This window comes from Bufo gargarizans, chromosome 2 (genome assembly GCF_014858855.1).
Source record: "Bufo gargarizans isolate SCDJY-AF-19 chromosome 2, ASM1485885v1, whole genome shotgun sequence".
In the NCBI taxonomy this organism is placed as follows: Eukaryota; Metazoa; Chordata; class Amphibia; order Anura; family Bufonidae; genus Bufo; species Bufo gargarizans.
In genome coordinates, this window is record NC_058081.1 from 232,748,904 (window position 1) to 232,820,992 (window position 72,089).

Sequence of the window (72,089 nt, forward strand, 5' to 3'; positions counted from 1 at the left end):
CTATGGAAAGGACAGAACATGCACAGTTACACTTATATAACTTAGATGAAAAAAAGGAATGCTGCTCTGACACCCATAAGACAATACAAAAGATAGGTGTCTCGTTATGTACATGTAAGGTTTATATATCTTTCCAGATTCATAGAGATTGTAATGAGTTTTATTTGGAAGAATGATTTACATGGCATGTGCAGTATATTCAACAGTGAATGCAATGCTGCTGCGTGGCAATCTTAACTCCTCATGGCCACTCCATCAAAACTCAGCCATTAGCACCCCCATCTCTATCATCAACTTTCTTGCTAGAGTCCTCTCCTGCATAACGGAAACCGGACGGATCCGTTATGCAGGCCATAGACTTCTATTATGACGGAATGCCTCTAAAGGCATTACTTTATGGATTCCGTCATGAAATTGCGAAATGGTCCGTGATAACGGAATCTATAACGCAATTCAGCATATACCCGAACTTCAAAATTTTGAAGTTTGCTCATCTCTAGTTACGACCACCCTGCAATTCATCAGCAGTGGCCGTGCTTGCACACTATAGGAAAAGACGCCAGCCTTTCTGGCCGGGACTGTGGGAGCTCACATAGGCTGGTGCTTTTTCCTATAGTGTAGGGCTGAAACCATTCCTGGATTGAATCGAGTAATTCGACACACAAAATCCTTAGTGCAAATTTTTTGTGTCATGTGACCACGGAGCGGGAGTGAATCGCTTGCTATTACTCACCTCTCCGTGGTCACCCGCCAGCCCGTATTGCGCTGCACTGTATCCTGGTACATCGTCAGGTCATAGTGCACATAAGTGCGCACTGTGACCTGATGCTGTGTGACGTCGGGACGACAGTACAGCGCGCGGAGAAGATGGAGGAGCTGTAGAGCAGCGCAGCTACAGGAAAGGTAAGTACTGGCACTGGGGTCATGGCTAGGAGGGGGAGATGGCACCTTGCCAGCCCCATAGAAAATGAATGGAGGGCGGCTGTGCATGCGCAGTGCGCCCTCCTTCACTTGCGGGGCTCTGTTCTCGATATAGGTGCGGGTACCATATCCTAGCGATATGCCCCCATTGTCCATGATGAGACAACCCCTTTAAGAGCACATATAGCGTTCCTGACAAAGCTGAAGCGAAACGCACGTCGAGGTTTTCAGCCTGTCCTGTGCCTGCTGTTTCTGCCCTCCATCATGTCTTATGGTATGTTGTAACTCCGGTATTGAGGTTTGGTGCGTGGGGTCTCACTTATTTGAGAATTCCACATAGATATAATTCTGTTCATGTTTCTATTTGTGCATTATCAGGATCCAGTGCTTGAGACTCATCTAGTGGCTATGCAGTAGAGTGATGATCACAGTTATCATATTGTAGTGATTAGTACTGTATACCACTTTCCTGTGAATCACCCTACTGCATAATATATACCTGACATGTGCTCCATCTTTTGGCGGGTTACAGAGATATTGGCCGGGGGACTGCGGCATCCAGGTTTTTTGCTGACTTTTTTTTTTTTTTTTTTTGTTATCGCTAATATCTTAAAGGGGTTATCCCACTAAGCGTTTTCATACTTACCTGCTGCCACCGCGCGTTCACTTCCTGGATTCTGGCTGGGGGCGGGCTTCATCTTGATTGAAGTCTTCTCCCGGCCGTGCCGCGCGCTGGACTGAATGCGCACGCCGCCGCGCATGCGCAATGGTGACTTATTCCTACAGAGCCGGCGTGCGCGTTCGCAGCTCTGTACTATTCTGGTTGGGAAGAAGTCACTGTCGCGCATGCGCGGCAGCGTGCGCGTTCAGAACAGCGAGCGGACCGGCCGGGAGAAAAGGAGTCGTCTTCTGGGCAAGCGCGACCTTCCGGCTTTTGGAGAAGAACAATGGTCGTAACCAGGGGAGACCGAGTCACAACAATCAGGTAAGTGGGTATGAATTTTATCCTAATCGGTGGGGATTTGTTAATAAAGTATATTTACAAAAATGATCACTGTCAAATCATTAACAGATTTAACAGTGATCATTATGATGGGATAACCCCTTTAATAAATACATTGGGCATTCATTTGTTGTTTGTATAACAACACTTTAGGTTTATATGGTTGTTTTCTCTTTTGCCCTATATTATGGCGTTATAGTGAGGCTTTTTCTTGTTTGGTTCTACACATATAGCGTTGGCAGCTCTTTGTAAGGCTCATATAGCACAGGACACTGACGAGTTCCTGTCAATGAATTCCCCTTTTCCTGCCCTAATAAACCATTTTCTAAATTGCAATGGAAATTTGAGTGTGCTGAGAACCTCACGTGGCACCTCCTCACCGCTCACTATATAAAACTGAGTGATGTCCCTCTGTGGATTAGGTTAAGTTATAGGCACAGGTGAAGACTACATGTGGTGTTGCCATGGTTTTCAGTGCATTTGCATATTATTATTTTTTTACAGATAAGTATTTTAAAGTAAAGCTGTTGTTTCACTTCAGCAGATAGCATTTATCATGTAGAGAAAGTTAATACGAGGTACTTGCTAATGTATTGTCACTATCCATATTGCCTCCTTTGCTGGCTTCATTCATTTTTCCATCACATTATACACTGTTCGTATACCAGAGTTATGACCACCCTGTAATCCAGCAGTGGTGATCATGCTTGAACTGTACAGGACAAAGCACCAGCCAGGACTACGGGAGTGCACATAGGCTGGTGCCTTTTCCCATAGTGTGCAAGCACAACCACTACTGATGGATTGTAGGGTGGTCATAACCCCTGGCGGCGAGCAGTGTATGATGTGATGGAAAAAAGAAAGGAGGCAATATGGACAATCGCAATAGATTAGTTATGCCTTGTATTAACATCACATGATATGTCATTTTCTGAAGTGGGACAACACCGTGTTTCCTTCAAAGCCCACTGCAAAAATAAGTATTACAGCTTTTTTAATTATGGCTTTAACTGCTTTTTGTTAATATACCTTTAGAAACAAATTGAGTTCTATCTCTGGGACTAATCATGATAACCAGTAAAACAAGTGACGGCTCATTCTATAATTACAGCCAGTCCATCAGGACACACGTCTGAAATACATGAACTCACATGTAGACTATGGCAGAGGTGAGGGAACAATATTGCCATACTATTACTAACCAAAGACCAGACAGTGGCCATATAGTGGTAGATATTTGTGTTATACAGGCACTTTTCAGACTGTATGTGATTCCAGTACAGTTACATCCAGTGACTTATAGTTAATGCATCTGATGGATAGTGCCATGACCTTCTTGCAGCTTAGGCTACTTCCACACTTGTGTTCGGGGTTCCGTTTGTGAGTTCCGTTTGAAGGCTCTCACAAGCGGCCCCGAATGGATCCGTTCTGCCCCAATGCATTCTGAGTTGATGCGGATCCACTCAGAATGCATCAGTCTGGCAGCGTTTGTCCTCCGCTCCGCTCAGCAGGCGGACACCCGAACGCTGCTTGCAGCGTTTTCGTGTCCACCTGGCCGTGCGGAGCCAAACGGATCCGTCCAGACTTACAATGGAAGTCGATGGGGACGGGTCCGTTTGACGTTGACACAATATGGTGCAATTTCAAACGGATCCATCCCCCATTGACTTTCAATGCAAAGTCTGGACGGATCCGTCTGACTACAAATTGGACTTAGACTTTTTTCTGAAATATAATGCAGACGGATCCGTTCTGAACGGACACCATCGTTTGCATTATAGGAGCGGATTCGTCTGTGCAGATACCAGACAGATCTGCTCCGAACGCAAGTGTGAAAGTAACCTTTACCAAGCACACCGCCGTACATTGAATATACTGGGGCTGTATTCATTTTTCCATCACCGTACATTCACTCAAATGGGGCTGAGAACAATACCAAGCACAGCCACTATACAATGTATGGCGCTGGTGCCTTCTCAATTTTCTCAAACAGCTGATTAGCTGGGACCCGGGTGTCGGACCCCGATTAGGTACTGATGACATATCCTGAGGATAGGTAATCAGTATTAACATCTTGGAAAACTAACAGGTTGCCACTATTTGCAGAGCTGCCTATGGGTGTGAGAGGGCGGAGCCTCACTGCACTGCGCTACAAAATATGGTAATGATGTGATCCTGCATATGATATGCCATTTTGGCTTAGTAGCTTGACAGAAAAACAGGAAAAAATCTATAGGATATGCAGGTGCCAGAGTGTGTTATGTAGTGAGGCTTTGTCTCCTCACCCCCCTGGGCAGCTCTGAAAGTGGAGGCAACCAGACCTGCTCATATTCTAGGACATTTGGTGACCATATAAAATAATTCCCAGAGAACCCCTTTAAGTGCCTCCTAAAATAGTAGTAATGCCCCTAAGTGCCCTCTTAATAAGTAAATATGCCCTCTAAGTGACCGTCACTCAAGTGTAGCCTTTATTCCCTAGGGGAAAAAAACAAAACAAAACTTTTGCTTAGCTTATCATGATCCGCCCTGAGCGCTCTGACATGCTTTGTTCAATCAGCTTCCCGACAGTCAGCGTGATGCAGTGACGTCCTTGCACCACCTATGCTTGGACGCTTACATCCCTGCTTCGCTCAGGTCTACTGTAGGGTTAAAGGGGTTGTCCCACAAAATATATTCTACAGTTTTCAAACCAGCACGTGGATCTGAATTCTTTTGTAATTTAATGTAATGAAAATATTTGTGTCGCCACCGAGACATTCACTACAATGTATTTGAATAGCGCCACCTGCAGTTTTTTTCCTTATTTCTTTGTCGCGCTCACTGAGATGGACGCACGTGCTCAGTTTCATCCTGAGCTGTGATAGGCAGAGCATGGACACGCCCCCTAAATGCAGCAGAAAAGACACTCCCCTTGAGCTTTCAGCTTGATATAAATCTAGCAGAGCAATGAATGGGGAGATTTCTTCCACTTCTAATTTTATCTTTAAAAACTTTTAAAAAAACCTGCACATGTTTTTCCCTTAGGCCTTTTGCACAGAAACGTGTGGCTGTATTGCAGCCCGCATATGGCAAGTCCGCAATACATGGGCACCGGCCTGTGTGCATTCCACATCATGGATGCGGACCCATTCACTTGAATGGGTCCGCAATCACGGAGATGCGGAATGGAAGTGCGGACCAAAACCCCACGGAAGCACTACGGAGTGCTTCCGTGTTGTTTCTGCCCGTGCCTCCGCACCGCAAAAAAATGTAACTTGTTCTATTTGGTGCGGACGGATCACTGACCCATTCTAGTTGAATGGGTCTCGATCCGTCCCGGCCGCTGCACGAACGTTGCCCGTGCATTGGGGACAGCAAATTGCCGTCCCTAATGCACGGAACGGATGCACAACGTTTGTGTGCAAGAGGCCTAAGTCATCTTAGTTACTGAAATAAGGAAATAAACAGTTCCCTAATGTGAAATTCCCTCTGACCTGCTTTCTTTATTATCAATTTGGGGAAGCATAAACTGCTGAAAGTGTATTAGTAATCATATTAGAAATCAAATGTCTGACGTGAAAGAAACCACTGAGTACGAAATAAAGCTCTGCAGGCTGATGACGCGATCATGTTATTGCGCCAGTACAGAGCTGTAATCCAGGTCTGAATGATTCTATGAAGCCTCTGTACCTTAGTGTAATGCCATATGTTTGTGCCGAGTTTTCTGGTATACACTAGGGGGCATTTATAAAGTCCTGTGCTCCAGAATTCAAACCTGGACAATATCGACTAGTTGACTGACTAATTCCTTGATAATTTAAAGGGAACCTGTCACCTCTACTATGCTACCCTCACTGAGCGTTTCTAAATGTTCATTGTGTTACCCTAAACATATAAATTACACTTTTAATTTCATTTGCAGACGAATTCAATAAGTATTATGCATTTTTGTACCCCCCTTTTTTATGCTAATTAACATAAGAGTCATATCTTACTTGTGTGACCAGAGAAGAGTCATATTTTCAAGCTCTGACTCATTTCAGGTTAATTTGCATATGTATCAAATCATTTTTTTTACACAATAAAAGCACCCAGAGCTATGGGGACTGGGTATTGCAGATATGCTAGCGGCCATCTAGCAACCCATGTCCTCAGCTCTATACACAAAATCCCGGTAACAGGTTCCCTTTAGTGAGCGACCGCCAAACTCCTCAGATGCCACTTATTTCCAAATACACTATAATATGACAAGAAAAATATCGCCTCTTTCATATACCTCCTCCCACCCACCAACATGTCCTGTAGACATTAGATTCTTTCTGGATCCTCATCACCTCTATGACTAGGGTCTATTTACATGAGGCAATGCTGCTGCTGTATAGGTGCACGATTCTTTGTGAGGTTGTTGAAACTGTCAAAGAAAAAATACATGTTGTAGGGTTATCAATGTATTTGCTAGTTTTCTGAGGTAAAAGGCGGGCCAAAAGACATATTTTTGAGGGCCCTGTGCCACTTTTCTTTTTAGTTCTTAGTATTAGTAACTGCATTTTTCTAAAACATCATTATTTTAAAATGTTCTAAATTGCCTAAAATATACTTTATTGATCAATACTGTTTTCTGTCTTACAATCGTTATCCTAGTACAGTGCTGACATGTCAGTGTACAGATTTTACTAGGGGCCGCATGGAACGCTGCTCAGGCCGGAGCACTGATTGTTGCTGTACAGATTTTACTAGGGGCCGCATGGAACGCTGCTCAGGCCGGAGCACTGATTGTTGCTGTACAGATTTTACTAGGGGCCGCATGGAACGCTGCTCAGGCCGGAAGACAGATTGCTGCTGTACAGATTTTACTAGGGGCCGCATGGAACGCTGCTCAGGCCGGAGCACTGATTGTTGCTGTACAGATTTTACTAGGGGCCGCATGGAACGCTGCTCAGGCCGGAAGACAGATTGCTGCTGTACAGATTTTACTAGGGGCTGCAGGGAAAGCTGCTCAGACCGGAGCACAGATTGCTGCTGTACAGATTTTACTAGGGGCTGCAGGGAAAGCTGCTCAGGCCGGAGCACTGATTGCTGCTGTACAGATTTTACTAGGGGCCGCAGGGAACGCTGCTCAGACCGGAGCACTGATTGCTGCTGTACAGATTTTACTAGGGGCCGCAGAGAACGCTGCTCAGGCCGGAGCACTGATTGCTGCTGTACAGATTTTACTAGGGGCCGCAGGGAAAGCTGCTCAGACCGGAGCACTGATTGCTGCTGTACAGATTTTACTAGGGGCCGCAGAGAACGCTGCTCAGGCTGGAGCACTGATTGCTGCTGTACAGATTTTACTAGGGGCCGCAGGGAACGCTGCTCTGACCGGAGCACTGATTGCTGCTGTACAGATTTTACTAGGGGCTGCAGGGAAAGCTGCTCAGACCGGAGCACAGATTGCTGCTGTACAGATTTTACTAGGGGCTGCAGGGAAAGCTGCTCAGGCCGGAGCACTGATTGCTGCTGTACAGATTTTACTAGGGGCCGCAGGGAACGCTGCTCAGGCCGGAGCACTGATTGCTGCTGTACAGATTTTACTAGGGGCCGCAGGGAACGCTGCTCAGGCCGGAGCACTGATTGCTGCTGTACAGATTTTACTAGGGGCCGCAGGGAAAGCTGCTCAGACCGGAGCACTGATTGCTGCTGTACAGATTTTACTAGGGGCCGCAGGGAAAGCTGCTCAGACCGGAGCACTGATTGCTGCTGTACAGATTTTACTAGGGGCTGCAGGGAACGCTGCTCAGGCCGGAGCACTGATTGCTGCTGTACAGATTTTACTAGGGGCCGCAGGGAAAGCTGCTCAGACCGGAGCACTGATTGCTGCTGTACAGATTTTACTAGGGGCCGCAGAGAACGCTGCTCAGGCCGGAGCACTGATTGCTGCTGTACAGATTTTACTAGGGGCTGCAGGGAAAGCTGCTCAGACCGGAGCACAGATTGCTGCTGTACAGATTTTACTAGGGGCTGCAGGGAAAGCTGCTCAGGCCGGAGCACTGATTGCTGCTGTACAGATTTTACTAGGGGCTGCAGGGAAAGCTGCTCAGACCGGAGCACAGATTGCTGCTGTCCAGATTTTACTAGGGGCTGCAGGGAAAGCTGCTCAGACCGGAGCACAGATTGCTGCTGTACAGATTTTACTAGGGGCAGCAGGGAACGCTGCTCAGGCCGGAGCACTGATTGCTGCTGTACAGATTTTACTAGGGGCCGCAGGGAACGCTGCTCAGGCCGGAGCACTGATTGCTGCTGTACAGATTTTACTAGGGGCCGCAGGGAACGCTGCTCAGGCCGGAGCACTGATTGCTGCTGTACAGATTTTACTAGGGGCCGCAGGGAATGCTGCTCAGGCTGGAGCACAGATCGCTGCTCCCCTAAATTCATGTGTGAGTTGATTTGTATGGTGGTGCTGTATAGGAAGAATGTGCCTAGCTGATTGTACATTGAAGCCTGTTGAGTCAGTGTGAATTTGCTGTTAATTCTGTCAGTGCAGTACATCTTTCTCTTTCCATCTTACATACACTGTAAGTGTCCACGCGGCTCAGCACTGGAGGAGGAAGACATGTACTTGAGCCAATTTCCTCTATGACAAATATGTACTTCCTTTTTATATAGCCTGCAATTCTGGAACATTTGCAGGTTGTGCTGTACCTAGCGGTTTCAGCTCTTGATTCATTAGAGAAAGCCAGGTGGAGTTCTGTCTCCCCAGTACAATCAAGTATTGCATGTCTGAACATTACTGGTGTTTCACATGTCTGCATTTTATGGGCTGTGGAGTCTGAGTCGGTAGAAATGTACCGATTTTGTTATTAATATTGTGTAATTATTAATAGTGTTGCAAGTTCGCCGTTCGGGTTACCTAAGAATTCCATAATGGATTCCGTTACCACGGAATTGTGTGACTGCATCCATAGAAGTTTATGGCCAGCATAGATGGCAGGAATGCTTGTACACTGCTAACCCAGCCTAAGAATGTCTTTGCCACTTAGGCCTCTTTTACACGCGATGTGTGAGGGCTGTATAGGATGCGGGTATGTCACGGGAAAATGCACGATTTTTCCGCGCGAGTGCAAAGTGTTTTAATGAGTTTTGCACGCGCGTGAGAAAAATCGGCATGTTTGGTACCCAGACCCGAACCCGGGCTTCTTCACAGCAACTTTTGGTGATGTCACTGCTCTCATCACATAAAGAACATGAAAAAATGGCACACCCCAAAAAAAGTTACGGGTTAATTTTTGTTTTAGTTTTTCACTGGCAAAAAAAGTCTGTGTACTGTGACTGCACCCTCAGAGCAACTGACATATAAATGACCTGACTTTCACTGTTAAAAAGGGGTTGTGGGCTGTAGACTAAGGTAATGCCACCATTTTATGGATACAGCTACTTGTCAGCATTTCAGCGAGGTTACTCCATCTGTGTGCTTCACCAGTACTTTTTTATTTTTATTTTATAGAATTGGTAGATCCACACCCTCCCAAACAAAACACCCCTCTGCCTGTGTGGTGCCAGGTTGCTCAGTGTTCAGGCGGTGATAAGGAGCCTGAGGGAACACCCCCCCCCCCCCAGTTACTGCTGTAAGAAAAACTATTCACCCTTTTATGAAGTCAGACCCGTTCATACAGCTTTTGGCCTGGTCATTGTAAACTTCAAAATTCTAGTGTTTGAGTTTGATCCAGTATTTTGACAAATTCTACTTGTGATTCATCCATATCTGCAGAGCCTTTAATATAAGAAGCTTCTCTGGAGACCTCCCAGGACCTTTCAGACACATATGTAATATATAGTTTCAGTGCTTCTCCTCTGTGTTTTGTGCAGCAAAGCTGTTTGAGGGTACATGGGCGAGGATTCATAGAGTGAACATGAAGATTGAGGTGGAAAATAAAAGCTCAGTTGGGTTGATGTCTGGGGAATTAGGGGGGCCAGGATAGTACTTAGAAGTCTTGGTCATGGAAGATCCCATTGGCCTCAAGGAAGGCAATCTGCATGTATGGGTGTACTGTACATATTTATAGACCAGCACTCTTGTCTATCGTAATGGTGGTGCTTGTTGTGCTGGCTTCCCAACCAGAATCATACAATGACGAAATGAACAACAGCACTCTGTAGAGAACTTCTGTTCCGATTATTTATTTTACATGGCAACTTCACCAAATTGTGACGTTTCGGTCGTAAGAGCTTTATCAAACACTGTGTGACAGTAAAGAAATATTCCAGAAGTACAGATACACATGACAATATCAAACAGTTATATGTACATGTCACCTATTATCGTCCGATTCTAGAGGAACCTTACATACATAATATAGAAAATCATTCAAATATAGGAGAAAAAAAATAGGTACAAAATATTTATATATAGCGCTCCTGCTGTATATATGCTTCGTTATCTTTTTTACAAATTATCACCAAAAAATTCCAGCAATCGGGCAAGACTCCGTATCTGTTAGATAAACAGATCATAAGACATCATAAAATTTTTGACCAACCAACATCCCATCATTCCTGTATTTTACATACTTCCCAAGATTCACAAAACTCTCATCAAACCCCCAGACCATCCCATTGTTGCCTCAACGGATTCAATTCTGGCTCCTCTTTCCATTCTTTTAGAAAAAGCTCTTACTCCATTAATCAAAACTACTCAGTCATTTCTGTTAGACACAACTGCCTTTTTGAACGTTATCCGACATATAAGTCCCCTTTCCAATCAATGCCATCTTGTCACATGGGATGTAAATAGTCTTTATACGTCCATTCACCATACAAAAGGCATTAGGGCCACTAAACTCCTTTTGGAGGAGGCTAACACACCCCTCAGCTTGTGGATTTCTATTTAGATTTACTTGCCATAGTTTTGCAACAAAACTTTTTTATGTTTTTGAGGACGCCTTTTACGTACAAAAACAAGGGGCCGCAATGGGGTCACACGCAGCGAAATTGAACATGTATATCCGCATTTTCTATTCTTACAACATGCCAAAATATGGAAAAGATACATAGATGATATTTTTTGTCTATGGGAAGGTTCGGAGGACACACTTCTGATCTTCCATTCCCATCTTAATTCTATTTATCCAGAATTGCAGTTTACAATACATTATAACCAGTATACTATTAGTTTCCTTGATACTTTGATCCTCAAACAAGAGGCTGGTTCTCTATTTACAGATTTATATTGCAAACCAATGGATCGAAACATGCTACTTTATTATAACAGTTGTATTTCTTTACTGTGTTTGATAAAGGTCTTACGACCGAAACGTCACAATTTGGTGAAGTTGCCATGTAAAATAAATATTCGGAACAGAAGTTCTCTACAGAGTGCTGTTGTTCATTTCGTCATTGGGTGTACTGTACGTGATCTGCAAGGATGGATTCATACCCAAATCCGTTGAGTGCCTTCCACATGTATGAGTGGGCCCAGAGAATGCCACAAAAAAACATTCCCCAGACCATAACTTTGCCACCACCAACTTGTGTTCATCCAGCAGTGGTTGCGTGGTGTTTGGTCTCTGATGTTTTCTGCCTGACATGCCAATGTCAATCCATTTGATGTAGCAGAAAATGTGACTCACTGGAGAAGGCAACCTGTTGCCATTCAGCAGAGGTCCAACTGCAGAGAACATTGAAGCCTTTTCTGCCGATGCAACTTTATTGCCAGAAGGGCAGTGACTATCCATCAGAGCACTATACGCAGTAGGGTTCGCTGAACTGTTGTTTAGACATGCGTCTGAAAGCCCCCTGGTTCATTTTGGCGGTGAGCTTCTCCACTGTCAGTCCACCCTCCTGCACCTTTGTAGCTAATGCTCAGCTCTCACATGAATAGCACGTGGTGCTCGGGAGTTTCCACATCGCCTACTTACAATGGTGCCATTTTATCCACTCGCCAGGGGCGGATTGGCCATAGACTTTACAGGGAAATTTCCTGGTGGGCCGATGCCCAGGGGGCCACCTGGGCCCTCCTCGCGACCGGCCAGTGGATGTTTTTGGGGATGTATTTCGTGCTGCTGGCAGTATTTTGTGATGGACTGTGGTAATTGGCTCTGTTGGGATGGTATGATGTGACACAATATGGTATTGCTGGCCCTGCCCTCCATCAGTTTGGATCCAACAACAAAACAAGGCCACTTTTAGTATTTTTTTCCAGGGCCACTTTAACCGCCTCCGGACCGCCTAACGCAGGATCGCGGTCCGGAGGCGGCAGCTCTGCTCATAGTCACGCATATACGCGCCATCTCGCGAGATGCGAGATGATGCCGTTAGCCGGCCTGTGCATGTGCATCGCGGGCCGGCAAAAGTTAGAGGGGGGTCACCAGCCTGCCAGCCAATGATCGTGGCTGGCAGGCTGGCAATTTTTTAAAATCACCATTCAGAAGCCAGTTAACACATCATATTTGTAAATATGATGTGTTAAATGGCTTCCCTGCTCCTCTGCTGGTCCTTTTCGTCTGTTAATCTCAGCAGAGGAGCACAGATCACAGTGAGTACACACCAAACACTACACTTAGCCCCAGATCACCCCCTATCACCCCAATTAACTCTTTGATCACCCCTTCTTGCCCCTGTCAATCACTAGTGAAAGTGAAAAAAGTGATCAGTGTAAACTGTCACTTTTTTTTTTTTTTTTTTCTGGTATTGACTGTTAGGATTTAGGGATAGTTTAGGCCCCTTGGTTAGGTAGTTTAGTGATTGTTTTAGCGCCCAGCCCACCGCACCGCAGTCACTTATTCGCTGATTAGCGTATCGCTAATCAGCTTTTGTACTTTTATAGTATCTGTAAGTGATCAAAACTGATCAGTCAGATCTATAATAGTATTAGTGTCACCTTAGTTCGCCCTCCACCCAAAACGCAGTGTTTGCCCGATCAGGCCTGATCGGTTGCCCACACGTGCATTCACCCATGCCCGCTTTTTTCATCCACATTGATCGATGCGAATGAAGAAATCTGTGCCGTTCATTTTTTCTTTCAGCCCAGAGGCTGAACGGAAAAAATATCTCATTACCTGTATGCTCAATATAAGGAGAATAGCAGAAACTCCTAATGCTGGCCATACATGTAATGATTGCGGAGACCCTCAAATGCCAGGGCAGTACAAACACCCCACAAATGACCCCATTTTGGAAAGAAGACACCCCAAGGTATTCGCTGAGGGGCATATTGAGTCCATGAAAGATTGAAATTTTTGTCCCAAGTTAGCGGAAAGTGAGACTTTGTGAGAAAAAACAAAAAAAATATCAATTTCCGCTAACTTATGCCAAAAAAAAAAAAATTCTATGAACTCGCCAGGCCCCTCATTGAATACCTTGGGGTGTCTTCTTTCCAAAATGGGGTGACGTGGGGTATTAATACTGCCATGGCTTTTCAGGGGCCCTAAAGCGTGAGAAGAAGTCTGGGATCCAAATGTCTAAAAATGCCCTCCTAAAAGGAATTTGGACACCTTTGCGCCTCTAGGCTGCAAAAAAGTGTCACACATGTGGTATCGCCGTACTCAGGAGAAGTTGGGGAATGTGTTTTGGAGTGTCTTTTTACATATACCCATGCTGGGTGAGATAAATATCTTTGTCAAATGCCAACTTTGTATAAAAAAAATGGGAAAAGTTGTCTTTTGCCGAAATATTTCTCTCACCCAGCATGGGTATATGTAAAAAGACACCCCAAAACACATTGCCCTACTTCTTCTGAGTACGGCGATGCCAGATGTGTGACACTTTTTTTGCAGCCTAGGTGGGCAAAGTGGCCCACATTCCAAAGAGCACCTTTTGGATTTCACAGGCCATTTTTTACAGATTTTGATTTCAAACTACTTCCCACACATTTGGGCCCCTAAAATGCCAGGGCAGTATAACTACCCCACAAGTGATCCATTTTGGAAAGAAGACACCCCAAGGTATTTCATGATGGGCATAGTGAGTTCATGGAAGTTTTTATTTTTTGTCACAAGTTAGTGGAATATGAGACTTTGTAAGGAAAAAAAATAAAAAAATCATCATTTTCCGCTAACTTGTGACAAAAAATAAAAAGTTCTATGAACTCACTATGCCCATTAGCGAATACCTTAGGGTGTCTACTTTCCAAAATGGGGTCATTTGTGGGGGTTTTCTACTGTCTGGGCATTGTAGAACCTCAGGAAACATGACAGGTGCTCAGAAAGTCAGAGCTGCTTCAAAAAGTGGAAATTCACATTTTTGTACCATAGTTCGTAAACGCTATAACTTTTACCCAAAAAAATCGTTAAATTTCAGCAGCAATGAAATACCACCAAATGAAAGCTCTATTAGTGAGAAGAAAAGGAGGTAAAATTCATTTGGGTGGTAAGTTGCATGACCGAGCAATAAACGGTGAAAGTAGTGTAGTGCAGAAGTGTAAAAAGTGGCCTGGTCATTAAGGGGGTTTCAGCTAGGGGGGGTTGAAGTGGTTAAGTTCCCAGTCCGCCCCTGCCACTCACGATACACTGTCACCACAGCAGCCCGAGAATAGTTCACAAACAGCTCAGTTTCAGAAATATTGCCACCCTTGGCCCAAAAGTCAATAATCATGCCTTTTTTGTAGCTCTGATAAATCGCCCCTTTTACCCATGACAAGAATTAGGGATATGTGTGCAGACAGCCTATCGCACACCTTGTATACCCACCAAGCCAGCCTACGACACGTGACTTGCATTATGAGCTATGTGCTGCCGACATTGAATGTAGGAAGTGGTCATAATAATGTGACTTGACTGTGTATTTCTGTACACGGATATTTAATCTCTACACCTGGCATGACTTTCATGTTGAAGAGTTGGTCTCTGGAATGGAGCGATAATCTGCCTGCTTCCACAATGTTTCACTGTATTGATGTTAGGCTACTTTCACACTAGCGTTCGGCTAGCGTTCGATCGGATCCGTTCTGAACGGATCCGATCATAATAATGCAGACGGAGGCTCCGTTCAGTACGGATCCGTCTGCATTATTTTAGCAAAAAAAAGCTAAGTGTGAAAATAGCCTAGTACGGATCCGTCCAGACTTTCAATGTAAAGTCAATGGGGGACGGATCCGCTTGAAGATTGAGCCACATTGTGGCATCTTCAAACGGATCCGTCCCCATTGACTTACATTGAAAGTCTGGACGGATCCGCACGGATCCGCACGCCTCCGAACGGCCAGGCGGACACCCGAACGCTGCAAGCAGCGTTCAGCTGTCCGCCTGTCCGTGCGGAGGCGAGCGGAGCGGAGGCTGAACGCCACCAGACTGATGCAGTCTGAGCGGATCCGCCTCCATTCAGACTGCATCAGGGCTGGACGGCTGCGTTCGGGTCCGCTCGTGAGCTCCTTCAAACGGAGCTCACGAACGGAAACCCGAACGCTAGTGTGAAAGTAGCCTTATGCTGCTTAGAAGGTTATCACATGTTTTACAGTATGTGTTTCTGCTGGCAAATATTTTTTGTAGCATTTCAAAACGCCATTTCTGTGGAACAACTTCCAAATATTAGGTCTGGAGTTATCTGTCCATATGTTCTCTTCTATCATCACAAACAAGAAGTTCCTGTTCAATATTGGTAATGCTTTGAAAAACTGAAGATTTGCTAGTGAGTTTAGGATAAGGGGTGGTCTTGAGGTATGTCATGTAGTAGAGACTGAATTTATTTAAAGGGATTATCCAGGTATGGAAAATTCTTCGGAATGATTACTTGTTCATCGAGTGATCGGCAGCACCTTTACACGGGCTTATTATTGGGAATGAGTGTTCGTATGAACTTTTATCTTGTGTAAATGCACCTTAAGGCCGCTTTCAAACGGGCGTCATGTTTTTGGCCTGGATAAGATGCGGGTGCATTGCGGGATTTTTTTTATCAATTTTTTTTCCACGCGAGTGCAAAACATGAAATGCGTTTTGCACGTGCATGAGAAAAATCGACATGTCTGGTACCCGAACTTCTTCACAAAAGTTTGGGTTTGGTGTTATGTAGACTTTATTCTTTTCCCTTATAACATGGTTATAAGGGAAAATAATAGCATTCTTAATACAGAATGCATAGTACAATAGGGCTGGAGGGGTTAAAAAAAAGAATATATATATATATATATATATATATATATATATATATATATATATATATATATATATATATATATATATATTTTTTTTTTTTGAACTCACCTGGCTTCTCTTCTGTCTTCTTCTTTGAGGAATAGGACCTTTTATGACATCACTGCGCTCATCACATGGTCCATCACATGGTCTTTTACCATGGTGGTAGATCATGTGACGGACCATGTGATGAGCATAGTGATGTCACAACAGGTCCTTTTCCTGTGCCCAGCAAAGAGAAGCCGGGCTGCGCGAACAAGTGGATTAAGGTGAGTTAAATTATTATTATTTTTAACCCCCTCCAGCCCTATTGTACTATGCATTCGCACAAGTGATGCATGAAAATCACTGCTCATCTGCACAGCCCCATAGAAATGAATGGGTCCGGATTCAGTGCGGGTACAATGCGTTCACCTCACACATTGCACCCGCACGGAAATCTCGCCCGTGTGAAAGGGGCCTAACTCATTTTGAGGATTGAAGAGGTTTCTGAACATACATAGAGAACTGGCTGACAGAGTACAAGCTTCTAAAAGTTAACGGGTTTTTCCGGGACTTTTATACTGATGACTTATCCTCTGGATAGATCATCAGTATTTGATCAGCTTTTTGAGAAGGTGGCGGAGCTCGCAGTAGCTATCCCTTGGCCGAGTGACTACACGTTTAGCGGTCACATGGCTTAGGCGCAACACAGCTCCATAGAAGTGAAAGGGGCTCTGTCCAATACCAAGCACATTTGCTATACAATGTACAGTGCTGTGCTTGGTATGCACGGAGAAGACTGTGGCGCTCACAGGAGAACCGGTGCCTTTTCAAACAGCTGATTGGCGGGGGTCTCAGGTGTCGAACTCCCACTGATCAGATACTGATGACCTATCCTGAGGATAGGTAATCGGTATTAAAATCTCGGAAAACTCTTAACACTTTTGCTTATGCTAGTTTCTCATTTGCAGCACGTCAATCCAGCAGTCGGGCAGAGAGCAACCTGCTGGAGTATTCTGGAACCGGCATTGCCGGCTACCAGAATGACTGCTGGACCCTTTAACTGTAATGGGATGCAGCAGAGATCCGGCTGTAGCCAAGCAAATATGCTGAGAATTGGCTGGACAGAAACCACTGCGTGCAGTAGCTTTTGTGTGGCCAATTCCTGGCATTCTGTGCCAGAACAGACTGCTTGAAGGCTGTACTGCATACATAAAACTAGCCTTAATAAGATATGTTACAAAGTTTCATGTATTCACGTGAACTACTGATTAAAGGGAGTCTTTCACCAAATATGACCATTATAGACCACTCAGATCAGGTTCTCCATTACTTTCCCCAGATTACTATAGTACCTTTTCATATTGCAGTCCATCGCTGATTTTCTCCAAAAAACACTTTTATACCATATGGTAATTAGGTTCTGAAGGTGCCCAGGGGTGGCGTTTATGCGGCCGGTGCCCAGGCCCCTCTGCGCTTTGCTTACCAAACCTCTCCTCTTCCACCCCTCTGGCCCACCCTTGTTTAATCTGATTACCTCCTTCTCTCTGCCTGAAATCCTGTGTCCTGGCAAGAGGGGGGCCATGCCTGTGCGGTGTATTGGAGCACAGGCAAAACTTCATTTCACAGGACGAGTGCTTTGCCTTCAATCGTGAGGTGTCTAAGGCTCCACAGTCCGATTCTTTGGTTGACTTTGGCCAAGCGTTCTTCCCAAGACTTGAGGGCTGCGCCTTCTTTCCCGAACCAGACTCCCAGAATTTTGATGAAGCCCAATTTGATGGTTAATGGGAAGGGGGCAGAAGAGGCCAGTTGCCAGTTCCCGAAGAGCATGGCTTCTGACTTTCCGCAGTTGACTTTGGCCCCCTCAGTTTGTCTTTAGGGTGTGGGAGGAAACCAGGGACCCCACAAAGAAACCCACACAAACACGGGGAGAACATACAAACTCCATGCAGAAGTTGTCCTTCGCGGATTCAAACCCAGGACCCCAGCGCTGCAGTGCACCAGTGCTAACCACTAGAAAGTCAATGTACCCAGTGCGGTATAAGTGTGAATACTGTTTTCAGATGCTTAAACATACACCTCCCAGGAAGGCCAGTTTAGGGTTAAAAGCACCGTGACCCCATTTTTACCATTGCACCTCCAATACAACATATGAGAATATAGCTTCAACCAAACTAGTTCTGTGTCATGTTAAAGGGCATAAACAGAAATGGCGGTGACGTCCAGCTCCTGGGGCTATGTAAATGCTGTATTATGGTGGGTAAGATCATGATGATGCCTCTGGTCCTTGATCACGTGGACATAACACTCATTTTGCTTGACAGGCTGTATTCTAGTAAGATGAGATAAGCTGCAGAGCTGTGCATGAGAATAAACTCTTATCAGAGTTGACTCTCCTGGGGGATGGGGCGTAGTCTATATGTGCAGGAAAATATTTCTGGTATTCTCTGCCTGCCATACTGTCACACGTCATGCAAATTTTTCTATGAGGTAGCAGCATTCTTGGCAGGAGTGTTTTTTACATTGACAGATTTATTTTATTTTTCTCCACTACCCCATTTTATTTCTCTTTTCCGTAATTTAGTTATTTATTTTTCTTCTGCCTAAGATACGAACTGAGAAACGCACATTTGAATGCAGGAACTCCACACTGTCATCCTCTGAACTGTGTATTTGCAGGTTGTCATTGTTCCCTTTTTTAGACTAGGGCTACACGCCAATATATGTTGCACGACTTCTTGACGCTGAAAAGTCACGCAACATTTTTTATGTAGTCAATGGTGTCACACTGCGACATGATAGTCACAAAAAGTCCATCTAAGTTTTTGTGCGACTGTCGCATTGCAGTCCCATATTGCAGTGCGACACCATTGACTAAAATTACCCAAAAATTTTGCGCAACGTTGGTTCCACATAATTGTTGCGCGACACAGGTCGCTGTGTAGTTGTATACTTAATGTCGCATGACACTGGTTGTCGTGTACACCCTAATAATTGAAATGAATGAATAAGGTAAATGAACATGCGGATAGTACAGCAGACTAACTAATGATCTTGTAGAAATCCTGCGGGACAATTTCAGACTCAGTCATGGGATTCCAACATGGAAGGAATAGAGCACTATGCTTCCCATCAAAATGGGTACCAAGGCAGAACCTGAATGACCCCCATTAGAAGCTAGTGAGGTCCATCGGAAATTACTGATGTACCTGAATACAGGCTAAGGCTGAATGCCCACGGCCGTGAGCGGTCCGTGGAACCGTGGCCTGGATTCCTGCTGAGAGCAGGAGCGCACGGCGTCATTGGTTGCTATGACGCCGTGCGCCACCTTCTGCCGCCACAGTACAGTAATACACTGGTATAGATCATACCAGTGTATTACTGTATTGCGGCTGCAGCAGGGAGCGCACGGCGTCATAGCAACCAATGACGCCGTGCGCTCCTGCTCTCAGCAGGAATCCAGGCCGCGGTTCCACGGATCGCTCACGGCCGTGAAAAACGTCCGTGGGCATTCGGCCTAAGGGTGCATTGACGTGAACAGTGTGGCGAAAGATAGGACATGTTCTGTAATTTGCGGCATGCACATGGAAGCCCATATGCGTGTTTCTGTGTGCACCCGGGTCTGTTCTACTGCACTGCAAAAGATAGGACATGTTTTATCTTTTGTCGCATCTTATGGCTTAAGACCCATTGAAGTCAGTGGGTCCACATCAATATGCAGAGCGCACACAGTGCCCATGTCTTGCAGCCCGCAACATGGGCACGACAACCCTGCGGTTGTGCGACTGCACCATAGACAGTCTTTTTTTTTTCCCTACATCAGACAGGACACAACAGTGGGGCTCCTGCTCCAGTCAGTTGTCTTGTAACCAGACCTATAACATTGGGAAGAGGGTGGTATAGATGAGCTCCTGGGGCTCCTGAGAGTTTCTTATTTTCTCTGTTTATTGTTCTGTAAATCCTCATGCACACATCAGTGATTGAGCCAAAACCAGGAGTGGAGCCTCCACAGACATAAGGTATGAGGGAAAGATCTGCGCCTGTTCTGTGTTTAGAGCCGCACCTGGTTTTGGCTCAGATTCACTGATGGAAATCACTGACCGAACACTGATGTGTGAATGAGGCATCATAGTGGATCTGTCATCAGATTATGTGCCCTTTTTGAGGGCACCATTGGAGGCCAGTCTGCTCTACTATTAGCCATAACTGTGCAAAAAAAATAAAAAATACTCCCTTGGCTAATAAAAAGCGATTTTAAAAATAAGTTTGTTTACCCCACCTCTCCTCGTAGTGATTGACATGCAGATGTGCTGACACACAGTAGCCCGTCAGTATGCTGAGAGGGAGTGGAGAAGTGGGGGAGCGTCTCCTCTCATGAACACATCAGAATACATGTCCACTGTATTCTTTGTATTAGCCAACTGACACAGTATTGTAGTAATAATATGTTATGTTTCTGCTGTTTTGACTCATAGTAGACCTGTCCCCATACTGTAGGTCTGCATAGTTTGACAGATCCATTTTTTATTTCTAGATGGGGACATGCTGAAGTTGCATAAACTTAGACCACATTTTATTTTTTAAGAGATGTATTGCAGTCTTTACTAGGGATCGACCGATATTGATTTTTTTAGGGCAGATACCGATACCGATTAATTTGTGAACTTTCAGGCCGATAGCCGATAATTTATACCGATATTCTGGGAATTTTCATTTTTGAAAAAAAATATAAAAAAATAAAAATTCCCACAAATCTGCGGAAAATTAATGTTTATTGTTAATGTGTATTTATTTATTTTTTTTGTAAATCTTTCTTTTTCATTTATATTAGATATTTTGGTGTGGGTTTTTTTTTTTTTTTTTTTTTTTTTTTTTTTAAACTAACTTTTATCCCCCTTAGGGACTAGAACCCTTGTCCTATTCACCCTGATAGATCTCTATCAGGGTGAATAGGAGCTCACACTGTCCCTGCTGCTCTGTGCTTTGTGCACACAGCAGCATGGAGCTTATCATGGCAGCCAGGGCTTCAATAGCGTCATGGTAACCAATCGGAGCCCCAGCATTACACTCGGAGGAGCAGGGGAGAGGGGATCCTGTGGGGGGGGGGCGCACTGCGACTGGGGTGGGGGGGCCCTATGCGCCACCACTGCTTAATACTGGGGGGGAGGGGGGGCGCACTGCGCCACCAATGCTTAATACTGGGGGGGGGGGGGGCGCACTGCGCTTAATCTCTAATTTATTCATATACAGGAGGCGGGAGCTGGCTGCCGCGGATCGCAGCTACTGCTCATAGAGGTCGGGAGCCGGCTATGTGATTCTGCAGCTCCCGCCTCCTGTATATGAATAAATGAGAGTTTAAGCTTCATTGGTGGCGCAGTGGCCATAGCTCCTCCCCTCCTCTTGTCCCCTGTCCTTTCATTGGCGGCAGCAGCACAGGGGGAGGAGACACTGCTCCTTCTCCCCTGTGCTGCTAAGGGGAACACGGAGAGCGCTGTCAGCAGCGCGATCTGTGTTCCCCATACGCTATCGGAATATCGGCAAAATAAATGCCGATACCGATTAGCATTCAAAATCCTGAATATCGGCCGATAATATCGGTAAATCCGATAATCGGTCGATCCCTAGTCTTTACTGTACCCTTGTATAGTCCAAAGAAGTAATAAACTTGCTTGTATTTAACCTCAGGTTATCAAATGCAGGGAAGAAGGTGCTTAGCTGTCATGCTTTGGTGTGGGAGGAAAACGCCACACCGAGCATAGGAGGGAAGGGGGGAACAGAGAATCAGGGAAGGAAAATAGACACCTCCTAGTGAAAACCCTAACCAAAATCCTGAATGACTACCAGTATGAACAGACCCCAAAGGTAGGCGAGTTCATACGCAGGGATACCTAGAGTCCTATCTAGCCCTATAGGACCTTGGTACTAAGGACGGACAAGAGTCTCCCTCAGGCCTAATACAAACAATAGGGATATGCAACACACAAAACCCAAACAAAATACAAAAGGGAAAGGAAAGACTTGACTTCAAAGGAGCATCGGAAGCACCAGGAACTCAGCCGAGATCCACACACCAGCTATCCAAAGGTCTAAACAGAAGCTATAAACCGCACAGCATTGTGGGAGAAGCAACTATAAATAGAGAAGGTTAAATTACCCTAATAGCCACACCTGGGGAAAGAAGGTGTGGCAAGCAACACTGACGTCATTTGATCCAAACAGAAAACATGTCAGATGAAACCACGTGTTGCCACCGGAACGTCCGTGACAGTAGCATGGCTGGTTGGTCCCCATAGCTCGCAGGAGAAAAACGTTTTTCCTTGCATATCTCCAGTGCCAGGATATGATTTTATCACAGCAGGTATTTAAAGCCCTGACATCCCAAAGGAAAATGCTGTCCCGCTTATGCATATTTTGTAGGCCGAACAAAATCTTTTTCTTTTCTTCGGACACTTTGTGTGTATGATTTCATACTGAGGTCGTTCCTTTGTGGCTCCTTAAGAATCTGGCAGGCAACAAAATTGTGGTACGCCTGATCAGATGCCAGAGCTTTTCTACCCTCTAAGCATTGCTTCGAATAGTTCTATACTTGTGGTATGCAACTGAGCATTGTATAGCTCCATAACTCAGCGTTTACTTTCTTGCTATAAAAAAGGGGAAGGAGCTGAAGGCTCTAATGAGCACCTTCTACGCACTGGACCGAGGCGGCGGGTTTGGACCACCTCTGTTATTTCCATGTGTAATCACTGGATGATTTTTGACCATTTTGATATGAGGCCCAATGTATATTGAAAAACTACCGTATATATAGATCCATATAGTGGAATAAACTATAGTCAGTGCCCTCCTGTCCTTGTCCATTTACAGATCGGTTAAGAACTAGGTTGTCCTTTTCTTCCATTGATTCCATCACCATCGTGTTGGGCATCTTTGTGCTTTGTCTCTAGTTCAGATTATCCATCATGTTTAATAATTGCCCTTTTTGAGTTTGCAATTTTTAAATACTTTTTAAATACTTTGGGTTGCTTATCCATGTCATATGGAGATCTGTATGTATTGGAGACCTGCAGATCTATTTGTTAGAGACCTGAAAGTGCAGTTTAGTATTTGAACTACTTACTCACTCACCTAGAACCAAGCTGTTAAATATTTCAGAAGTGAAGGAAAATACAAGCATGGTTGGAGCTCCAGTCGTCCATGCTACTATTAAATCTTCTGTTTTTGCTCAGTGTAAATTATCATTTAGTTTGCTGAAATTCTTCTTTGAAATGAGGTCTGTCTTATAAAGTAAATGGTTGTTATTATAATGTGAGGATATTCCTTACATTATAATTGTAGCGGTTGGGATATCTAGAACACTCACCAGTCCAGAGAATACAGGTTTGGATGCCATAGATAACTAGGGATGAGCAAATTTCAATTTTTAAGTTCTAGTGTGGGTTCGTGTTGTGGTATTTACTGAATTGCGTTATGGATTCCATTACCACGGACCATAATGCAATTCCATGACAGAATACAATGCCTTTAGAGGAATTCTGTTATTCATTCCGTCATAATAGAAGTCTATGGGCTGCATAACCTATCCATCCGGTTTACGTTATGCATTCCATTAATGCATGGAATTGCGTTATGGTCTGTGGTAACGGAATCCCTAATGCAATTCGGTAAATACCACAACACGAACCTGCACACAAACTTCAAATATGAGATTCGCCTATTCCTAATAACATGGTGGCATATCCTATCACTTTCTGAGATGAGAATAACCCTTTAAATAGTTTATCCTATGATGTAAATGAAAATCAGACATCATATATAGTACGTCAATCTCTAAGAAGGCTAGAACCAGCCCTGTACCTCGCATGAATCCAGAGATCTCCCCTTTAATTTCTCTAATTGCTCAGCTCAAGGGCCTTTTTGTTGCAGCTCTCTCCCCATCACAGCTCAGGAGGCAGTTGAAGGATGAAACTGAGCATGTGTGGCCTTCTCAGTGAGACAGAAAAACAGCAGGTGGCGCTATACAGATACATTTTATTGGATAGCTCAGTTGCTATACAAAATTTTTAATTAAATGCAGTTACAAAAGTATTCAGATCCAGGTGCTGTTTGAAAACTGTAGAATATGTTTCATAGGACAACTGCTTTAACTCTCCCGTCTCTAAAGCTTGAGAATGGTCTTCCCACCTACTGCAAAGTAGTTGTAATTTTCCCTACTCCTTACCTTCTATAATTTCCTGCTCCCCCAGGTCAGGCTGCAAAGAAGAATTCTGTGAAAACAATGCTCATGGGTGGGTACCTTCTCTACCTGTGTATATAGGACTGAGTTCACACTTCAGTTGTTTGGTCAGTTATTTTGATCAGTGATTGTGAACCAAAACCAGATGCGGGTCACAAACACAGAACAGGTGCAGATCTTTCCATTACAGCTTATCTCTAGTAGGCTTCACTATGGGTTTTGGCTCACAAAAACTGATCAAATAACTGAAGTGTGAACTCCGCCTAAGGCCTCATGCACACTACCGTTCCGTTTTTTGTGTTCCGCAAATTGCAGATCCGCAAAACACAGAAGCCACCTGTGTGCCTTCTGCAATTTGCTGAAAGGAACAGGCGGCCCATTATAGAAATGCCTATTCTTGTCCGCAAAATGGCCAAGAATAGGACAGGTTATATATATTTTTTTTTAGCGGGGCCACGAAACAGAGCAACGGATGCGGACAGCACGTGGAGTGCGGCTCTGATGTGGACCAGAACAACAGTCGTTTGCATGAGGCCTAAGGTGAACAGAATGTATGGAAGGTTGGTGTATGGAGCTAGAATTTAATTGACGGGGTCTTTCCCTCCCCTTTTCTGCTGCTTGAGACTAAGCAATTCCCTTTAGGCAAGATAATTCCTTCTATATGTCGGAAGCACAGGCTGCTTACTATTCTCTTCCCTGACTTTGGGATCTTGTGCAAGCTGAGACTCAGATCTTAAAGGGGTCAAAACTATTATGTGCCACATTTGAACAGCTAGTCTACATTCTGTTGCTTAGAAAGGAGTCCTGCATATAACTTGCTCAAGTTGGTGCAAGTTGAAACTGACTGTGGAATTCAGTTGCTCCGTTTTTTGATCCTTTAAGGTCTTGTTCAAATAGTGAAGATTTTTGGTGCAGAAAACGCTAAACATCTGTGGTGTCATAATTACAGAATGGCTTTGACAACTAAAAATATGTATAATGTGGTTATTGAAGAGATGGATAGTCCTAAATACAGTACAATGGTAACTTGGTGGGCCTGGCATTGTGACACCCACTGATCTGTAGCAGAAGGGTCCATTCACACATCCGTGTAATTGGTCGGTATCCGTTCCTCTCACCGTGTGCTGTCCGCATCCGCACTTCTGTTCCGCGGGCCCGCAAAAAAATAGAGCATGTCCTATTCTTGTCTGAAGCCATGGACAAGATTTAGGCATTTCTGTCATAGTGACTGCCATGTGTGGTCCACAAAATCAGGAATGCACATGACCGGTGTCTGTGTTTTGCGGATCTGCAATTTGAGGACCGCAAAACAGTTGCGGACTTGTGAATGAACCCTAAAAGGGTGTCTACAGGCTTTCTTTTTCCCCTCAGCTTCTTATTCTAGAAACTACTTTAGAAATGTTCTGCAGTCCTGCCTAGTTCTCCCCTCACTGCGGGAACATAGTTATATAAGCTTTACTTTAGACTACTTTCACATCTGCATTGAGATGTCCGGGTCTGAGATCCGACACAAGCTCTCAAAGCCACAGCACAACGCTTCAGTTTTGTCTTCACGGAGTTCACCAGAATGTATTCCGTTCTGGTTTGTTGCGTTCCCATGCCGGACACAAAATCGCCGCAAGCAGGGTTTTTGAGTGCGTCATGGGAAACCGGATCCGGCACCAAAAACCATGTAAGTCAGTGGTGCCAGATGCATTTTCTTCCTTCATTTTTGCTGTAATACAACTAGATCCGTTCTGAACAGTTGCAGCCGGTTGTATTATTAGGACAGAAGTGTTTTGAGAAAGTAGCCTTATTTCCCAGTAGTAATGTCCAGTCTGGATGGAGTTTACAGAAATAATCCTATTCAGATGTATGGAGAGGATTCTTTAGTCTCAGAAACGTATGCAGTAAATCTGCAATGTGTGAACATCCCTCTATGTAAAACGTGCCTACTTCTGTTGTTTTGGAGATGCATAGAAAAGAATCTGCACTTCTGCATCTTTTTCTTTTAAGCATTCCTTTATTTTTTGAATAATATGGAAGGTTTAATATCTTTACAAGCTAGGGCTAGAGCAAAGTGAGACTGAATGCAGTGTCAGAAAGTGACCGGTATACTTAAGGGGGAATTTATCAAGTGGGGGAGTCGACTTTGCTTGAGTCTGTGTTGCCATAACTTGTGTCAAATTTTTCAAATGTTGCACATTGTTTGATACATTTGGGACATCTTGAAACCTAACACTTTTTTAAAAAATTTATTTAGAGACGTTACTCCACTCTTTGTCACTCCCTAAGGGTACTTTCACACTAGTGTTAAAGGGAACCTGTCACCTGGATTTTGTGTATAGAGCGAAGGACATGGGTTGCTAGATGGCCGCTAGCACATCCGCAATACCCAGTCCCCATAGCTCTGTGTGCTTTTATTGTGGGGAAAAAAAAGATTTGATACATATGGAAATTAAAGGGACACTGACAGGCCCAATAACCATAATTAGCTGTACATATGCATGTACAGGTCTTCTAATGTGCATTAAAAACATATAAGTATCCCCACTGTCCACATTATGAATACAGTTAACTCACGTTTTATAACCTGAACTAATCGCTGTTCTTTCTGCCCAAGGGGCGGGGTTTCAGCTTCTCTTGCGCCCAGCCAGCATCAGCCCAACCGCCGTTTTTGAAGCGCCGCTCCGGTTCCTCAATATTCACTTAGCTGGGCGGCTTCTGCAGTCCCCGACCTTCCGAGATCCGGCGCATGCCCAATAGAAATCTATTGGGCATGCGCCGGATCTCGGAAGGTCTGGGACTGCAGAAGCCGCCCAGCTAAGTGAATATTGATGAGCTGGGTGGTGCTTCAAAAACGGCGGTTGGGCTGATGCTGGCTGGGCGCAAGAGAAGCTGAAACCCCGCCCCTTGGGCAGAAAGAACAGCGATTAGTTCAGGTTATAAAACGTGAGTTAACTGTATTCATAATGTGGACAGTGGGGATACTTATGTTTTTAATGCACATTAGAAGACCTGTACATGCATATGTACAGCCAATTATGGTTATTGGGCCTGTCAGTGTCCCTTTAAGCCAGAGGATAGATCATCAGTTAAATGAAAGTGCAGTGTATGTAGCACATACTGGTTTGTTGTGTGATTGTCTGGATTCCTTGACTATTTTTTCACAGCAAAATCATAAGTTATGGTCTTTCATGTATTCAGCTTTTCAATGCAGCGTTTGGGGGATTTAGTTTTACGCAGATTGGTGTAGAGAAATGCTCTGTACACAGTGGAGGGAATTTACTAAGAATGGTGTTAGTGTTAAGTGGTCATAATATGCATCCTCAGGAGGTCAGTTCTCCTGAGAATAAAATCTACACCAGCAAGAAGCTGCTCCTGAATTCCGGTGTAATGGTTGCCAGTTTTCTGGCACACCTATTGTGAAATGGTCAACCAATATTAACCGGACAGAATAAATATCGAATAAATCGAAAAAACTGACCCCCCAAGGAGTCATAATAAATCACCAAAAAATGAAACTGACTTTCGTATATATGAAAATCCAAAAGACTTTATTATAACTAACTATATATGAACAATACATACATGCATGATAAAAGAAGGCAGCACAAGGCAGGACACACAGATGAGTAGAAGGACCCAAGGAGAGGCCGGGCGATCAGTGCACGAAAATAACAGGGAAAAAAGAATGCTAGCTAAAAAAGCATACCTCAAAACCTCATGACAGCAACGCCCCAAACAAAGTGCAAAGGAGGCAATTGTAGAGATGGAGGTTAAAGTACAAGATCTCTCGGCCGACTCCTGACCCAACGCCGTTTCGCCAGTAAACCTGGCTTCTTTGTTTGGGGCGTTGCTGTCATGAGGTTTTGAGGTATGCTTTTTTAGCTAGCATTCTTTTTCCCCCTGTTATTTTCGTGCACTGATCTTCCGGCCTCTCCTTGGGTCCTGCTCCTCATCTGTGTGTCCTGCCTTGTGCTGCCTTCTTTTATCATGCATGTATGTATTGTTCATATATATTTTATAATAAAGTCTTTTCGATTTTCATATATACGAAAGTCAGTTTCATTTTCTGGGTGACCTATTGTAAAATGTATCGGGCTGCGCCCCATCCGTGCGGTGCTGCAGTAACCGGCTCTGTCCACTACATGGACGAAGCTGTGTAGTTTTGCCACTGATGAACAGTTGATCTGTAGTTGGGGTGTGGGCATTTGGCCCCTAGCTGATCAGATAGGCCATCAGTATTAAAATCCTGGAATATACCTTTTTAAAGATGTACCACGCTCATCAAGCATCTTACAACATGTGATAAATGTAGTGCAAATTAAAATGACAGCGACTCCTTGAAAACAGATTTAAAAAATTCCTCTCAAGATCACCGTCTTTTAAGAATTTGGAGTGACCAGATAATCCCTTTTGTACAGATGAAGCCTCCTGTTGGAACACTATTGTAGGATGCAAGAACTACCACAGATTGTTGATGGACACTTTTCCGAATTGGTGCACAACCTGAAGATGATGTTGGGTTTGTGCTTCTATGCTGAGTATTATTCCAACACTGGAGAAATGCATCTGCTCCTCAGTGCTCCCTCCCCATCAGTCTACGTTCATTTGCTTCAGCTCTTTGTGCAGCTTGACGCTTGAGAAGAGACTTCAGTAAACCGGTGAAATGGCTCTTTTAACTTAAAAATTCTAAACAACAGGGGTCCATTGTTCAGGCTGTAGGATGAGATTTTTACTGGAAGGTATCCCAGTAACTTCCAGACAATTCATTCTCTGGATTTCTTAATAGGCACCAGAGAAAGTAAATAACCCTGGACCCTGCAAATCCTCATTCTATCACTTTATTGCTGGTGCAAACGGCTAAACTGCTTGTTGGACAGAATGTGCATGCTGCTACTTTCTCGCACAAATCTTTACATTGGTGTGCCTTACTTTTGGAAAATACCAGTCTACCAGAAATTTTGGGCTGATGTGATGGCCTGATAATCACATGATGGAAAGGTGAACTACAAGGTTCTCCATACTGTACGTTTATATGGATGATGTTTGGATACACCCACCACGTTGTAGGCTGATGGTACTGAAACATACAGTATGGTAGTTTTGGATACACTGGTGCACAGCTCACTGTCTGAAACACTAAAAGAACTATCCAGTCTTTACTAATTGATGGCTTATCCTCAGGCTATCGCTGATCAGTGGCATCCTACACCCATACTGATCAGCTCTTTGGGTGTAGCTTCATCCTTTGGAAATCAGCGCTGGTACTATACAGCATCATCAACTGTGTAGTGGATGAAGCTTGTGACTACAACACTGCTCCCATTGAAGTCGGGAGAAGGGGGTGCTGCAGTGACTAGCTCTGTCCACTACACAGTTGTGTAGATCCAGCACAATTTCCAGCAAAAGAGCTGCACCAAAAAAGCTGATTGTGTGTGGGACACCAGCCGATCAGCTAGCGATGTCCTATATATTTACTAACCCTATTTAAAGGCTTTTTTCTTATGATTTGAATTTTACTCACTTGGGGCTAAAAATAATTTTTTTCAATTGGTCTTTATAAAAAAAAAAAAAAAATTGAGCTGTTCTGTCACAACGGGTTAACTGTTTTTCTAGCTGAGTGCATCCTACTTTCACTTGCACTTTGTGCCAGTCATCTAATAACCTTTATCTCTAAATTAGGCTACTTTCACACTGGTGTTTTGGCTTTCCGTTTGTGAGAACCGTTCAGGGCTCTCACAAGCGGTCCAAAACTGATCAGTTTTGCCCTAATGCATTCTGAATGGAAAAGGATCCGCTCAGAATGCATCAGTTTGCAATTTGCGGTCCCCAATGCATCGGCAATGTCCGCGCAGTGTCCGGGACGGATCGAGACCCATTCAACTTGAATGGCTCAGTGATCTGTCCGCACTGCAAAATAATAGAACATGTTCAAGTGAATGGGTCTGCATTTGTTATGCGGGGAGCACACGGCCCGTTCCCGCATATTGCAGACCCTCTTTTTGCGGGCCGCAATACTGCTACGGCTGGGCAACGGCTGTGTTCATGAGGCCTTATCAGTAAGGTAAGAACTGACCTATAATTAGTGTTTATAATGTCAGAGAGCAGAGATAAGGAGTCTCAGCTATCGATCTGATGGAGTAGAGAGAAAATTCTGATCCTGTTAGTAGAGCATGTAAGCCAGGCATCCTCAAACTGTGTCCTTCGAGCTGTTGTAAAACTACAACTCCCACAATGTCCTGCTGTAGGCTGATGCCTGTAGGCTGTTCGGGCATGCTGGGAGTTGTAGTTTTGCAACAGCTGGAGGGCCGCAGTTTGAGGATGCCTGATCTAAGCTCTGCATAGAGAAAAAGACTCCATATTTTTTATAAAGACCAATAAATTTTTTTATATATATATATATATATATATATATATATATTTGTGTGAGGCGCTTACGGTAGTACAGTGAAGAACCCTAGGAAATCAGGGAATAAGCGTAGTCGGTTGTGGTGTGCCGAAACCGAGGATGAGGTAGGCCTGAGAAAGAAGAGGGCCCACCCAAGGATAGAGATATGGAAGAAATGAGTTGTAAATGAGTGGAGTGGTGGGAGGGTCAAAGCTCAGACCTCGGACGGTGCAGGAGCCAGGTAAAGGGGGTGCCCTAAATAGGCTGGAGGCGGACCTCAGCCCCTCCCACAAATCCAGGCAAACTGCCTTCACACTTGTGTGAGGCGCTTACGGTAGTACAGTGAAGAACCCTAGGAAATCAGGGAATAAGCGTAGTCGGTTGTGGTGTGCCGAAACCGAGGATGAGGTAGGCCTGAGAAAGAAGAGGGCCCACCCAAGGATAGAGATATGGAAGAAATGAGTTGTAAATGAGTGGAGTGGTGGGAGGGTCAAAGCTCAGACCTCGGACGGTGCAGGAGCCAGGTAAAGGGGGTGCCCTAAATAGGCTGGAGGCGGACCTCAGCCCCTCCCACAAATCCAGGCAAACTGCCTTCACACTTGTGTGAGGCGCTTACGGTAGTACAGTGAAGAACCCTAGGAAATCAGGGAATAAGCGTAGTCGGTTGTGGTGTGCCGAAACCGAGGATGAGGTAGGCCTGAGAAAGAAGAGGGCAAAAATGAAATAACCAGTTATTGTAGTCAAATATACATGAATAGCTCAACCCGACATGTTTTGGAAAGTATCTCTTAACTCTTGTGTTGGATTGGGAATGTATCGCGAGTAAGCGGATGACTTCCAGCGCCCCAATTCCCGATGACATGAGTAGGGGCGTTGGCACTGGAGGCCGTGGATGCGGCTCCAAAGCGAAAGGAGTGCCCTGAGTAGTTGGCTGCGTGAGGCCCAGTTGTGTGAGGGATGACCTGACAAGGGTCATGAAGGTGGTGGTGGTGAGTACCGAACCATGTAGTGAAGTAGCGGTTGAGAGGGTAGAACTTGTGACGTTGTCTGTAAGCATCCAGAACCCTGACTGGACACCATCTGTTGTGCGTGGGGTGATATGAAATGTTGACGGGTAAGTGCTGACTACTCTTGGAGTGAGGTAAGGTCAGGACGTAATGATCCATGTGTTTTGCCAAGTGGGAGACAAGAAGACAAGGTGTGGCTTGGGTCGTGTAGGTTGTAGTGAATTCCCTGGGCCTCAGGAACCGTAAAAGGCCAAGTGAATTTCTGTTTTGAGGATGGAGTTGGTATCTGCTTCAGAAGGCTTGGCGTCTAGTAATTCAGATAATGCCTCGAAAATATGATTGTTAACGGGTCGCCTCTGGGCAGGACGTGCGGGTTCCGCTTCCGAATACCTCTGAGTATGGTTTTGATCTGGTGAGAGGCCACGCAACTGATGTTATTAGGGTGTAAGATTTGCATGTGGTGTAAAATGCCAGTGAGATGGAGTGTGATGGCGTTGTATGACATTTGAGTTTAAGGTGGCAAAAAGAAGTAACCCCAGAAGAGAAGACATGACAAAAGGGGGCGTGATGTTGTGCCCCAGGAGGAATCTGACAACCTAGAAATTAAAAGTCAGAGAAAATGATAACGTGAGAGAGACTCTAATGGCGCAAGCCATGCGTGCGAGTCACCACAAGATAATGTATTGCAAGCCACAGATGACCGAGCCATGCGAGTGGGTCTGAAGGCAGAAAAGACATGGAACCTGCTGGTTGTGGGACCACGCAGCCGGCCTCGACTGGCGGAGTTATGTGTGTGGAATTTGAATGGGGAAGCGATACGTGAGACTCTGATGGCAGAGCCATATGTGTGAAAGTTGACAGAGAAGCCATGCGTGAGAGACTCTAATGGCGGAGCCATGCGTGAGAGACTCTAATGGCGGGGTTGTGTGTGTGAAATTAAATACGGCGGAGCCATGCGTGAGAGACTCTAATGGCGGGGTCGTGTGTGTAAAATAATATGGCGAAGCCATGCGTGAGAGACTCTAATGGCGGGGTCGTGTGTGTGAAATTAATACGGAGAAGCCATGCGTGAGAGACTCTAATGGCGGAGCCATGCGTGAGAGACTCTAATGGCGGGGTCATGTGTATGAGATATATGCGGAGAAGCCATGCGTGAGACTCTAATGGCGGAGCCATATGTATGACCATTGATGCGGAGAAGCCATGCGTGAGAGACGCTAATGGCGGAGCCATTCGTGTAAAAAATAATACGGGGAAGCCATGCGTGAGAGGCTCTAATGGCGGGGTCATGTGTGTGAAATTAATACGGAGAAGCCATGCGTGAGATTTTATGGCGGAGCCATGCGTGAGAGACTAATGGCGGAGCCATATGTGTAAAATGCGGAGAAGCCATGCGTGAGAGACTCTAATGGCAGGGCCGTGCGTGAGAGATTCTACTGGCGAAGCCATATGTGTGACACCAAACGGAGAAGCCATGCGTGAGACTAATGGCAGAGTCATATGTGTAAACTAACACGGCAAAGTGATGCGTGAGAGACTCTAATGGCGGAGTTATGTATGTAACACTGAACGGAGAAACCATGCGTGAGACTAATGCGGAGTCATGTGTGTGACACTAACCGGAGAAGCCATACGTGAGAAAACTCTAATGGCGGAGTCATATGTGAGAGACTCTAAATGGCGGAGTTATTGTGTGAAACCAACGGCGAAGTGATGCGAGAGAGTCTCTAATGGCGGAGTTATTGTGTGAAACCAACGGCGAAGTGATGCGTGAGACTCTAATGGCGGAGTTACAAGTGTGACCTAAACGACGAAGTAATGCATGAGAGTCTATAATGGCGGAGAAATGTGTGTGAAACTAAACGGCGAAGTAATGCGTGAGAGTCTGTAATGGCAGAGAATTGTGTGTAGACTAAAACGGCGAAGTAATGCGTGAGAGTCTGTAATGGCGGAGAAATGTGTGTGAAACTAAACGGCGAAGTAATGCGTGAGAGTCTGTAATGGCGGAGAATTGTGTGTAGACTAAAACGGCGAAGTAATGCGTGAGAGTCTGTAATGGCGGAGAAATGTGTGTGAAACTAAACGGCGAAGTAATGCGTGAGAGTCTGTAATGGCGGAGAATTGTGTGTAACTAAAACGGCGAAGTAATGCGTGAGAGTCTGTAATGGCGGAGAAATGTGTGTGAAACTAAACGGCGAAGTAATGCGTGAGAGTCTGTAATGGCGGAGAAATGTGTGTAACTAAAACGGCGAAGTAATGCGTGAGAGTCTGTAATGGCGGAGAAATGTGTGTGAAACTAAACGGCGAAGTAATGCGTGAGAGTCTGTAATGGCGGAGAATTGTGTGTAGACTAAAACGGCGAAGTAATGCGTGAGAGTCTGTAATGGCGGAGAAATGTGTGTGAAACTAAACGGCGAAGTAATGCGTGAGAGTCTGTAATGGCGGAGAAATGTGTGTAACTAAAACGGCGAAGTAATGCGTGAGAGTCTGTAATGGCGGAGAATTGTGTGTGAAACTAAACGGCGAAGTAATGCGTGAGAGTCTGTAATGGCGGAGAAATGTGTGTGAAACTAAACGGCGAAGTAATGCGTGAGAGTCTGTAATGGCGGAGAATTGTGTGTAACTAAAACGGCGAAGTAATGCGTGAGAGTCTGTGATGGCGGAGAAATGTGTGTGAACTAACCGGCGAAGTAATGCGTGAGAGTCTGTAGTGGCGGAGAAATGTGTGTGAAACTAAACGGCGAAGTAATGGCGGAGAAATGTGTGTGAAACTAAACGGCGAAGTAATGCGTGAGAGTCTGTAATGGCGGAGAATTGTGTGTAACTAAAACGGCGAAGTAATGCGTGAGAGTCTGTAATGGCGGAGAAATGTGTGTGAAACTAAACGGCGAAGTAATGCGTGAGAGTCTGTAATGGCGGAGAATTGTGTGTAACTAAAACGGCGAAGTAATGCGTGAGAGTCTGTAATGGTGGAGAATTGTGTGTAACCTAAAACGGCGAAGTAATGCGTGAGAGTCTGTGATGGCGGAGAAATGTGTGTGAACTAACCGGCGAAGTAATGCGTGAGAGTCTGTAATGGCGGAGAATTGTGTGTAACCTAAAACGGCGAAGAAATGCGTGAGAGTCTGTAATGGTGGAGAAATGTGTGTGAACTAACCGGCGAAGTAATGCGTGGGAGTCTGTAATGGCGGAGAATTGTGTGTAACCTAAAACGGCGAAGTAATGCGTGAGAGTCTGTAATGGCGGAGAAATGTGTGTGAAACTAACCGGCGAAGTAATGCGTGAGGGACTCTAATGGCGGAGTTATGTGTGAAACACTGAAACGGAGAAGCCATGTGTGAGACTAATGGCGGATTTGTATGTGAAACACTAAAATGGAGAAAGCCATGCGCGAGAGACTCTGATGGCGGAGCCAGGCGTGAGATTCAAATAGCGGGGTCGTATGTATGCAACTGAACCGGAGAAACCATGCGTGGGAGACTAATGGTGGAGTCGTGGGTGCGTGCTAAACCGGAGAAGACACGCGTGGGAGACCAAATGGCGGAGTGCTGTGAGTGAAACTAAAACGGAGAAGCCATGCGTGGGCGACTAATGGCAGAAATAAAAATTAATTTTTTTTTGTTTATTTATTTTTCTTTTTTTTTTTGGACCATGGAGCACGAGGGTGATGTGGCGTTTTTTTTTTTTCCCCTTCATATGGCGGGTTTATTTATTTATTTATTTATTTTTTTTTTTTTTTTTTCCTTCCATATGGCGTTTTTTTTTCATATGGCGGGTTTCTTTGGTGATTGTGTGATGCGTTTTGAATGGTGTGGATTTTTATTGTGGTGTGAAATGAGCCCCCGTGACGTGGAGGAAGGTGTGATTCGCAGAACTTTTTTTTTTTTTTTTTTTTTTGCCAGGACTATATGGCGGGTTTCTCTTCTATGACCCTGAGGGAAATTTTTTTTTTTTTTTTTTTTTTTTTTTTTGGGACTACATGGCGGGTTTCCTCCCTATGATACTATGGAGCTTTAATTACATAATTTTTATTTTTCCTTTATCGGGGTACGCGGGTGATGTGGCGGGTTTTATAATGAAGGGGGCTGTGGCCTGGTGTGGTGGGGGTGTAATGTGATGGGGAACAGTCTGAGCCCCTCCTGGGTTGCGCCGCCTGTGGGAGGGGGGCAGTGGCTGCAGCCTGGGGCAGAGTATTGTGGCTGGACCGGGGCCGAGCAGACCTGTGGCGGCCCCCTCCCCACACACCAGCCGCACCAGCGGACGGCCGTCGGGATACCGCGCACGCGCCGACGCGCATGCGCAGTACCCCGGCCGCGCGTGCGCAGACCAGGGACCGGGACGCGGGCGGCCGCCATCGGCAGCGCGGCAGGAGAAGCAGCGGGACGGGCCGGTGCAGCGGTGGGGAGAACGGGGAAGTCCGTAGCAGCAGCGCTGAATGTGGAGGGGGAGAATGTGTGGTGTTGCTGGAACGATCCAACCTGTGGGCAAGTGTGAGTGTTTGTGAACATGCCGCTGTGATGAACGAGGGGAGGCATGATGTGAAATGAGCAGGAATGGGGGGGGGGGGGGGGGTGAGAGTTGAGCCCAGGAGACAACCTGCCTGCTTGCTGCAGGGGTACAGACCGGAGTGGTGGTGTGGTGTGACCAATCTTCATGTGAACAAGCCTGCTAGACATGAAATGATGGTGACTTGTGACGAAAATTGTGACCTGAATGTGTGTGAGAGAGATGTTGGTGAGGAGGGGAAACGGCGTTGGTGGCCGCCATGGGAACCTGGTACACGTGCTGGTGGTGCTGGGAGTGGGGATGCGGTGTGGTACGCGTGCATGCATGACCGGAAATGGAGGCAGACATGAAAACCGTGACTTGGAGTGAAACTGTGACATGGTTGAAATGAAAATGGTGAAATGAATTGAGCTAGTACAGGGGGCAACCGTGAGGCCCTGTGCTGTACCGCAGACATGAAATGATAGTGACTTGTAACGAGAATTTGTGACATGAGTGCAAAGTTTGGTGAAATGAAATGAGCCGGTACAGGGGGCAACCGTGAGGCCCCAGCTGTACCGTATGGATGACTCATAGTATACCGGGCAAACGTGACCCACAGTGAACCGAGTAACGCAAAACTTCCAAGACTCAGCAACTCGCAGGTAACTCTCCAGTAACTCCACCAGCGACTTCCTCCTTCAAAGCTCAGACCTCGGACGGTGCAGGAGCCAGGTAAAGGGGGTGCCCTAAATAGGCTGGAGGCGGACCTCAGCCCCTCCCACAAATCCAGGCAAACTGCCTTCACACATATATATATATATATATATATATATATATATATATATATATATATATATATTTTTTTTAGCTCAAAAATGGCACACTACTGAAATCGAGGTGTTGGTCCCTTCTTTACTGAGCCCTCAGATAGGGCAGCATAAACCTGGTGACATGTTCTCTTTAAAGATTAAGCTATTCATAAATATACTCTGTCAATGTTTCTCGATACACCGGCCACTGGAGATATGTAGGATAAAGTAGCGACCGTCAAGGCAAAAACGGTTTTCCAGTCTTATCCGGATAGTAAATAGAAATGGCAGCACTGACTAAAGGGAATTTTTTGAGGAAACAGACGGTCATTGCAATGCATCTTAGTTTGTTGCATCAAGAAAGATACATGTATTTGTCTGCTTTAATAATCCTAGGTTTAAATGCATAAATTACAGGTCATACTGAATCCTCCGACAAATCTGTATATCACTCCACTCAATGGTTCCTGCAAATCGGGCACCATTTTCAACTTGACAGGTCCTCCACGACAGCCATTGGTCACAGTTTTGAAGGTAATACCTCTTATAACCTGCAGATCCTTGAAGAAAGGTGCGTTGCTGGAATAGGCACCAGAACTATACTGCTTTGTCTGCGGAGTAGTCGATGGATTTGGTTACTGAAGTGCTGCCTCCATTCATAGACTGAGTGGATGGAGCTTTGTGGTTCTGGTGCCTATTTTTGTCACCTGAGCTACTGAGAACCTGCTAGTTAGCAGCCGTCCTGACCCACACCAATCAGCTATTGATGACCTGTAAGTTCTGAAAATCCCCTTTTAATGAACATAAAATTTAAAGGGAACCTGTCACCAGGATTTGGGGTATAGAGCTGAGGACATGGGTTGCTAGATGGCCACAAGCACATCTGCAATACCCAGTCCCCATAGCTCTATGTGCTTTTATTGTGTTAAAAAAACCGATTTGATACATATGCAAATTAACATTAAAGAGTCATATCTTACTTGTGTGACCAGAGAAGAGTCATATTTTTAAGCTCTGACTCATCTCAGGTTAATTTGCATATGTATCAAATCGTTTTTTAGACACAATAAAAGCACACAGAGCTATGGGGACTGGGTATTGCGGATGTGCTAGCGGCCATATAGCAACCCATGTCCTCAGCTCTATACCCAAAATTCCCGTGACAGGTTCCCTTCAAGTTTGTGTGTGACATTCCTCTTTATAGTCTGAAATGGGTAAGAATGAGGTATAAAATCTGGATTGAGTGATTTTGATCCCTTAACACACTTGTGTAACACATTTGGATCTTGAGTTCATAGTTCTTCTAGTAACTGTCTCATTGGTCTTTATTCGGATGATGCTGGTTTCCAGACCTGGTTGCGCTGTTCCAACATACTAAGTTCTTCATATTTACATCATTGATTAAATGGGTTTTGTGGGACATAGTTATGATCATCAATATCAGATCGTGGGGTGTGACACCCGGCACCTCCACTGGGCAGCTGTTTCGGGTGGGAGCCAGAAACTATGTAGTGAACAGAATGGGAACTGAGTAGCAGTACCCCGGCATGGCCACTACACAGTGGATGGAACATTGTGCTCTCACCTCTGATTAATGGGGGTGACTGGTGTCGTACCTCCGCCAATCTGATATTAATGATTACCGTATTTATCGGCATATAACACACACTTTTTCCCCCTGAAAATAGGGGGCAAATTATGTATGCGTGTTATACGCCGATATAATGTTAAGAAGCCATGTTTTTACATACCGGAGGTATAACATTAAGACGGCGCAGCGCCTGTCCCAGCTCCCTCCTCATGTGCCGCCTGTCCCAGCTCCCTCCTCATGCGCCGCCTGTCCCAGCTCCCTCCTCATGCGCCGCCTGTCCCAGCTCCCTCTGTCATGCGGCGCCTGCCCCAGCTCACTCTGTCATGCGCCGCCTGCCTGTTCATTCATAAAGTGAGATAAGCAGGCAGGCGGCGCATGAGGAGGGAGCTGGGGCAGGTGGCGCATGAGGAGGGAGCTGGGGCAGGCGGCGCATGAGGAGGAAGCTGGGGCAGGCAGCGCATCAGGAAGGAGCTGAGACAGGCGGCGCATGACCGAGGGAGATGCCGGTGTGCGCCGTCTTAATGTTATACCTCCGGTACTACAGTAAGTACCGTACAGAGCATATACAAGAGATCAGATTGAATGTTTAACAGTTGCGGGGCCCGGTGTATTAGAGTAGATTCACTGCACCGGGCCCCGCCATGAGTGTCCCCGCCTCCTCTCTCCACACTGATCCATCTGATGGGGGATCTGTAGATGACACTTATGGGGATCTGTGGATGACATAAGTGTCATCCACAGAGCCCCATAAGTGTCATCCTTTTACATTATTTACCTTATAAGTGGTAATAATATTAATAAAAAAAAGTTCTGAGCTACCCTTTTTTCCTAATATTTCCCTCTTAAAATGCAGGTGCGTGTTATATGCCTGTGCGTGTTATACGCCGATAAATACGGTATATCTAAGTACCTGAAAAACGCTTTAAAGCAAATAATTGTAGGAAATTAAAGAGCGGATCCCATGTGTTGTCATAATGCAACAGAAAGGCCTGCCATAGACTGTTTTACTGCATTGTTTTCAGTTAGGCTACTTTCACATTAGAGTTTTTTGTGGATCTGTCATGGATCTGCAAAAAAACCCGCTTCCGTTACAATAATACAAACGCATGCATCCGTCATGAATGGATCCATTTGTATTATGTCTTCTATAGCCATGATGGATCCGTCTTGAACACCATTGAAAGTCAATGGGGGTGGATGCTTTCTCTATTGTGTCAGACAAATCTAATCCGTCCCCATACATTGTGTGTCAGGACGGATTGGTCTTGCTCTGCACCACGCTTGCAGCGTTATTCTGTCCGCGATGGGAGCACAACCAAATGGAATGGAATGCATTTTGTGCATTCCGTTTCGTCCAGTTCAGTTTTGTCCCCATTGACAAAACTGAAGCGTTTTCATCCGCTATTGAAATCCTATGACTGAATTGAAAACGCTAGTGTGAAAGTAGCCCAAATGCTTTTTTTTTTTCAGTTACCTGAATTTCCCGTGTTTTGGTAAAGTATTTTAGATCATACATCCTTTTCTCAGTGCCTCTATAGTTTGGTATATGAGTGTTGCTCTCTGCTCGTCTTGTCTATGAAAGCACCTTGTCTTGCCAATTATAATACTGCTCAGTAACAATAAAAGGAAAGACATCTAGACACTTTATGTCAAAACATACACAGCAAAACTTGTTCCTTTGTAAATTATTTAGAATCTAGTATTCCGATAAAATCAGAATCCAGGAGGTGCACAACAGTTTTGTGACCTAGCTGAAACCAGAATGTGCAAGGTAAGGTTCCTCCCGCATCAGATGTGTGGTAGTGATTCAGCAGTGCCGGTCAGTTGGAGCATTTTTCTTTTTGAGATTCTAAAGGTATCTATAAACATTAGACACCTTTTAGAACCTTCTATTTTCTAGCAATAGGGTCCTCTAATGGCCGATGTTTGGGATGAAGAATTCTTTGTTCCTACTGTAGAAAAGACAGTGTTAGGGATGTCTGGTAGAACCTTATTCTGTACGCTTAGCCAAACTGAGCCGAATGTTTGTGATGGAGTCTAAATGGCATTTGACTAGCAGTTATATACAAGACCTTAATGGGGCTGTCTGTCTCACTTCAGCAAGTGGCATTTATCATGAAGATCAAGTTAATACAAGGCACTTACTAATGTATTGTGATTGTCCATATTGCCTGCTTTGCTGGCTTGTTTAATTTTTCCATTAAATTCTACACTGGTCGTATCCAGGGTTTACGACCACATTGTAGTCCATCAGCGGAGATACGAGGTGGCTGGGACAGGAGCTGCTCCAACGTGTTCCTATTTGTGCTCCCATGGTCCCGCTCACCAGAGAGGCTGGTATCTGTTCCTATAGTGTGCAAGCACAACCTAATCTAATTTAGCCGTATGTATAAAAAAAGTTGGTTGATCTTATTTTGTCTAGATTTATTAAAATTGCAGACACTGAAAAGACGCAGATCTGATGTGCTGCACCCTCCACTGGCAGTCTATTGGATTTAACCAATAACCATACCAGATGGAGGCAGAACAAGAGGTCGGGATTACAATGGCTTTTTGTAAGAGTGGTGATTTTAGAGACTGGCTTAATTGTGAATCAGACGTAAGTGACAATGACCTCAGAGACAATGTGGGAATATCTCAAGTCTGCAAGGTGTCCCTGTGATATATCACAAGCAGCCTATTGCAGTTCTCCTCTGCCAAAAAGTCTGCTGATTGATGCTAGTGGCACTTTTTAGAAAAAGCTGGTCATAAATGGTCGGGTCTATGACACAATCTTTCCAGCAAACTGAGAAGCAGTGATATATGAAAAAGGAGAGAGGATTAAATGTGCTCTGCAACAATTTGAACGCCTTTTTTTCCTTTTCTAATAAATATTTGATGTCAGTGGGTCTGAGCTGTAGCTATGAAAAGGAGTGATGCTGCTTCTAGAAAAAAGCTCCCCCTTCCCAAATCTTGATCTAGATTTATAGAGGTGTAGATATGCAAAAATGTGATTATTGGGTTAAAGCTTCTCTAAATTAATAATTCTCGAATTTTTCAGACCAGTGCCTAGCAGCAGGTGCCGCTGTAGGTGTGAGCCTCGATCGTACAGTTTAGATCAGTGTATTCAGACCAACCAATAAGAAACCTCGAACAAAGTGCATAGATACATTGGGTCTAGCATAAATTACTATAACCAAACCATTAACCCCATAAGAAATAAGGAGAACACTCATATAATATAAATGATGTTTATTAAGACATAAAGTAAGCATACAATAACATAAGGCACAAGGTACTGGGAGGATGGGGCGCCCCGTGTATCGGAGCCACAAACCCTCACCCTCACATATACCGTACTGACAGGGAAACGTGCCAGAAATACAGGGTGCTGAATTACACGTAAATGGGTGAGATGTAAACTCACCCAGAGTAACATACAGACGTGGACAAAATTGTTGGTACCCTTTGGTCAATGAAAGAAAAAGTCACAATGGTCACAGAAATAACTTTAATCTGACAAAAGTAATAATAAATTAAAATTCTATAAATGTTAACCAATGAAAGTCAGACATTGTTTTTCAACCATGCTTCAACAGAATTATGTAAAAAAATAAACTCATGAAACAGGCATGGACAAAAATGATGGTACCCCTAACTTAATATTTTGTTGCGCAACCTTTTGAGGCAATCACTGCAATCAAACGCTTCCTGTAACTGTCAATGAGACATCTGCACCTCTCAGCAGGTATTTTGGCCCACTCCTCATGAGCAAACTGCTCCAGTTGTGTCCGGTTTGAAGGGTGCCTTTTCCAGACTGCATGTTTCAGCTCCTTCCAAAGATGCTCAATAGGATTGAGGTCAGGGCTCATAGAAGGCCACTTTAGAATAGTCCAATTTTTTCCTCTTAGCCATTCTTGGGTGTTTTTAGCGGTGTGTTTTGGGTCATTGTCCTGTTGCAAGACCCATGACCTGCGACTGAGACCAAGCTTTCTGACACTGGCTAGTACATTTCTCTCTAGAATTCCTTGATAGTCTTGAGATTTCATTGTACCCTGCACAGATTCAAGACACCCTGTGCCAGACACAGCAAAGCAGCCCCAGAACATAACAGAGCCTCCTCCATGTTTCACAGTAGGGACAGTGTTCTTTTCTTGATATGCTTCATTTTTTCGTCTGTGAACATACAGCTGATGTGCCTTGGCAAAAACTTCGATTTTTGTCTCATCTGTCCACAGGACATTCTCCCAGAAGCTTTGTGGCTTGTCAACATGTAGTTTGGCATATTCCAGTCTTGCTTTTTTATGATTCGTTTTCAACAATGGTGTCCTCCTTGGTCGTCTCCCATGTAGTCCACTTTGGCTCAAACAACGACGGATGGTGCGATCTGACACTGATGTTCCTTGAGCATGAAGTTCACCTTGAATCTCTTTAGAAGTCTTTCTAGGCTCTTTTGTTACCATTCGGATTATCCGTCTCTTAGATTTGTCATCAATTTTCCTCCTGCGGCCACGTCCAGGGAGGTTGGCTACAGTCCCATGGATCTTAAACTTATGAATAATATGTGCAACTGTACTCACAGGAACATCTAGTTGCTTGGAGATGGTCTTATAGCCTTTACCTTTAACATGCTTGTCTATAATTTTCTTTCTGATCTCTTGAGACAGCTCTTTCCTTTGCTTCCTCTGGTCCATGTCGAGTGTGGTACACACCATATCACCAAACAACACAGTGATTACCTGGAGCCATATATATAGGCCCAATGGCTGATTACAAGGTTGTAGACACCTGTGATGCTAATTAGTGGACACACCTTGAATTAACATGTCCCTTTGGTCACATTATGTTCTGTGTTTTCTAGGGGTACCATCATTTTTGTCCATGCCTGTTTCATGAGTTTATTTTTTTACATAATTCTGTTGAAGCATGGTTGAAAAACAATGTCTGACTTTCATTGGTTAACATTTATAGAATTTTAATTTATTATTACTTTTGTCAGATTAAAGTTATTTCTGTGACCATTGTGACTTTTTCTTTCATTGACCAAAGGGTACCAACAATTTTGTCCACGTCTGTATAACTAAATGCATATCACAGATGTACAAAGTATCTCCCATCACACACGCCATAGCTGCCAGCAAAAAAAGACCGGCTGGGGCCTGCCCTTGGTATAGAACAGTTGCAACGGTAGCGTGCGTGAGAAGTAACCACAAAATAAAAATGAAATGCATGTTACCCGTGACGTGTGAAGGCACCAAGTATCTGAGCAGAGGTGCAGCTGTATTTCTGGCACGTTTCCCTGTCAGTACGGTATATGTGAGGGTTTGTGGCTCCGATACACGGGGCGCCCCATCCTCCCAGTACGTTTGCTTACTTTGTCTTAATAAACTTCATATATTATGAGTGTTCTCCTCATTTCTTATGGGGTTAATGGTTTGGTTCTTTTTTGGTTATAGATCAGTGTATTCACCAACAAAATACTGGTACCATGATAGATGGGTGTTTTTTCTACTTTTCCTACTTTTAGCTTTAAATCTTTCATTTGTCTAGCTCCAGTTTATGTTCTTTAGAGGACCTGTCACCGGATTATATATATTTTTTTTCTAAAATTGATACCTTTTTATACTGTAGTCCACCTTGAGCAGATGCCATTGCGCGATAAAAAAAAGTATATATAAAAAAATAAGTCCTTCAGTTGCGTCATGATGCCCCCCCGCTCTGTTCTCATGCCTAATACGCTAATTACTAACATTGGTAATGTAATGCTGCGAACCGCTTCACGGCCAGGGAGAAGAGAACAGGCAATGTAAGCCAGTACCATACTGACTCAAAAGACTATTAAGCCCCAGCCCTTGCTGCTTCCCAGCTGAAAATAAAACTTTATCAGTAGGAAATGAGCCACCTGCAATACTACAGGAACATGCAGCATATTCTGTAGAATGGCAGTCGGCATGAACAACCTTATGTTCCGTTTCCTTCATTCTGGGTTTAGCTTGGGCTATAGCTCACATCATTCACATATGCATTAGTACGCTTGCACAGATCATGTTGAGCAGTCACTCTTATGTGAGGAGTGGGGGGAAGCTGATAGTAAACTGTTACTCCAATAACTGATGCATGAGGCCCTTCCTCATAGCACCAACTGGACTTCCAAGATAAGTGTGTAGTATTAACCCTTTCACGCACCATGCCATAAATCTGCACAACATGCTTTCATATGTGGAACAGTCATGGCTTCTGAGCTAGTGCCAACATTGAGCAGAGAGCTAATAGCCTGCAATCGTACTGATCACTGGAAATGAGTATGATTGCCCATAATTAACCCCTTTTTATATGCTGAAGTCAACAGCAACTGTGGCATCTAAGGCTAGGTTCACATCTGCGGTTTTGTCTCTATTCACTGTAATAAAAAAACAAACCCAATTGTCGGTTCACTCCATGGTGAACCTCAGGAAAAAAAAAATAATAATCCTCCCCCAAAATGGAACAAAAAAAAAATTGTTGAAAATTAGTATATACTACAAAGTGCTCAGCTCAGGCTCCTTTCACACTTGCGCTCGTCGGTCCGCTCGTGAGCTCCGTTTGAAGGGGCTCACGAGCGGACCCGAACGCCTCCGTCCAGCCCTGATGCAGTCTGAATGGAGCGGATCCGCTCAGACTGCATCAGTCTGGCGGCGTTCAGCCTCCGCTCCGCTCGCCTCCGCACGGACAGGCGGACTGTCCGCCTGGCCGTGCGGAGGCGAGCGGATCCGTTCAGACTTACAATGTAAGTCAATGGGAACGGATCCGCTTGAAGAGGTCACCATATGGCTCAATCTTCAAGCGGATCCGTCCCCCATTGACTTTACATTGAAAGTCTGAACGGATCCGCTCAGGCATCTTGCACACTTTTTCTAAGTTATTAATGCAGACGGATCCGTACTGAACGGAGCCTCCGTCTGCATTAATATGATCGGATCCGTTCAGAACGGATCCGATCAAACGCTAGTGTGAAAGTAGCCTCAGTCTGCGACAAAATACAAAAGTTATGGCTCCAAAAAAATAAATAAAATTCAGCAAAATCCATGCTCTAAAAGCCAAATGGCGCTCTATGCTACATATTGGAAATAAACACAAGTACTCACAATGTTCCAATGTCACTCACCATCACCTATTAAATAAACATCTGCCATGAGTCTTCTTTCACATTAGATCTTCCCAGTTGGCAAGCAAGCCACACAAGCCTCCACTGCAATCTGTGCAATCCAGTATCTACACCAATAGAATACACAGACCCTTAGGAGAGAAATATGAATATAGCGTAGACCATACTTAAGTGGTGGTCATAAGTGACATTGGAACATTGTGAGGAGTACTTAGTCCTAGAAAAGTAGCCTATGTATTATTTTTTTATTTTATTTCTCCCCCCCCCCCCCCACTGTGTGAGCTTGGACCTTGTGGACTTGCCCTAAATCTTCACTCCTTTTGGTTTGTCATATTGGAAATATTTAGAATTTGGACATCAAAATTACATTTTAATAAATTCTCTGAATCCCCGTTGGGCAAAAATGCTCACTATACCCCTAGATAAATTCCTTGAGGGCGTAGTTTCCAAAATGCAGTCTTTTCAGTGTTTTATGTGTTGGCACCTTTTTAAAGCTTCTTCATACCTTAAATAGTTCCTGAGTTGCCATCTCCTTTGGCACAAGCAGGCGCCATGCCAGACAACAGGCCAGCAGAAGGTGTATTCTAGGAGTCCGTGGAATGTAGTTCTGTGTCTGTTGAGGAAGTAGGAGGGAGGCGTCATTGTGCCTACTGGTGAAGAGAGTGGGGGGGGGAGTGTGGAATTGTGCAAAACTTTAGCTGATATGTAAAACCTTGGAATCCAGTTGTAGGACACTGGGTATTTTTTGGGTTAATGAGGTAGGTTTAGTGACTTTAACCCAAACACTGGGAACAGTCCATTGATGGCTCCCTCTGCCTCATGAAATTACTGCCTGAGGAGGAGAAACCGTTACTAGCCAAGAGTGATACTGATTTGAAAGGGTGTATTGCACAAGCAAAAAAGTTTAGTGAACACACTGATTTTGTAAAAAAAAAGGAGACCCTGCTACAACAGAACATTGAACGTTTTACATATCAGATCAAAGAAAGGAAATACTGTCAATTCAACAGGGACATCAGAGACTTCAAGGAGGGCAAGGTGATTTTGGTCTTAAACGTCAAACCACCTCGGAAGGGGACACAGATGTGTCCTCTTCGGAGTGTGGCACTGACGCCGACCAAAGTTCCATATCTGCACGAGTGCGAGGAACATCAAATAGGGGCTTCTCAGAGATCACGAGGTGGTAGACAGAGAGGCAGATCAGGCAGAGGCTTGAGGGGTGTTTTTTTTTTTTTTTTTTTTTTTTTTTTTTTTTTTTTTTATTAATCATACCCTTCCCCCCGGTCTACACCACAAGAAACCCTCAGAGGCTCCCAAATAGAAGAGCTTCAAGTTGTCAATCTGTCACAGCGTCCTCTATCCCTGTCTGAAATGGAGGTCCTAAAAAAGGCCTTTCATTCGTACCTCTTCAGAAATTAAATTTATTCAACTGGGTTAAGGAGTTGCACCTATACACACGCAAATTAAAATTGAAAACTTTTTTTTTTCTCACTCATGACAAACGTAGATGTCAGGAATTGGGAATAGGGCTTGAGGACCTCCAGGATGTACAGCTACTGGCTGGTCTGTATGAAGAAGGGAACAGGAATATGGGTGACGGTCCCTTCACTGACCTTAGGAACCCCTCCAGATTGTTTCCCCCAATAAATGACAATACGCCGATTTGATACCTTTTTATCAGTTGTCACTGAAGATCTCTATAAATAAGAGCATGACTATTTTGGTCCAGATGACCTTAGCCCTGAGGAAAGAGAATCACTGAGGGTATTAGAGGGTGACACCAGTATTGTCATTAAGCCCTCGGACAAGGGTGGTAACATCGTATTGATGGACCAGGAGAGTTATCGCAGTATGTGCATGAGATTACTGGAAGATACTGATGCTCTTCCTGCTGATCCTACCCCTTTGTTCAAGGCCCAACTGTCAATATTCCTTAATGAGGCCTTAGAGGAGAAACTTATCAGTAATACTGAAAACGACTTCTTACTACCGAAGTTCCCGGTGCTTGCCGCCTTTTTATGCTTTACCAAAATTACATAAGCAGTGTACACCGATGAAGGACAGGTCCATTGTATCCAACGTAGGCAGTCTCACAGCCAATATCAGTACGTATATTGATGTAATACTACATCCATTCATAATGGGGCTGCCATCCTACACCAGGCATACAATGGACGTTCTGCAGCGACTTGATGGCATTCAGTGAGGATGACGTGTGGCTGGCTAGCCTAGATGTATACAGTTGTATACCTCATGATACTGGTTGCCAAGCTGTCAAGGCCTTCCTACAACAGAGGCGAACACTGTTATCGCCATAATACCTTTCTGATGAAGTTGCTTGGATTTGTCCTTACGCATAATGTACCGTCAAGCGATCTTGTGGCAGATTTTAATGTTCAACCAACTGGGCCTGTGCTTTGCCTCAGAGATCCATGAGCGCAAAATTATGTTCCTGGATATCACCATCTCATTGGGAGTTGACAGGAAAATTACCACCAACCTGTTTAGAAAACAGATATCTACTAATAGCCTGCTACAGTGGGATAGCAGTCACCCACTAGCCCTTAAGAAGGGAATTCCCAAGGGACAGTATCTGAGGGCTAGAAGGAATTGCTTTGAACTAAGTGATTTTTTATTTTTTATTTTTTTTAAGATGACGCGTGTGTTTTGAAGACCTGGCTCACTAATCGAGGTTACCCACAACACATGCTTAAAAATGCATTCCATCACTCTGAGCACTGACCGCGGGCTACTTCTTGTCCCCAAAACGAGGGTAGAAGCTAATATGATCCTGAGAATTATAGCCACATATGATAAAGCTCATAAGCAGATACGTGACATTTTGCAGTGACAGTGGCCTATCCTGCAATCCAATCCGTTATTAGTGCACCAATATCCATATTTATGGCTGATATCGATTCCTTCAATTTGCTTTTAGATTTGCTCTCTATGGGATCACAGCTATATTTGCCATGGATGGTGGATCTCCTTCCACTATCTCTGGTTCCTTCCTTAGTGTCCACACCTGTTGTTGCATCCTTTTGTATGCTATACCTCCCCCCGTTGTGCCTTTTACTCCATCCAGACACTGTACTTGGATTATACCTCATCTTCGATTTCCCTGAATACCAGCGCTCCCCCTCCGGCTTGACATATGCTTTATTTGCGCGAGGCCAGTCTAGTGGGCGGGTATGCTGACACGCCCACATGTCTGGTGGCACATTCCTCTGAGGGGAGGGGTTATCGTTATATCAACTTGGCATGTGTTCAGCCGGGGACTGCCATCACAGCGCCAGTGCCGGCACGAAAGAGTGCGGCAGCTATGTTGTTATAGGCATTTCTTTCCCAACTTAAATAGCTCCTGATGACACGTGGGGCATCACATCATGTAGAAACGCGTTGAGCTTATGTATTTTTTAGACATAGCTCACTAGGTAGTGCCACACTCGGTGAGCCTGTTTGCTTGTTTAGGCACTAGCTCTTTCAGGCAGGACTGTACGTTATACTCAAGGGGGATTGTCCCTTTGGGACTTACAATTGATTTACCGGCAGGTTTAAGGTTCCTCCAGCTCACTGCCTCACATACACGGAGGAGTGGGTCTACATCATAGGCACCTATCTACATCGTTTAGCCCCTGCCCGTGAGTATGTGTATGGAGAGGCTGCTGTATCTCACATACATGAATTACTAGTTGTATCTACATTTAGTGTGATGAGGCAGCCGTCCTTGGTGAGCAATCTACCATCCACTAGACTAATGGCTCCTCTCACCTATTTAAGTGTCTAACAATAGGTGGATAGGGTTATTATCAAAGCCATTAGTCTTGGTCCATTCGTCTCCGCCTGAGCGTGTTTTGAGTCCCTGTTTGCAGCCACTGAGAGCACTTTGCGTGCTAGCAAATGCTGGCCCTTTTTCCAGGATCCCCTACATGTAGATGTTTGTTTGCTCTATCCCTCTCTACAGTGGGGTTCCTTGTTGCCTGATTTTTATCAGTTTTTGATAATAATATACCCCACTTTAATGTAGTACTTTTAGTAAGTACTTTTATTTTATTTTATTTTCAGCGTTCCATCAGGCTGTGAATATATGCATGATTAGTGAATGTATACTATTAGAATTCGTTTTGTATCGTGTTTTAAGGTTTAGGACTACCCCTCAACATATCTCCCTGGCTTTTGGAGCTTGCTTCTATACCTGGCAAGTCTGCCTTTTAATCTTTGGAGCCATGCAGATGGTAGTTAGAACCCTTGGGTGGTAAGAGTAAGCCATACAAATTACATGTGGCATTTTATTTTGCCTTTGAAATTAAATGCATGGAATAGATCCTTAAAATCTTTAATTACAGATTCCTGATTTTAAGCAGGGATTAACCTTTAAAGATGCTACAGTCACAAGCATCAGTGGTTTTCATGGTGCTTTTTATTTCCCTTTCTGATTTTGGCAGATTTGCCTTTGACAGATGCAGCATTTAATAATTACATCCATCATAATATAAATAGATTTTAAGCTCTACACAGGAAGGAAGGGAGGAAGGCTTAGAACACAACCTTAAGAGGCTATTAATACATTGTATTTTCATTTAGATTGGAAATCAGGATTCGTTAGACAACTATTTTATTTCTGATGGGGTAGCATGCAAATAGAGCTCCTAACCAGTCCCTTTAGGATGTGAATAGCTATCAATAATACTTACGAAGAATAAAATCTAAAAAAGTACAATAACCTATTAATTAAAAGTTTCAGTGTGCCAGTGTATAGCAGGTAATGTATATAAATAAATGGGCAACTTGGCCTGATTGGACATATTGTCACATGAAGATGTCATAACCACAACCAAATGGTGCAATTCCAGACAGCCTGGCCTAGAGGCTCAATAGTTTACATATTATGCATGATAGAGGCTTGGCACATTCCTATTCAAAAGATAAAATAACACCACCAATGTGTTCCCTATAGAGTATCTAATAAATGGTCACTCAAAATGTTGTACAGGGTGGCCCATGAAAAAGCAGTCCACCTCAAACTACCTAATCATACATCTGTCTTAGTTGTCCATAGCAACCAGTCAGAGCTCAGATTTCATTTTTTCAGAGTCCTGTAGGAGCTGAAAGCGGAGTTCTGATTGGTTGCTATGGGCCAGTAAGACTGATGTATTCGATAGAAGTCAGTTTGATAAAATTGGCCTGTTGTGTCAGAAAGATGGTGTTCTCCCTGGAACATAGAATGGTGATTGTGGAAGGCTAGGTGTGAAGCAGATCAATTAAGGAAACACAAGAAACTTTTGCCAACAAGTACCCAGTAATAAAACCACCAGCTAAAAGTTGTATTCAGAGTCTGGTTCGGAAGTGGCATCAAACTGGCTCTGTTGCAAACATAAAGAAACCGAGTCCTCCACTGATCAGGATGGCTGAAGTTGATGAAATTCTGGAGTGGATCACAAGTGGCCTCCAAAAATCAACTCTAAGACTGTCTCAGCAAGTTGTATCACGGATGACGTCTGCCCAAACATAGTTACATAGTTAATACGGTTGAAAAAAGACAAACGTCCATCAAGTTAAACCAAGGGATAGGTGGGGGCGAGAATCCCAGAAGGAAGTAAGACTCAGATTTCTACAAGTTTTCATAAGCATTTATGTTTTTTTACTTTTACGAATTTGTCTAAACCCTTTTTGAAACTGTCCACTGTTCCTGCTGTAACCACGTCCTGAGGAAGTCTACTCCACAAATTCACAGTTCTTACAGTAAAGAAGCTTTGGCGCTTCTGGAGACTGAACTTTTTCTTCTTCAGTCGGAGGCAGTGCCCCTTGTCTTTTGAGCACATGTTACATGGAAAAGCTTTTCGCTGTATTTTTTTGTATGGCTTATTTATATACTTGTACAGGTTAATCATGCCCCCCCCCCTTAGACGTCTCTTCTCAAGACTAAATAAATTCAATTATTTTAATCTTTCTTCATAACTAAGACCCTCCATGTCCCTTATCATTTTAGTCGATCTCCTCTGTACTTTTTCCAGCTATCAGTGCATCCTTTCTATATACTGGACTGCGTATTTGTAAAGTGGTAGTATTACATCCCTGCCCCGCGAGTCCATGCCTCGTTTAATGCATGCCAATATCCTGGTGGCCTTAGAAGCAGCTGATTGACATTGTATACTACAATCTAATCTACCATCCACAAGGACACCCAAATCCTTCTCTATAAGTGACTCTCCCAGTGCTACATCACCTAGGACATATGAAGTACAGAGATTATTACTACCAAGATGCATAACTTTACATTTGTCCACATTGAACCTAATTTGCCAAGTTGATGCCCAATCACTCAGAGTGTTCAAGTCAGCTTGTAGTTTGTGGTCGTCTTCCATAGACCGTGCAGTTCTACACATTTTAGTGTCATCTGCAAAAATAGATATGGTGCTATTAATCCCGTCCTCAATATCATTGATAAATTAATAAAAGGCCCACCACTTATAACCTTGGACCATTCTGAATAAGAATCATTGACCACAACTCTCTGGACACGATCCCTCAGCCAGTTTTCAGTCCAATTACAAACTATACTTTCCAAGCCAATAGACCTTACTTTACTTATTAAGCATCTATGAGGGACAGTAAACACTACATCCACAGCCGCTCCTCTGTCCAGGCTACTACTCACCTCCTCCTAAAAACAAATCAGGTTAGTCTGACAACTTCTGTCCTTGGTAAACCCATGCTGGTTATCACATATTATTTATAGTCACATACTCCTGTATATAGTCCCTTTTAAGAGTCCTTCAAACACTGTTCCCACAACAGAAGTTAAACTAACGCGCCAAAGCACTGTACCAGTCCCTAGAGAATCCTTAAAAATTATAAACAGGGGCCCAGCAATGACTGAACAGAGCTCTTTAAGCACTCTTGGGTGTAATCCATCTGGACCTGGAGTTTTGTTCACATTTACCCTATTTAACTTCTTTTGGACCATATCTACAGTTACCCAATTGAGTATATCACAGGATGTACTAACAACCCCGGCGCCACAGATATCAGCTCCTTTCTATTCTTTTGTACAAACCGGATTCCCAAAAAGTTGGGACACTATACAATTCGTGTATAAAAACTGAATGCAATGATGTGGAGGTGCCAACTTCTAATATTTTATACAGAATAGAACATAAATCACGGAACAAAAGTTTAAACTGAGAAAATGTACCATTTTAAGGGAAAAATATGTTGAATCAGAATTTCATGGTGTCAACAAATCCCCAAAAAGTTGGGACAAGGCCATTTTCACCACTGTGTGGCATCTCCCCTTCTTCTTACAACACTCAACAGACGTCTGGGGACCAATTTCTCAAGTTTAGAAATAGGAATGCTCTCCCATTCTTGTCTAATACAGGCCTCTAACTGTTCAATCGTCTTGGGCCTTCTTTGTTGCACCTTCCTCTTTATGATGCGCCAAATGTTCTCTATAGGTGAAAGATCTGGACTGCAGACTGGCCATTTCAGTACCCGGATCCTTCTCCTACGCAGCCATGATGTTGTGATTGATGCAGAATGTGGTCTGGCATTATCTTGTTGAAAAATGCAGAGTCTTCCCTGAAAGAGATGACGTCTGGATGGGAGCATATGTTGTTCTAGAACCTGAATATATTTTTCTGCATTGATGGTGCCTTTCCAGACATGCAAGCTGCCCATGCCACACGCACTCATGCAACCCCATACCATCAGAGATGCAGGCTTCTGGACTGAGCGTTGATAACAACTTGGGTTGTCCTTGTCCTCTTTGGTCCGGATGACATGGCGTCCCAGATTTCCAAAAAGAACTTTAAATCGTGACTCGTCTGACCACAGAACAGTGTTCCATTTTGCCACACTCCATTTTAAATGATCCCTGGCCCAGTGAAAATGCCTGAGCTTGTGGATCTTGCTTAGAAATGGCTTCTTCTTTGCACTGTAGAGTTTCAGCTGGCAACGGCGGATGGCACGGTGGATTGTGTTCACTGACAATGGTTTCTGGAAGTATTCCTGAGCCCATTCTGTGATTTCCTTTACAGTAGCATTCCTGTTTGTGGTGCAGTGTCGTTTAAGGGCCTGGAGATCACGGGCATCCAGTATGGTTTTACGGCCTTGACCCTTACGCACAGAGATTGTTCCAGATTCTCTGAATCTTCGGATGATGTTCTGCACAGTTGATGATGATAGATGCAAAGTCTTTGCAATTTTTCGCTGGGTAAGGGTACTTTCACACTTGCGTTGTTTGATTCCGGCAGGCAGTTCCGTTGCCTGAACTGACTGCCTGATCAGGCAAACTGTATGCAAACGGATGTCATTTTTTCTGACTGATCAGGCATTTTTCTGACTGATCAGGATCCTGATCAGTCAGAAAAATGCCTGATCAGTCAGAAAAATGCATTGCAATACCGGATCCATCCGGTGTCATCAGGCAAAACGGATCTTTTTTTTTTTTTTTAAAGGTCTGCGCATGCGCAGACCGGAAGGACGGATCCGGCATTCCGGTATTTTGAATGCCGGATCCGGCACTAATACATTCCTATGGAAAAAAATGCCGGATCCGGCATTCAGGCAAGTCTTCAGTTTTTTTCGCCGGAGATAAAACCGTAGCATGCTGCGGTTTTCTCTTTTGCCTGATCAGTCAAAACGACTGAACTGAAGACATCCTGATGCAAACTGAACGGATTACTCTCCATTCAGAATGCATGGGGATATGCCTGATCAGTTATTTTCCGGTATAGAGCCCCTGTGACGGAACTCTATGCCGGAAAAGAAAAACGCAAGTGTGAAAGTACCCTAACACCTTTCTGATATTGCTCCACTATCTTTCTGCGCAACATTGTGGGAATTGGTGATCCTCTACCCATCTTGGCTTCTGAGAGACACTGCCACTCTGAGAAGCTCTTTTTGTACCCAATCATGTTGCCAATTGACCTAATTAGTGTTAATTGGTCTTCCAGCTCTTTGTTATGCTCAAATTTACTTTTTCCAGCCTCTTATTGCTACTTGTCCCAACTTTTTGGGGGTTGTTGACACAGTGAAAATTTGAATCAACGTATTTTTCCTTTAAAATGATACATTTACTCGGATTAAACGTTTGATCTGTCATCTACGTTCTATTACAAATAAAATATTGACATTTGCCATCTCCACATCATTGCATTCAGTTTTTATTCACAATTTGTTTAGTGTCCCAACTTTTTGGGAATCCGGTTTGTATATACAGAGCTAAAAAAAAAAAAAAACTATTTAGGAACTCTGCGTTTTCCTTATTTTCTGTGACTACCCCCTCTTTACCATTATTTAGGGGACCTACCTGCTCAGACCTAGTTTTTTTTAGCATTTATATATTTAAAAAACTTTTTGGGATTTGTTTTGCTTTCTTTTGCTACCTGCAGTTCGTTTTTTAGCTTTATTAATTTTATCTCCTTTTTGCAGATTTTATTAAGCCCTTTGTAATCTTCAAACTCTACAGCTGACCCCTCAGATTTGTATTTTTTAAATGCCCTCTTTCTGTCTTTATTGCTCTTTTTACAGTAGCGATAAGCCATGGGGGGTTTAATTTTAGACGTTTATATTTGTTACCTACCTTTTTTGTGTGCAATTACTCTATGTGGATTTGAAGCTGTCCCATTTATCCCTCTGTATTATTATGTGACAGTAGCTGCTTCCAGTCTATGCCCTGAAATGCTGCCCTCAACCCAGGGAAATTAGCCTTTTTGAAATTCAGTGTCTTTGCTCTGCCTGACAGAGTTTGCCTCTTATAGTTTAGGGGGAATATAGTCATATTGTGGTCACTATTACCTAGTGTTTCTCGAACAGTAACATTACCAACAAGCTCTGCATCATTAGAAATTACCAGATCCAACAGAGCATCACCCCTAGTGGGAGCTTCTACAAACTGGCCCATAAAGTGGTCCTGCAGCAAGTTGAGGAATTTTCTCCCCTTTGCTGTTGAGGCAGAACCATGACCCCAGTCAATGTCTGGGAAGTTAAAATCTCCCATTATGACTACTGTGCCGCCTGCTCTATTTGGTTATACAGTTGCGTTTCTATCTCTTCTGTGATGTTAGGGGGTCTATAGATTACACCAAGTATTATTTTTTTCAGTGTTTATGTCCCTTTGAACTTCCACCTTTTAAGGTTTCCACATCCTCAGTATCCTCATGGACAATTGCTTCTTTCACACTGTGTTCTATGTGTTCTTCTAGTACCATAGCCTCCAGCTCCCCCATTTTGCTAGCAAGACTTCTGATATTTGTGAAAATACATTTTAAATTACATATTATACATACATGTGAACAGAGACCACTTTCAGCATTGTTCGTGACTTGTGGTTAATAAAAAATAATAATAATACTTTCTTGTTCATCTCGTCATACTATTGCTGAAGGCGTGTTACTTTTTTGTGGGCCACCCTGTAGATAAGATTGCAGAAATATCCAACATCCATCATGAATGCAATAAAATCAAGGCTTTTTGTACACTTCCACGTTTTGTCCCATTTTGTTCTTAATCATGCTGTGATTAATTGCCAAATCTGTTCGAAACGTGTGCAATTTTCTTATAGATCTCCTGTCTTAACTTTATTCAATATGACACAATAAAACCCTGATTTATGACCGATGCTGGAATTTTTGGAATCTTGTCTTCACTTAGTGCAAGGATACTCCAAGTTGACTCTATCTGTATCTGGTGAACTGAACTGTCTTTTAGTGTGAAAGAAGTCTCTCCTGGTGGAAGAGGTTAACCACTTAATGACCACTAAGGCTGATTTTAGTCTGTGTAATACGCTCCGTGTGTCAGAGGTATTTCCTGGGCTAAATTGGCTCCTGTGACATGGACTCAGGACTTTATAATTTATAATGCTGTAGGTTCCTGACTGCTGCAATAAATTGTACTTGCATAATGTAAGTCTGTCAATCCAGTTCATTACTGTGGAAGTGGAGCAGGAACCCACAGTATTATAAATCATTATAATGCCATGAATCTGTGTCACAGGAGCTGTGTTCAGCATGGGAAATTCTTCTGACACACATATTAAGACTGGTGTTTTAGATGCCGGTCCTTTTTTTTTTTTTTTTTTTTTTTTTAAAGAGCTCCAGCGCTAGTTCTAAAGGTAAGACAGCTTCTTAGCTGTCTTACCGAAGAATATATCTGAAAGCTTCTTGCAGACGTGCCTTGTTTATGAATGTACTTTTAGATGAATGTACTTTTAGGTGTAGTACATATAGATATTAAAGCTTGAGATTTAATATCTCCAGTAAGTTTCTATTTATAACATCTTGATAGACCGGGCACAGACATTACATGGTGGTTGTGTGGACTAGAATATTGTTAAGGCCTCTTTCACACTTGCGTTGTCCGGATCCGGCGTGTACTCCACTTGCCGGAATTACATGCCGGATCCGGAAAAACGCAAGTGAACTGAAAGTATTTGAAGACTGATTCGTCTTCAAAATGCGTTCAGTGTTACTATGGCAGCCAGGACGCTATTAAAGTCCTGGTTGCCATAGTAGTAGTGGGGAGCGGGGGGAGCGGTATACGTACAGTCCGTGGCGCTCCAGAATGACGTCAGAGCGCCCCATGCGCATGGATGACGTGCCATGTGATCACGTCATCCATGCGCGTGGGGCGCCCTGATGTCACTCTGGGGCGCCCCGGGAGCCGCACGGACGGTAAGTATACTGCTCCCCCGCTCCCCACTACACTTTACCATGGCTGCCAGGACTTTAGCGTCCCGGCAGCCATGGTAACCATTCAGAAAAAGCTAAACGTCGGATCCAGCAATGCGCCGAAATGACGTTTAGCTTAAGGCCGGATCCGGATCAATGCCTTTCAATGGGCATTAATTCCGGATCCGGCCTTGCGGCAAGTGTTCAGGATTTTTGGCCGGAGCAAAAAGCGCAGCATGCTGCGGTTTTTTTCTCCGGCCAAAAAACGTTCCGGTCCTGAACTGAAGACATCCTGATGCATCCTGAACGGATTTCTCTCCATTCAGAATGCATTAGGATAAAACTGATCAGGATTCTTCCGGCATAGAGCACCGACGACGGAACTCTATGCCGGAAGAAAAGAACGCAGGTGTGAAAGAGCCCTAACATGTGTCTAATGTTGACAGTGGAGAATGCTTGCTTTTTTTAGTCATGTGGAGAAAAGTCTGTTGTGGGTTGGTTGGCATAATCACCAGATCTTGGTAAATTTAATCCAAATAAACTTGTCAGTATATGAATCTTAAATGGCAAACATTTAAAAAGGTTAAGCATTAATGCTGTGCTTCACAACCCTTGTGGTGATCCCTGTCCCTCCATTTCCTGATTCCTAGTTATTCTCAACACGGAAATTGTGACCCCACCCTTCAGCCAATCTTGCTTTGGAGTTTTAAAGATCAGTTGGGATCTGAGTGGTTAGACCTCCACTGATCCAATCACGTGTCCCCTCCATGCAAGATCCAAGGTTGAGAGGCCACATGCTGAGGTCTTCTTGCAGAATTGTTGCTATTGTTTTTCAGAGCTACCACGTGTGAGCTTGCTAAAAAAGCACTTTTATTTTTCATAAAAACAAAACAAAAAAAAATACTGGCCCAAACTTACCAAATGTCATATCAAAAAATGACATAAGCTCAGATGCGCGGTTTAGACTTGCACCAGATTTATCACAGAGGCTAAGGCTGGCTTAGGGCCAAACACTTCTCTGACTCTGTACTAATTGGTTTTCTTACTTTGAGACAGAATTTACACAAGAATTATGCCGACCTTTTGGCACAAAATGGCGCATCTTAGGCCCCACCTCTTTCACATGAAGCTCCACACCGTTTCCACTAAGCTCCTATTTTTAAGCATGTCAGGAAAGCGCAGAAACTCTAGCTGCACCAAATTGCTCCACTTTTATACAGATTTTTGGCACATTTGTAAATCTGCAACGCTGTGTGTGTGGCAGCAGAATATTGTTGCTTGTGCATCTATCGCTCTATGCTTTAATCTTTGTGTGACATAACCGATTGGCATAAATACTGTTTCTTTTCTTTTTTTTTTTTTTGTCTTGGAAGGAGATCACCATTAATACATGTTTTCTGTCTTTTTATACTCCTTTCTTTATCTTTTGGATTAGGGTTTTAAGCCTGAGCTTTCGTGCAGACCAAAATTGTTTGGGATCACCTCCACTGCATAATTGTTGTAACTGTCCCATAAGTGCTCTGCATGTTTATATAGAACGTGGTGAGCCAATCCAAATAATTGCGGGTGTAGCGATTTGTCACCGCCTGGTTCTTTGTATAAGAAACCTTCCTCTGTGTTAGTCGTACAAGACAAAGAATAGGAAAAAATACAAAACAAAGGCAAAAAGTACAAAAATTCCCCCACAACCAACACTGTGTGCTGACCGCATTTTTTGGGCCCCATTTAAGTGAATTGGTCTGCAACTCTGCATCCAACCTGCAAAAAATGCTGATCGAATGCAGACAAAATGTTTGTGTGCATGAGCCCTTACCCTGCTCTGCATCATTCAGTCCTCCTTGGGAAGAAGAAACATTTATTTTAAAACTATAGAAAATGCTAGTCTCTCATGTGCCTGGTTGGGAAAAATCAATTTTTTATTTTTTTTCCACGTGGTTATTGGCTGTACGTGTTTTTTGATTTTTTTTTTTTTTGTGTGTTTTTTTTTTTTTTACAGGTGAAATGTTTTAATTTTTTTATGTCTGCAACTTGTAAACCCAACCAATCAGCTTAGAATTTGTCTGAAGATTTTGGTTTCGAGATCCTTGAAAATATTTTTATTTTTGCTTATGTATTCTATAAGAGTCCATTCATATATTTAGGTTTTAACTTGGATTTCAGTGAAGATTCTGCACCAAAACATTCTGCATGAGATGCACCAGATTAAAGAGTAACTAAACCTTTATAACAAATTTAAATGTTTTCCCTAATGCCCCAATAAAACTTTTTCTAATATACTTTATTTATTAATTTAGTATTTTTATTAGTCTTTTTCCTCCCTAAAGTGCACCATTCACTGTGCACACCGCTGACAGCAGTACAGAGTGTGAAATTTTTGAATGGGGCCGCATAAGCAGGGAGTGAGGGCAGGAGCGCATATTGCTGCTCCTGCCCATGCCCCCCGGGAGGATTACCAACTCCTGACATAGCACATGGGTACCCTTTACCCATGTACTATGCCAGGATTAGAGGAGCAGAGTGGCTCCTGCCTGTGCCTGATTCGCTAAGCTAAGAGCTAACTTGCAGTTGTCTTAGTTTAGCTCAGCTAATCGTGTCATAGTACAGAGTACCCATGTGCTATGCCAGGAGTTAGTAATCCTCCGGGGGGTACGGACAGGAGCAGCAATATGCGCTCCGGCCTGTACTCCCTGCATTGCTGCAGCCCTGTTCATAAACTTCACTGTCCGTACACCGCTGAGCTTTCAGCGGTGTACAGAGAACTGAATTTTAGGCGCACAGGGAATAGTGCGTTTTAGGTAGGTAAAAGTATAATAAAAATACAAAGTATATTTGAAAAAGTTTTTTTTATTGGGGCATTAGGGACATGAAATTAAAAATGTTATTATAAAGGTTTAGTTATTCTTTAAGTAACGTGCTATTTATTTGGATAGGAAAATCTAGAATAGTCTTAGTTGCATGTGGTTAACGCTCTTACATTCACGTCACATCAAGCTGCACATCCATTGCAGATATCTGAGAGTCACCCTTGCAGTTCCTGCAGTCACTATAAATTGGATTTGCTTTGCATGGGTTAACCTCCTTTTAGAATTTTTCATAAGCAGCAATAAAAGGCTTTACTAGGTAATCTGTTTTTATTCCTCTCCGTTAACTAAGCTCTGGGCTATGAAGTATGAGTGGCAGCCAGCTATGCTTTCCAGGAAAGAAAATGGCTGTAGAAGGTCGAATGGGTTTAGATGCAATGGGCGTAATAAAGGAAATGTCAGTGCTGTACAGGAGATCAGTGTGCCATACATATGGCTTGCAGTATCTGCCGTGTAGTCCGTGGGAAAGAGTGTCATACTGCAGAAAACAACTATTCATACCAGTGCTGCTTTATTATATGCTTGTTGTTCTATCATAGTCGTGACTGTGTACCAACGGTGTTTGTATGGCTTATTAACATTGGAAGAGGAAAAACTGTATGTAACAATTGTTTATATTACAACAGTTGAAAAAATCACAATAGCTGTATAAGGGTACTTTCACACTTGCGTTGTTTGATTCCGGCAGGCAGTTCCGTTGCCTGAACTGACTGCCTGATCAGGCAAACTGTATGCAAACGGATATCATTGTTTCTGACTGATCAGGCATTTTTCAGACTGATCAGGATCCTGATCAGTCTGAAAAATGCCTGATCAGTCAGAAAAATGCATTGCAATGCATTGCAATACCGGATCCGTTTTTCCGGTGTCATCAGGCAAAACGGATCCGTTTTTTTTTTTTTTCCTCATTTTTAAAGGTCTGCGCATGCGCAGACCGGAAGGACGGATCCGGCGATCCGGTATTTTGAATGCCGGATCCGGCACTAATACATTCCTATGGAAAAAATGCCGGATCCGGCATTCAGGCAAGTCTTCAGTTTTTTTCGCCGGAGATAAAACCGTAGCATGCTACGGTTTTCTCTTTTGCCTGATCAGTCAAAATGACTGAACTGAAGACATCCTGATGCATCCTGAACGGATTGCTCTCCATTCAGAATGCATGGGGATATGCCTGATCAGTTCTTTTCCGGTATAGAGCCCCTGTGACGGAACTCTATGCCGGAAAAGAAAAACGCTAATGTGAAAGTAGCCTAAAATGTTGTAATATCAAAACCAAACATTACTTGTTAAAGAGGACCTGTCACCGCTCCTGACGTGTCTGTTTTAATAACCACATGCATTCCCCACATACTAACAATACTGCTAGCAGTCTGCAGTAAGGATACGGAGGGGTGGTTATATGTTGGGGTGTGCACCTGCACAGTCTGAAAATGGCAGCACTGATTGGATAGTGAGTCTCTGCAGGTACACACCCCCAACTTGTTACCTACCCTCTGTACCCTTACTGCAGACTGCTGTCAATTCATTCATAACTTCTAGTAGAAATAATAAAGGAATGGCAGGGACTGGGAGCGGTAAAACTCGATGCAATAAGAATTGAACAGGGACGTCTGGTTGTGGTAGGTGGCACTGGGTGGGGTCTGGGATGAATGCACAGGAGGCAGTTATAGGACAGTCTTGTACACAATATATTGGACTGTTGCACAGTATAGTGTACCGTATAGTCCTCTGTGATCTCTGGGCAGTACACTCCATACATAAACCATACAGAAAAATAGACCTCTAAGTGCTCCATAGAAACACTAATGGCCAAGAGGCTAAACAAAACCCTGTATCTGACCCGTATGTTAAAATGTAACTTATTATTATTATGTGTTCTTGCATAGCAAGACCACATACTATTATCTCACATATATATTCTTATTCTTATTATGTGTTCTTGCATAGCAAGACCACATATTGTTATCTCACATATATATTATTATTATTATGTGTTCTTGCATAGCAAGACCACATACTATTATCTCACATATATATTCTTATTATGTGTTCTTGCATAGCAAGACCACATACTATTATCTCACATATATATTATTATTATTATTATTATTATGTGTTCTTGCATAGCAAGACCACATAATGTTATCTCACATATATATTATTATTATGTGTTCTTGCATAGCAAGACCACATATTGTTATCTCACATATATATTATTATTATGTGTTCTTGCATAGCAAGACCACATAATGTTATCTCACATATATATTATTCTTATTATTCTTATTATAGCCAAATTTGCCACCCTAACTCCTCCCACAGTTTTTACACTACATAGACAAAAATTTACCAAAACGTGCAGATTGTTCCCGATCGGATTGCTATTACTTTGTGGAGCGATCCCACCCCCGGGGCCCCCGTGGCGGGCCCCGGAAGCCCCCTTTTTTCCCATAGACTTTGACACGGTAAATTTTCAAATCGCTCCCACTCGCCAGGCTTTAACGCTAAAGTCACCAAACTTGGGTCACTTAGTCATGGAGTCAACCCGAAAATTTTGGGCACATTTCGGGGACCCCAAAAAGTGGGCGGGGCCACACAGAACCAATCAAAATCTCCCCATTGACTTTAATGAGACCTTCAAATTGCTACTTCTCCCACATTTTTAGGAGTAAAAATTCCAAACTTTGCAGACTTGGTCGGCACCCACCCGAGTACCTTGCTTGTGCTTTGTTACCCGATCCCACCCTCCGGGCCCCTGGGACAGGGCCCCCAAAATCCACGTTTTTCCCATTGACTTTGACAGGGACAATTTTCAAATCTCTCCCAGTCGCACAGATTTTAAACTAAAGTCACCAAACTTGGGTCACTTAGTCATGGGGTCAACCTGAAAATTTCTGTCACATTTTGGGGGACATTAAAAAGTGGGCGGAGCTACAAACCACCAATCAGATTTTCCCTATTGACTTCAATGAGAAACTTTTAAATTGCTGTCATTCTCACAGTATTTAAGCCAGAATACCCAAACTAGGCACCGTAGGTCATTGGGTGACTGGGGTCAAAAAAAAATAAAAAGTGGGCGGGGTCTACAACGGCCAATCAAATTTCAGCCATTTGTTTAAATGGGAAAAATTCAATCTGCCGCTGCTCTTAGACTGTTAATGGCAGGGTTCCGAAACTTGGCACAGTTGGTCACTGGAGGACTGTGCCAATGTATATCTCATTTTGGGGATGCTAAAAAGTGGGCGGAGCCACAAACAACCAATCAGATTTTCCCTATTGACTTCAATAAGAAACCTTTAAACAGCTGTCATTCTCACAGCACCCAAACTCGGCAGGGTGGGTCAGTGTGAGACAAAGGTCAAAATTTATAAAAGTGGGCGGAGTCTACACTCCACCCAGTTACTCCGCCCACTCCAGTTGTAAGCTACTGGTGGAGGCAAGAACACATCACACAATTTCCCCAGAAATTGTACCTTTTCTAGTTCTTCTTATTCTTATTATAGCCAAATTTGCCACCCTAACTCCTCCCACAGTTTTTACACTACATAGACAAAAATTTACCAAAACGTGCAGATTGTACCCGATCGGATTGCTATTACTTTGTGGAGCGATCCCACCCCCGGGGCCCCCGTGGCGGGCCCCGGAAGCCCCCTTTTTTCCCATAGACTTTGACAGGGTAAATTTTCAAATCGCTCCCACTCGCCAGGCTTTGACGCTAAAGTCACCAAACTTGGGTCACTTAGTCATGGAGTCAACCCGAAAATTTTGGGCACATTTCGGGGACCCCAAAAAGTGGGCGGGGCCACACAGAACCAATCAAAATTTCCCCATTGACTATAATGAGACTTTCAAATTGCTACTCCTCCCACATTTTTAGGAGTACAAATTCCAAACTTTGCAGACTTGGTCGGCACCCACCCGAGTACCTTGCTTGTGCTTTGTTACCCGATCCCACCCTCCGGGCCCCTGGGACAGGGCCCCCAAAATCCATGTTTTTCCCATTGACTTTGACAGGGAAAATTTTCAAATCGCTCCCAGTCGCACAGATTTGAAACTAAAGTCTCCAAACTTGGGTCACTTAGTCATGGGGTCAACGCGCAATTTGTTAGAACATTTCGGAGACCCGAAAAAGTGGGCGGGGCCACACAGAACCAATCAAATTTTCCCCATTGACTACAATGAGACGTTCAAATTGCTACTCCTCCCACAGATTTAGGAGTATAAATACCGAACTTTGCACCCTTGGTCGGCACATACCCGAGGATCTTGCTTGTGCTTTGTTAACCGATCCCACCCTCCGGGCCCCTGGGGCGGGCCCCCGAAAACCTCTTTTTTTCTCCCATAGAGTTTTATTGGAAAAATGCAAACGTTTGTCACTCGTACAGCTTCGGAGTGAAACTCACCAAACTTGGGTCACTTAGTCATGGGGTCAACCTGAAAGTTTCTGTCACATTTTGGGGACATTAAAAAGTGGGCGGAGCTACAAACAACCAATCAGATTTTCCCTATTGTCTTCAATGAGAAAATTTTAAATTGCTGTCATTCTCACAGTATTTAAGCCAGAATACCCAAACTTGGCACCGTAGGTCATTGGGTGACTGGATTCAAAAAATTATGAAAAAGTGGGCGGAGTCTACAACGGCCAATCAAATTTCAGCCATTTGTTTAAATGGGAAAACTTCAAACTGCCGCTGCTCTTAGACTGTTAATGGCAGGGTTCTGAAACTTGGTACAGTTGGACAATTTAGGATTAGGATTAAAATTTTGAAAAGTGGGCGGGGCCAAAAACAACCAATCAGATTTCTTTCATAGATTTCAATATGGAAAATTTTTTTTTAAGAAAATTGAAAAATGCTGCCATGATTGATGTCAGGGGCTTCAAATCTCTGAAATCAGGTGATAGATTACTTTGGATTCAAAAATTAAAAAAGTGGGCGGAGCCAACAACAACAAATCAGATTTTCCCTATTGACTTCAATGAGAAACCTTTAAATTGCTGTCATTCTCACAGTATTTAAGACAGAATACCCAAACTTGGCACCATAGGTCATTGGGTGACTGGGGTCAACATTTTTTAAAAAGTGGGCGGGGTCTACAACGGCCAATCAAATTTCAGCCATTTGTTTAAATGGGAAAAATTCAAACTGCCGCTTCTCTTAGACTGTTAATGGCAGGCTCCCCAAACTTGGTACAGTTGGACAATTTAGGATTAAAATTTTGAAAAGTGGGCGGGGCCAAAAACAACCAATCAGATTTCTTTCATTGATTTCAATATGGAAAAAAAAATAATTCTGAAAATTGAAAAATGCTGCCATGATTGATGTCAGGGGCTTCAAATCTCTGAAATCAGGTGATAGATTACTTTGGATTCAAAAATTTAAAAAGTGGGCGGAGCCAACAACAACAAATCAGATTTTCCCTATTGACTTCAATGAGAAACCTTTAAATTGCTGTCATTCTCACAGTATTTAAGCCAGAATACCCAAACTTGGCACCGTAGGTCATTGGGTGACTGGATTCAAAAATTTACAAAAAAAGTGGGCGGAGTCTACAACGGCCAATCAAATTTCAGCCATTTGTTTAAATGGGAAAAATTCAAACTGCCGCTGCTCTTAGACTGTTAATGGCAGGGTTCTGAAACTTGGCACAGTTGGTCACTGGAGGACTGTGCCAATGTATATCTCATTTTGGGGACGCTAAAAAGTGGGCGGAGCCACAAACAACCAATCAGATTTTCCCTATTGACTTCAATAAGAAACATTTAAACAGCTGACATTCTCACAGTATTTAAGCCACAGCACCCAAACTCGGCAGGGTGGGTCAGTGTGAGACAAAGGTCAAAATTTATAAAAGTGGGCGGAGTCTACAATCCACCCAGTTACTCCGCCCACTCCAGTTGTAAGCTACTGGTGGAGGCAAGAACACATCACACAATTTCCCCAGAAATTGTACCTTTTCTAGTTCTTATTATTCTTCTTATTCTTATTATAGCCAAATTTGCCACCCTAACTCCTCCCACAGTTTTTACACTACATAGACAAAAATTTACCAAAACGTGCAGATTGTTCCCGATCGGATTGCTATTACTTTGTGGAGCGATCCCACCCCCGGGGCCCCCGTGGCGGGCCCCGGAAGCCCCCTTTTTTCCCATAGACTTTGACACGGTAAATTTTCAAATCGCTCCCACTCGCCAGGCTTTGACGCTAAAGTCACCAAACTTGGGTCACTTAGTCATGGAGTCAACCCGAAAATTTTGGGCACATTTCGGGGACCCCAAAAAGTGGGCGGGGCCACACAGAACCAATCAAAATCTCCCCATTGACTTTAATGAGACCTTCAAATTGCTACTTCTCCCACATTTTTAGGAGTACAAATTCCAAACTTTGCAGACTTGGTCGGCACCCACCCAAGTACCTTGCTTTTGCTTTGTTACCCGATCCCACCCTCCGGGCCCCTGGGACAGGGCCCCCAAAATCCACGTTTTTCCCATTGACTTTGACAGGGACAATTTTCAAATCTCTCCCAGTCGCACAGATTTTAAACTAAAGTCACCAAACTTGGGTCACTTAGTCATGGGGTCAACCTGAAAATTTCTGTCACATTTTGGGGGACATTAAAAAGTGGGCGGAGCTACAAACCACCAATCAGATTTTCCCTATTGACTTCAATGAGAAACTTTTAAATTGCTGTCATTCTCACAGTATTTAAGCCAGAATACCCAAACTAGGCACCGTAGGTCATTGGGTGACTGGGGTCAAAAAAAATTAAAAAGTGGGCGGGGTCTACAACGGCCAATCAAATTTCAGCCATTTGTTTAAATGGGAAAAATTCAAACTGCCGCTGCTCTTAGACTGTTAATGGCAGGGTTCCCGAAACTTGGCACAGTTGGTCACTGGAGGACTGTGCCAATGTATATCTCATTTTGGGGATGCTAAAAAGTGGGCGGAGCCACAAACAACCAATCAGATTTTCCCTATTGACTTCAATAAGAAACCTTTAAACAGCTGTCATTCTCACAGCACCCAAACTCGGCAGGGTGGGTCAGTGTGAGACAAAGGTCAAAATTTATAAAAGTGGGCGGAGTCTACACTCCACCCAGTTACTCCGCCCACTCCAGTTGTAAGCTACTGGTGGAGGCAAGAACACATCACACAATTTCCCCAGAAATTGTACCTTTTCTAGTTATTATGTGTTCTTGCATAGCAAGACCACATACTATTATCTCACATATATATTATTATTATTATTATAGCCAAATTTGCCACCCTAACTCCTCCCACAGTTTTTACACTACATAGACAAAAATTTACCAAAACGTGCAGATTGTACCCGATCGGATTGCTATTACTTTGTGGAGCGATCCCACCCCCGGGGCCCCCGTGGCGGGCCCCGGAAGCCCCTTTTTTCCCATAGACTTTGACAGGGTAAATTTTCAAATCGCTCCCACTCGCCAGGCTTTGACGCTAAAGTCACCAAACTTGGGTCACTTAGTCATGGAGTCAACCCGAAAACTTTGGGCACATTTCGGGGACCCCAAAAAGTGGGCGGGGCCACACAGAACCAATCAAAATCTCCCCATTGACTTTAATGAGACCTTCAAATTGCTACTTCTCCCACATTTTTAGGAGTACAAATTCCAAACTTTGCAGACTTGGTCGGCACCCACCCGAAGTACCTTGCTTTTGCTTTGTTACCCGATCCCACCCTCCGGGCCCCTGGGACAGGGCCCCCAAAATCCACGTTTTTCCCATTGACTTTGACAGGGACAATTTTCAAATCTCTCCCAGTCGCACAGATTTTAAACTAAAGTCACCAAACTTGGGTCACTTAGTCATGGGGTCAACCTGAAAATTTCTGTCACATTTTGGGGGACATTAAAAAGTGGGCGGAGCTACAAACCACCAATCAGATTTTCCCTATTGACTTCAATGAGAAACTTTTAAATTGCTGTCATTCTCACAGTATTTAAGCCAGAATACCCAAACTAGGCACCGTAGGTCATTGGGTGACTGGGGTCAAAAAAATTAAAAAGTGGGCGGGGTCTACAACGGCCAATCAAATTTCAGCCATTTGTTTAAATGGGAAAAATTCAAACTGCCGCTGCTCTTAGACTGTTAATGGCAGGTTTCCCAAACTTGGTACAGTTGGACAATTTAGGATTAGGATTAAAATTTTGAAAAGTGGGCGGGGCCAAAAACAACCAATCAGATTTCTTTCATTGATTTCAATAGTGGAAAAAAAAAAATGCAGAAAATTGAAAAATGCTTCCATGATTGATGTCAGGGGCTTCAAATCTCTGAAATCAGGTGATAGATTAATTTGGATTCAAAAATTTAAAAAGTGGGCGGAGCCAACAACAACAAATCAGATTTTCCCTATTGACTTCAATGAGAAACCTTTAAATTGCTGTCATTCTCACAATATTTAAGTCAGAATACCCAAACTTGGCACCGTAGGTCATTGGGTGACTGGGGTCAAAAAAAATTAAAAAGTGGGCGGGGTCTACAACGGCCAATCAAATTTCAGCCATTTGTTTAAATGGGAAAAATTCAAACTGCCGCTGCTCTTAGACTGTTAATGGCAGGGTTCCGAAACTTGGCACAGTTGGTCACTGGAGGACTGTGCCAATGTATATCTCATTTTGGGGATGCTAAAAAGTGGGCGGAGCCACAAACAACCAATCAGATTTTCCCTATTGACTTCAATAAGAAACCTTTAAACAGCTGTCATTCTCACAGCACCCAAACTCGGCAGGGTGGGTCAGTGTGAGACAAAGGTCAAAATTTATAAAAGTGGGCGGAGTCTACACTCCACCCAGTTACTCCGCCCACTCCAGTTGTAAGCTACTGGTGGAGGCAAGAACACATCACACAATTTCCCCAGAAATTGTACCTTTTCTAGTTATTATTATTATTATTATAGCCAAATTTGCCACCCTAACTCCTCCCACAGTTTTTACACTACATAGACAAAAATTTACCAAAACGTGCAGATTGTACCCGATCGGATTGCTATTACTTTGTGGAGCGATCCCACCCCCGGGGCCCCCGTGGCGGGCCCCGGAAGCCCCCTTTTTTCCCATAGACTTTGACAGGGTAAATTTTCAAATCGCTCCCACTCGCCAGGCTTTGACGCTAAAGTCACCAAACTTGGGTCACTTAGTCATGGAGTCAACCCGAAAATTTTGGGCACATTTCGGGGACCCCAAAAAGTGGGCGGGGCCACACAGAACCAATCAAAATCTCCCCATTGACTTTAATGAGACCTTCAAATTGCTACTTCTCCCACATTTTTAGGAGTACAAATTCCAAACTTTGCAGACTTGGTCGGCACCCACCCAAGTACCTTGCTTTTGCTTTGTTACCCGATCCCACCCTCCGGGCCCCTGGGACAGGGCCCCCAAAATCCACGTTTTTCCCATTGACTTTGACAGGGACAATTTTCAAATCTCTCCCAGTCGCACAGATTTTAAACTAAAGTCACCAAACTTGGGTCACTTAGTCATGGGGTCAACCTGAAAATTTCTGTCACATTTTGGGGGACATTAAAAAGTGGGCGGAGCTACAAACCACCAATCAGATTTTCCCTATTGACTTCAATGAGAAACTTTTAAATTGCTGTCATTCTCACAGTATTTAAGCCAGAATACCCAAACTAGGCACCGTAGGTCATTGGGTGACTGGGGTCAAAAAAAATTAAAAAGTGGGCGGGGTCTACAACGGCCAATCAAATTTCAGCCATTTGTTTAAATGGGAAAAATTCAAACTGCCGCTGCTCTTAGACTGTTAATGGCAGGGTTCCCGAAACTTGGCACAGTTGGTCACTGGAGGACTGTGCCAATGTATATCTCATTTTGGGGATGCTAAAAAGTGGGCGGAGCCACAAACAACCAATCAGATTTTCCCTATTGACTTCAATAAGAAACCTTTAAACAGCTGTCATTCTCACAGCACCCAAACTCGGCAGGGTGGGTCAGTGTGAGACAAAGGTCAAAATTTATAAAAGTGGGCGGAGTCTACACTCCACCCAGTTACTCCGCCCACTCCAGTTGTAAGCTACTGGTGGAGGCAAGAACACATCACACAATTTCCCCAGAAATTGTACCTTTTCTAGTTATTATTATTATTATTATAGCCAAATTTGCCACCCTAACTCCTCCCACAGTTTTTACACTACATAGACAAAAATTTACCAAAACGTGCAGATTGTACCCGATCGGATTGCTATTACTTTGTGGAGCGATCCCACCCCCGGGGCCCCCGTGGCGGGCCCCGGAAGCCCCCTTTTTTCCCATAGACTTTGACAGGGTAAATTTTCAAATCGCTCCCACTCGCCAGGCTTTGACGCTAAAGTCACCAAACTTGGGTCACTTAGTCATGGAGTCAACCCGAAAATTTTGGGCACATTTCGGGGACCCCAAAAAGTGGGCGGGGCCATACAGAACCAATCAAAATCTCCCCATTGACTTTAATGAGAACTTCAAATTGCTACTCCTCCCACATTTTTAGGAGTACAAATTCCAGACTTTGCAGACTTGGTCGGCACCCACCCGAGTACCTTGCTTTTGCTTTGTTACCCGATCCCACCCTCCGGGCCCCTGGGACAGGGCCCCCAAAATCCATGTTTTTCCCATTGACTTTGACAGGGACAATTTTCAAATCGCTCCCAGTCGCACAGATTTTAAACTAAAGTCACCAAACTTGGGTCACTTAGTCATGGGGTCAACGCGCAATTTGTTAGCACATTTCGGAGACCCGAAAATGTGGGCGGGGCCACACAGAACCAATCAAATTCTCCCCATTGACTACAATGAGACGTTCAAATTGCTACTCCTCCCACAGATTTAGGAGTATAAATACCGAACTTTGCACTCTTGGTCGGCACATACCCGAGTATCTTGCTTGTGCTTTGTTAACCGATCCCACCCTCCGGGCCCCTGGGGCGGGCCCCCGAAAACCTCTTTTTTTCTCCCATAGAGTTTTATTGGAAAAATGCAAATGTTTGTCACTCATACAGCTTCGGAGTGAAACTCACCAAACTTGGGTCACTCAGTCATGGGGTCAACCTGAAAATTTCTGTCACATTTTGGGGACATTAAAAAGTGGGCGGAGCTACAAACAACCAATCAGATTTTCCCTATTGACTTCAATAAGAAACCTTTAAATTGCTGTCATTCTCACAGTATTTAAGCCAGAATACCCAAACTTGGCACCGTAGGTCATTGGGTGACTGGATTCAAAAAATAATGAAAAAGTGGGCGGAGTCTACAACGGCCAATCAAATTTCAGCCATTTGTTTAAATGGGAAAAATTCAAACTGCCGCTGCTCTTAGACTGTTAATGGCAGGTTTCCCAAACTTGGTACAGTTGGACAATTTAGGATTAGGATTAAAATTTTGAAAAGTGGGCGGGGCCAAAAACAACCAATCAGATTTCTTTCATTGATTTCAATATGGAAAAAAAAAAATTCAGAAAATTGAAAAATGCTGCCATGATTGATGTCAGGGGCTTCAAATCGCTGAAATCAGGTGATAGATTACTTTGGATTCAAAAATTTAAAAAGTGGGCGGAGCCAACAACAACAAATCAGATTTTCCCTATTGACTTCAATGAGAAACTTTTAAATTGCTGTCATTCTCACAGTATTTAAGCCAGAATACCCAAACTTGGCACCGTAGGTCATTGGGTGACTGGATTCAAAAAATAATGAAAAAGTGGGCGGAGTCTACAACGGCCAATCAAATTTCAGCCATTTGTTTAAATGGGAAAAATTCAAACTGCCGCTGCTCTTAGACTGTTAATGGCAGGTTTCCCAAACTTGGTACAGTTGGACAATTTAGGATTAGGATTAAAATTTTGAAAAGTGGGCGGGGCCAAAAACAACCAATCAGATTTCTTTCATTGATTTCAATATGGAAAAAAAAAAATTCAGAAAATTGAAAAATG